Source organism: Pygocentrus nattereri, chromosome 1 (genome assembly GCF_015220715.1).
Source record: "Pygocentrus nattereri isolate fPygNat1 chromosome 1, fPygNat1.pri, whole genome shotgun sequence".
Taxonomy (NCBI): domain Eukaryota; kingdom Metazoa; phylum Chordata; class Actinopteri; order Characiformes; family Serrasalmidae; genus Pygocentrus; species Pygocentrus nattereri.
The window spans coordinates 42,724,727-42,796,815 of record NC_051211.1 but is presented as its reverse complement, the minus strand read 5'-3'; the positions used below and the strand labels follow the sequence as shown (position 1 = coordinate 42,796,815).

Below are 72,089 nucleotides of genomic sequence, written 5' to 3'. Positions count from 1 at the left end.
AGACACATGCAAATTTGTGGCCTGCTGGAGTTCATTTTGCAGGGCTCTGGCAGTGCTCCTCCTGTTCCACCTTGCACAAAGGTGGAGGTAGCGGTCCTGCTGCTGGGTTGCTGCCCTCCTATGGCCTCCTCCACGTCTCCTGGTGTACTGGCCTGTCTCCTGGTAGCGCCTCCAGCCTCTGGACACTACACTGACAGACACTGCAAACCTTCTTGCCACAGCTCGCATTGATGTGCCATCCTGGATGAGCTGCACTACCTGAGCCACTTGTGTGGGTTGTAGAGTCCGTCTCATGCTACCACGAGTGTGAAAGCACCACCAACATTCAGAAGTGACCAAAACATCAGCCAGAAAGCATCGGTACTGAGAAGTGGTCTGTGGTCCCCACCTGCAGAACCACTCCTTTATTGAGTGTGTCTTGCTAATTGCCAATAATTTCCACATGTTGTCTATTCCATTTGCACAACAGCATGTGAAATTGATTGTCAATCAGTGTTACTTCCTAAGTGGACAGTTTGATTTCACAGAAGTTTGATTTACTTGGAGTTATATTGTGTTGTTTAAGTTTTTTTTTGAGCAGTGTATGTAATAAATAACTGTAATATGCAGTAAATGTGGTACTTTTGTTAAACCCCTTGATATAAAGCTGAAAGTCTGCACTTGTGTCATATCTTGACCGCTTCAAATCCATAAATTGTAAAGAGGCAAAATTACAAAAATTGTGACATTCTCCAAATACGTAGGTTAATAACCTGATACTGGCAGGGATAATTTAAAAGGTAATTGTTTGTTATTTCTACCATGATAAGCAGTCAAAATGGACAACAGCAAATTATGTTTGAAAGCTTTTGCATTAGTATCATGTAAACTGCCACACTTAATTAAGAATGCTGTTCATCAGCCTCAGCTCCACCTTTAACACCATCATCCCCTCCAGACTCGTCTCTAATCTCAACACACTTGGAATAAGTCACACCCTGTGCAGCTGGATTATGGACTTCCTCACCTGCAGACCCCAGTTTGTTTGGATAGGTGAACACACCTCCCCCTCCCTCACACTCAGCACAGGTTGTCCACAAGGCTGTGTCCTCTCACCAATGTTCTACACACTGTATACCTACGACTACACTCCAAAACACATCTCCAATACTTACATTAAATTTGCGGATGACACCACAATTATAGGCAATATCACCAACAATGATGAAGGACCGTACAGAAAGGAAGTCAAGCTCCTCACAGAGTCGTGTGCCACCAACAACCTCCCCCTCAACGTCAGCAAAACCAAAGAACTGATTGTTGACTTCAGGAGGGGAAGTAGAGAGCAAGCACCACTGAGCATCGAGGGGGCGATGGTGGAAAGGGTGAGCAGCTTCAAGTTTCTTGGTGTCTACATATCCGAGGATCTCATCTGGTCACTCAATACATCCCACATCATCAGGAAAAGCCAACAATGCCTTCACTTCCTCAGAAGGTTTAAAAAAGTCAACCTGTCACAACAGCTCCTCTGCAACTTCTACAGAGCCACAGTGGAGAGCATCTTGACCATCTGCATCACCGTCTGGTATGGCAGCACTACTGCTGCTGAACGCAAGGCCCTGCAGAGGATGGTCAAAACTGCTCAGCACATCACCGCAGCTGTCCTCCCACCCATAGAGGACATACATGACAAGCGATGTGAGAGGAAAGCCATCAACATATCCTCGGACCCCACACATCCCAGCCACCCCTTGTTCCAACCTCTGCCATACGGAAAGAGGTTCAAGAACAGTATCAATCCCCAATCTGTCAAACTGGTCACACCGGCAGCATCGACCTGAGCTTAACAACACTACAGCCTGTTAATGATCAGCCTGATCACCCAGCACACTACACACTGAGCTCCACTAGCTCAGAGGACTGTATGCTGTGCACTTCACCTCTGGCTAGCCTTATTTCTAGTATATTTATATATTTATACTGTTACTGTTTATTTAAGATGTCATCTGAACATTATGCTTCTACTCTCTACCTGCACTGTACACTTTATATACAGTTCACTGTTTACATCTCTTTTTGCACCACTAGTCCTTCTACATTTACTGTGCTGTACTGCAATTCACCAGCACATTTCTGTCTATATACCTGATACACTTGAATATCTGACTATGCACTAACTGTCTATACGTCCAATACACCTGTTATAACCTTTGCCTATGCACATTATGTCTACGTTCGACACCTGTACCTACTGACTAAGCACATTTTGTCTGTCTTTTACTGTCTTTGTCTTTGCACTGTTTACTATGCATCTTTTATTACTGCCCTGGAAAAGTAGCCTGATAGTGTTTTCGTTATACTGTACTATCCTGTATTGTATAATGACAATAAAGTTGAATTAAATTGAATTGAAAAAGATTTAGAGTGTAATAAGTCATTCACTCTGCGTCATATGCCATTTTTCAATTTTTGAAACATGGATTTACTGATTAAAGAAAACATTTGTTATCTATATTTTCATGTGAGGACCAAATCTCAAAAAGGAGCATCAGAATCAAAAGTATTAATATCTCATTTTCGATCCACCTGTCCTTTTTCTGTTAAAAAGATTTTTTTTATACACCTGCAGTAGGATGCAAAGAGCAACTCACAAAACAGCATCTGTTTTTGTGAAAAGTAACCACAGTGGGTGATAATGCTTACACAGAATTCCCCTGCAAAGTGCATAGCTGCTCTTTTGGTTATTCTCTAGAATGTAAACTGTTTACCTTGTTTTCTGAAAGACCAACCAATGAATGCAGCAGTACATGTACACCAGAAGGTAGTATATTTTTGGTACAAACATCTTCATTAGCAAGGCCTCCATGAGGTGAACTCATGTTCAGAAGGAAAATGTTTATTTCTGCAGAGCTATGGCCTCACAGGAACTGTGTTAGACACCTCTGAAATACACAAATTCAGTGACTTCATGAATATTACTATATGTTATTCTACTTCATACACAGGTTTTTGATAATCCATCATCATAGTGTGAGGAGGAAAATAAACTGATGTCCCAGAGACTCCACTATAGTGAGGTTGACACACACAAGGTAGCTTCTGTAGTCTCACAGGCCCAGATGTGATCTCATAGCAAGAATGAAACCACATATGATTAGGAGAAAGGAGACATCATGGCCTTTAGCCAAAAGGATATTGTAAAAGTTTAGTTTACTATAGCCTGGCCAGCTGTTTACATCTCAATTTAAACACAAAAAAACACAGCAGTTACTGAGGTAGAAAAAAACGGAGTAAACAGTGTAAACACAGTGGAGCAGCAATGTTGCAGATAGTGCAAGTAGAGCATCAAAAGAGTTGTGTGTGTGGAGTGGGGGTTAGCTCAGTCCTTGTGAGGTTAAGAGAGTGGTGGCATGGATGCTCCGGTACCTTCTGCCAGACGGCAGCAGTGAAATAAATCTGTGTGAGGGATGGATGGGGTCGTCCACAATGCTAGTGGCATTCTGGATACAACGTGTGGTGTAGTTTTCCATGATGGAGGGGAGGGAGACCTTGATGATCTTCTCAGCTGTCCTTACTATATGCTGTAGGGTCTTGCAGTATGATGCAGCTGCTCAGGATGCTCTCCACAGTGCCCCTTGTAGAACATGGTGAGGATGGGAGGGGGGAGATGAGCCTTCTTCAATCTCCACAGGAAGTAGAGACGCTGCTGGGCTCTCTTGGCTATGGAGTTGATGTTGAGGGACCAGGTGAGGTTCTCTGTGATGTGAACACAGAGGAACTTGGTGCTCCTGACGATTTCCACAGCAGATCCAGAGATGTTAAGTGGGGGGTGGTCACCTCTCACTCTTCGGAAGTCAACAACCATCTCCTTAGTTTTATCTACATTCAGAGACAGGTTCTTGGCTCTGCACCAGTCCATTAGCCGCTGCACCTCCTCTCTATACGCTGACTCGTTGTTCTTGCTGATCAGATCCAGGTCATCAGCAAACTTGATGATGTGATTTGAGCTGTACTTCACAATACAGTCGTGAGTCAGTAGAGTGAACAGCAGTGGACTGAGTACACAGCCCTGAGGGGCACCGGGGCTCAGTGTGGTGGCACTGGAGATGTTATTTCCTAGCCTGACTAACTGAGCTCTATCAGATAGGAAATCCAGAATCTAGTTACAGAGGGAGCCCTTCAGGCCCAGCAGGCTCAGTTTTGAGCTGCTGAGGAATGATGGTGTTGAATGCTGAACTGAAGTCTATGAACAGCATTCTGACGTAGGTGTCTTTATTGTCCAGGTGGGTGAGAGCCAGGTGGAGTGTGGTGGAGATGGCATTGTCTGTTGAGCGGTTGGGGCAATATGCAAATTGCAGTGGGTGCAGTGAAGGAGGAAGATGGTCTTTAATGTGTCTCATGACAAGCCTCTCGAAGCACTTCATGATGATGGGAATGAGTGCAACGGGATGGTAGTCATTGAGGCAGGACACTGGAGACTTCTTCTGCACAGGGATGATGATAGTGGACTTGAAGCATGTTGGGACAAATGCAGTGCTCAGAGAAATGTTGAATATGTCTGTGAGAACATCAGCCAGTTGTGCAGCGCATTCCCTGAGCACTCTGCCTGGTATGCTGTCGGATCCTGGTGCTTTTCGTGGGTTGACTTTGTGTAGAATTCTCCGCACATCAGCAGTGGACAGACACAGTACCTGTTCACTTGGGGGGGGGGGTTTTCCTCACCGTTGTGCTGTTCTGTGCCTCAAACCGAGCATAGAAGTTGTTAAGCATGTCTGGAAGGGAGGCATCACTGTCACAAGCAGGTGGAGGTGACTTGTAGTTGGTGATGGCCTGGATGCCCTGCCACATGCGCCATGTGTCAGCAGTGATTTGAGAATGATCATGGATTTTCTTTGAGTAGGCATGCTTAGCTTCTTTGATGGCCCAGAAGAGCTTGGCTCTTGCCACCCTGAGGCCTGCTTTGTCCCTTGACTTGAAAGCCGTGTCGCGGGTTCTCAGCAGCATGCGCACCTCTGCAATCATCCATGGTTTCTGGTTGCAGTGAGTTGTGACGGGTTTGGAGACAGTAACATCATGAATGGACTTGCTGATGTAGCCAGTCACTGACTCTGAGTACTCCTCCAGGTTGATGGAGTCATTTGTAGTAGCTGCTACTCTGAACATCTCCCAGTCAGTGTGCTCAAAACAGTCCTGAAGAGCAGAGCTAGCTCCAGGTGGCCAGGTTCTCACTTGCTTCTGGTTCCAATGGAAATGGAGGACAAAATAGCTTCGGATAATCTCAGACAGTCTTATTCCATAGGTAGCTTGTTGGAATAGCTATGAATGAGGTTCATACAATTGCTCAGTGCTGAGTGCATGTATTTATATATTTTTAATGTTGGTCTTGTTTGCTGTGGGTAATGGGTGTCTTTTTTACATGCTTTTAGTATGTGTGACTGCACATAGTTTATCATGAATACAAATCTGACAGCATGTCTTTTTTCAAACAAAGCTGCCAATTCTTGCCACAACACTATTACACCAGCTGGATCATTGCTGCTGTGAATGACAGAGGCCACAGAAGCTGGCAATCCATTGTCAACTTTTATTACTGCACAGTTATCTTCCAAAGCTAACAGAGCTGTTTTCCCTTGCGTGAGGTGTTTATCTTTGCCCCATTCTCTGCATGTGTTCTTCACACATGCAACACACATCTACGTGTTTAATTCGAAGCACTTTTCAGCCATGCTAACTTACACTACATCTACGGGCTAACAACAAACTTGTTGTCCATCGGACAACATTGGTGACAATGTTGCCCCTCACTTTGAGGTCCACCTTTATGAATGGTTGGATTGGTTTAGAGATTTCACTAAATAAGATTAAGTTCCCACTCATGTTTAGCCCAAAAACTGTCATGGATGTCCCCAGACATTACAGTACTACACTCCTTGGAAAAGAAAATGGGCTAAGCCCAAAATGGCAAAACATTAAGCTTTTCGTGGTCTTAACAACAAATCATTAAACAATTAAAAGTACATTCATAGGGGACATTTTTCCCTTTGATTTCTTTAAATATTGAAGTTTTGTGGATAAACTTGCAGGCAGTCTTTTACAGAAAGAAGAGCCAGCATTTTTCCACTCAGCACTGATGGCTTCAAACAGCTGAAAAATGCTTCCAAGCCAGTTTGTGTTTGAGTTCAAATATTCTCTATAGAGTTTAAATCTGAACTCTGACCAGCCAAAAACTATCAGTAAAACCATTATTTTTGGGCTAGGCCCATATTTTCTGCCCAGGAGTGTATGTCATGTCTGGCTCAGCAAGACAAACGTCTTCATAGCCACCATAACCAGAGGGGGAAAAAAACTAATTTCGAGCACAACACATGATTGCTGACCTCACATTTAACTGCATTTAACTAGTTACTTTAACAGACTTTGACAGCACACAACAGGTAAATGCTAATTAATCAGAGTCCAACATTTTACAGTATTAGCCACAGATATCTAACCTGCCATCCTGTCCCTAGCCATGTGATCCCTTGTACTATGTCGTTGTTATCTGTCTCACCTGTGTCTAGTCTACAGCTCTGCCCTCTGGTCATCATTCCCCGGTGTTTCTTGTCTGTTCTCAAAGTATTTATACTGATGTGTTTGCTTCATGTCTTTCTCTTTTGTTGCCTAATGTGACTGTCTATCTGTGGTGTTTGCCTCTTGCTTGTAGATATGTCTTTGTGGATTTAGTGGTGTTTTAGTTTCAGTGTTTAGATTTGTGTTATAGTACATGAGGCTCAGTACAAAAAGTTAAAAACATTAACCAATTGCTCTGATCTGATTTGAAATTTTGCAACTTGGGTTTTGCACTAGCCTGACATCATACAGACTAATGATATCAGGAATGTTTCATTTTCATCTGTTAATTTCAGTGCTTAATGTCAAGTTATACACAAGAATAAGACACTTGTAATCAGTAATCTATGCAGATGCAGTAAGCATGCAAATTATTCTGATCAGGTGGAGCAGAATCTAGTATGAGGTAATGCAGAGAACAGTGCTCTTTCGAAAGCACTGCTTTGAGCTCAAGACCAAAAGAATCAAACCTTTCAAGATTCACAGTCAGTTTTACCATTAATAGTTATAGTTATTTACTTTTTCCTTTTTCATTTGTTTTGCTGTTTTTAACATGGATGTCTCTGCACTGCTGTCAGTCAGTTCTTAGATTCTTGAAATCACAATAAAACGTACTTACACTGGTGCCCTGATAGGTCACTTACTTCAGCCCAATACCGCTTTTATTGCTGTCAGGGGGCTGTATTCTTTTTGAGCAGGTGCCTGGCTTCCAAGTGAAGGCCTAGGTCTCCCCAGGCTCCTCCTGTAGCTAAAACCCCTGCTTTGAGAATACTTTGATTGTATGCTTTCTGCTTAAATGCTGCCATGTTGTAACATTTGCTAGCACTGTGCAATGCTAGAAAAATGAATTCCTTGTGAATGCATAAGACCTTCATGTGCACATGCAGGGTCATTGTTATGGACTTATTGAGCAAAATTTAATTGGGGATTACATTGGCTGTAATAAAGTGTAGCACCTTGGAAAAGGTTGATTAGCTGGAGCAGGTGTTGTGCTTGGAACTATTGTGTGCAGCTCTCCAGGACCAGGGTTGGAGACCACTGCCCTACAGTTTACCAGACATTACTGGAACTTTGAGTGGGACAGTTTTCTGTCATTCAATAAGACAAAAATAGAGCAACACAAGAGGTGGGTTTGAGGTAGATACAAAGATAGCCATACAGAAAAATAACTCATCCCACTGTGAAGTACAGTGGTGCATCTATAATATTGTGGGGCAACACAAAAATGATTCACTGACTACAGAATTAAGGTTTTGCCATGGCCACCCCAGTCCCCGTCCTAAACAAAACTATGGCATGTGCTGAAGTAGAGAGTCCACAAGCGTGGACCTAAATGTCTGAATGATCTGGAGAGGTTCTGTATGGAGGAATGGTCTCAGATCACTGAGGGGGGGTGCTTGAGCGTATCCGTATCCCAGCGGTCATTGTGTGGAAGGCAGGATATATGCTGGACAGGTCGCCAGTCCATTGCAGGGCTTTATTTCAATCATTGTATTTCAAATAAAGGTTAGATTTTAGTTAATATTTTGAATGAAGACTCAAAACGATCAGCAACAAAGAGTGTTTTTACAGCCCATTTTACTCATGATTAGCAGGGGTTTGCAGAGGGCCAGTTACTGAAATATTGTTTGTCATTATTCATTCATGTTCACAGTTTGTTGAGTGAACTAGAAAGAAAGATTATTTGAATATGATTAAAACATCCTCAACTGAATGCATATGTTTCTCTCTGCTTAAGACTTTTATTTGCTGTGCTGGACTTTGGCAACTGTAAATTGTGACCTTCACAATTATGAAACCATGTTAATAGTTGAATAAGATAAGAGATAAGATAATCCTTTATTAGTCCCACAGTGGGGAAATTCACAATGAAGAATGTTATAAGAACATAAAGAAAACAATACCACAACACTGTATTTTCATGTAGTTTTTTTTTTCAGTTTTGTCTTTACAGTTTTGTCTTTATTTCCTTGTTTTCTAGAGGGTAAATGAGATAATGACCATGGCCATGACTGTGAAGAAATCTCCTTACTAGCCTGGCCTGGATCACCACCCAAATATTCACAATCAATAATTTGTGAGCTATTCTAACTCTACATTTATCCACTTGCCAAGCCAGTAATGTAGTCATGAAGGTTTTGTTTTAGGGTTTACGGTACTTGTACTCCATTATGGAATGCAAACACTAGAGAACAAACTCAGGTGTTTGTACACAGACGGCCTCACAATTTACAATACATTTAAAAATTTATGGTTTGAAAATGAGTCCTCCTAAATGTGTCTCTGCATTCAGAGGGACCCCCTGCTGTGCCTGCCATCTTTCCACCTGAAGCCTCTTTAACCAGTGGTGGACAGTAACTAAGTAAACGTAATTTGTTACAGTACTTAAGTATTTTTTTAATGTATCTGTACTTTACTTAAGTATTTCCATTTTGGGCGACTTTTTACTTTCACTCCTCTACATTTCAAAGTCAAATATCTGACTTTTTACTCCACTACATTTTGAGAAATCTGTCGTTCCTTTTGGTTTGTGTGTATAAAAACAAGAAGCAATAACACCAATCAGGGCACAGCGGTCACTTTGTTCTAAGCTTGTTTTGACCTGTTGGTCATACTGACACAGTGCAAGCATACGGTTCAACATCATTGGCAGCAGTGTAAAAATTTAGGAGCACATACGTCTATCTAACTTTGTGTAAATAGACAACAATATAGACATATGTACACACATGCAGTTGTGACTGGCATGTTTCTTTTTTTCTGAATTTATACAAACACTTTCATTTTATAGTAAATTAGTTTCAGTTACCTAGACCTACAGATCAATACAGTAAAGGAAAACTTATTTGTGAACCTGAGTTGAAAGCAAGTTTTCAACTTGTAACTAATTTACAAAGTACATTTTACATTTACAGCATTTAGCAGATGCTCTTATCCAGAGCGACACAAGAAGTAAGTAAGAAGTAACAGCAAAAAGTAATCTTAAACTGAAACTTGTTTGTAAAAGTGATTTCAGAGCCACTCGGTTCTACCTGATTGGAACTGTTTGCCTTCAGTGTTTTGTGCTTATGATCATTTTAATAGATGTCAGTGTCACTAATTAATGACGTTCTATTAAAAGACTGGTTTACCAAGAGAGACGCTGGAGGATTTTCACCTGAAATGAGTTCATGAAGCGAGTCATGTTACAAAACTGATAACAGGACATCAGAGCCATAATGAATCTTTTAGTACTTTTACTTTCGATACTTAAGTACATTTGAAGGCAAATACTTTTGTACTTTTACTCAAGTTGAGGTCTAGAGTAAGGACTTCTACTTTTACTGGAGTAATATTTTACCTCGGGTATTTCTACTTTAACTCAAGTACATGATTTGTGTACTTCGTCCACCTCTGGGTTTTTATGCTCAAAGATGTAAAAAACACTACTTGAGTACTGTTAGCACCCCATTGTGGTAAATCTGAATTATTGTGAAGAGAATTAATTATCTTTACATTTCACAGCATGAACATTAAAATATATATATATATATATATATCTGGTGTGTGCTGGCAGTTTAGTTAAAAAGCAAAATATTTTGTAGACATGAATAACTCTTAGACATTGCATGCTCATGTCTGTGCATAGCATATACCTTTTCATACGTTTGTTGTGTGGATTTATAGAGGCATAAAAAGATTCTGTTTTCATGTCATTCAACTGCTTCTGAGAATTTGTCTTAGAAAGTGAAAGTGAAGAGAGGTTTGAGTCTCCCTCTCTGTCTCACTCTCTCTCACGCTTTCACAAAAAGTATTGACAGAAATGCAAAACGTTTCACTTTTGAAGATGCCATTTACTATTTTAGGTCTTCTTCAATTCATGGACAAGGAAAAGACAAATGTAATCAGTGTTATTATGTGCAAAAGATGTAGTGCAAACAATTCAGGTTGAATTAATCATAATTCAGTATATGGGTTAACACAGAGAAGGTGCATTTTAAATTGTTCTGAAACGTCTGCTTCAAACACAAATGTTCCAAAATACATAAAACATTTAAGACATTGGTCAGGATGTTTTTAAATGCATTGACCAGAAAAGATCGCTGCATTCAACAGGGCATTTTCAGCCATTTTTAGTTGTGGGCCTACTTTTTTGGTAAACTTTAAATATTAACAAATTGATATGCTCAGTCAAATTTGTACAGTTAATTACTGTCAAAGGAAAGTTTTATAGCCTTTTTATTTGGAAAACACAAGCTGCCCTTTATGTGTGAATAAGGCTCATGACAAATTGTCTAGAATTAAGTCCATTGATTATCATGACATACAAATTAAGTTTAAGTTAGTTCTTATGGTTACTGTCTTAAAGACTCACATTTTATATAGAGACATGCTGTAAAACTGTGTTTTGACCTATTGAGTGCACATGCTTGGTAATCAGTACAGCTATATGATTCTAGTCCTTAATTGGTCAGAGTCAGTAGGGTAGCTCAGTAGTTAACCAAGTGAACAATTATGGTTATTTTCTGTGGCTTGTGCTAATGTAAAATATCTTTTCTTTAATACTAAAATCATTTGAGTGTTTAATGGAGTCAGCACAGATGAGTTACCGTAGTACTTATTGAATTTCATTCTTGTGTTTAATAGTCTTTGTAATTGGTGTTTCAACACAATTAACCAATACTAAAAATGACTAATTCAATAGCTAATCACTGAGTATCTGTCCAGTTTCCCTCTTTCCACTGATCTCACCTGTGGAAAGGAGCATTTTTCAGCTGTAGTCCTCTGGGTTGACTCACTAGTGAGTGACATAAGGGCTTCCTGTGGGGCCACTCCATGTGCGTAGGAGCAACGCTGAGAGTTTCCAGCAAGCCTGCTGTGGTTGGACAGCTCAGCGTGCCACACAGAATCTCAAGCATGCGTCAAATTCATCTTATTCATGGGTTTTAAAGTCCTATGAAGAGGAGCGTGATTCAGTGGGCACCCCTGGCTAATTTCCTAACCTCTGCATAGTGGAACACAGGCCATCAGTGTATGGTGGTTCATTTGACTAGAGTTTACTGGGTTGTGAGGCCTTCATATGAACCCATGCATAGGTTTAGGCCAGACACAATGACTGTCATCTTTATCTGGCATTAGCTTGATAGTATATTGAGAGTTTGTTGGTGTAGTCCATATTACATCCATTTATTTTCTATAACACTTTTGTGCACCAGTGGGCAGATGTGTTAAACAAGGTGCTATTCACTCCTTTTCTGTTTTTCTAGTCAAATTGTGACTCAGTAGATCAAAATAATGACTTATTTTCACATGATCTTGACTTAATATGGGAAAATATCGATTAAGCTGAAAAAATAAGGATTACCCATTGATAATGTTTATGAATATTGCAACACAAGTCATTATTATGAGAAAATGAGACATTACGACATAAATCAAAAATGTTGACCTTGAAGAGTTTGGTAAAATAAACCAAAAGTATTAGGACACAGCTTAGCCGCAATATGTTTGATTTAGAAAAACAGTTTAAAATATTATTGTTTTAGATTTTTGCGTCCTTCAATAAATTAAGAGTAATGCAACATGGTAGATGACCACAGAATGTTTTCATTAAAAATAAATAAACGTGAAATAAATGTGAATAAACCTTTCTCTTTTCTGTCTCAGAGCACCTACAGTGGCAGCTGGGTTAGAGCCAAAAGTAGTTTATGTTGCATTTTGATTGGAAAACTCCTACAAATGCAGTGCAGCAACAGCCCTTTTGATCTTATTATGGGGGCTAAAGGCCATCTGTTTACTGAATCAGGACACTCAGTTTTTCATGCCAAAATAGCACAAAACTCTATTACATCTGCTCCAAAAGTGTCCCAAAAATAATTTTATCATGATAGTATATAATGGCTATTGTTTAACAATTAACCAAAGATGGCTAATATTCCATGTTATGACCGTGAAGGCCACAGGATATGATTTATACCATTTTCATACTCATGAAACCTTTTAGTGACTGCTCGTGCGCTGTGGATGGAGACATTGTCGTCCTGGAAGAGACCACTCCTATAAATCCTTCATCAAAGTGATAAGTTAGAAAAACTTTGTATTTATTTTCAGTGATTCTTCCCTCTAATGCAGGGGTCAGCAACATATGGCTCCGGACCAACATGTGGCTCTTTTACTGCCCTGTTTTGGCTCCAGAATAAGATTCCTAGTGAAAAATAAAATGATCCTTCTTTGTAGTAAAGAAAAGCTCTGCTGATCATTCTAACACTAACACTAAGTTTTAACAATAAATGGTCTTGAAAATTGGAGTTACTATCAGTTAATTCACCCTTTAGCTATGCAGGTTGGCGCACAGACTGCTGGTCACCATAGCAACACAAACAACAGTCTCGCTTAGCTAGTTGCTAAAGAAAAGGCAAAGAGAAAGATTTATGATTAACATGGATAATTTGGAGATAAATGGACTTATTTGCATTTATAACCAATCCAGCTGGTTTCCTGATATGTGTAATCTGCAACGAGAAACTGTCAACTGAGAAACTGACCTGTCACATCAGCAAGGCGTTTTCATCCACACAACTGCCGCTCACTGGATATTTTCTCTTTTTCAGGCCGTTCTCTGTAAACTCTAGTGATGGTTGTGTGTGAAAATCCCAGTAGATCAGCATTTTCTGAAATACTCAGACCAGCCCGTCTGGCACCAACAACCACGCCACGTTCAAAGTCACTTAAATCACCCTTCTTCCCCATTCTGATGCTCAGTCTGCACTTCAGCAAGTTGTCTTGACCACCTCTACAAGCCTAAATGCAGTGAGTTGCGGCCATGTGGTTTGCTGACTAGCTATTTGTGTTAACAAGCAAGTGGACCCAAATCATGCTTGCATAAAAACCCCCACATAGTCACAGTCACTGGACCCCCTCAGTGTAAGCATGTTAAGTGTTCAATACTGTACCGTTCTCTTGGTTTACGTCACACATGCACTCACCCACTTGTTGAGAACAGGCAGAATGACTCATCTGATTGTATCACAGTTTTCCACATCTCTGTATATGATTTTTGCACCACTGAACCCTCAAATCTGCACTCGTTTTTTGTAACAAAGGATTTATGCACAGCAACCCGACACGCTTAAAAAACATCGTTCTCCTAGGGTTCTTCGGTAAAGAAAATTGTTCTATATAGAACCGTGAAGAAGATTAAAAGGTTCTTTGCATTGTGAAAGGATATTTTCAGATTGATGGACAACATCTGGTACATGGTTCTATAAAGAACCTGTTTAAAAAGGGTTCTATATAGCACCAAAGAGGGCTCGACTATTGTTACAACACAGGCTTGTTACACCAGAAGAACCCTTTTTGGTGCTTTGTAAAACCTTTTCATTTCCTCCATCAGTTTGAGGAACCATTTTACGATGCAAAGAACTTTTAATCATGCAAAGAGTTCTGTGAGAGTTCAGGTTTCCATATGGAACCATTTTCTTTACTAAAGAACCCTCGATGAATCCTTAAAGTAGGTACTACTGTGTAGTTGTATTTGGAATGCTCTGGCATGGCCTGATCATGTAATTCTCAGTTGCTGGAGGAACAGTTGCTCTTTTTTTCTTACATGTTGCACTAATTTAATAGCATCACTGTCACTGAATGTTAGCATTCAACTTTGTAACCCTACTGTAACCTTTTTCCCCATATATCTGTTCACTTTAGTCATTGTTCTTATTGAAACACTAACAAGTTGAGTAGTCTTTGTTGCTGAATCTCCTGCCATATGTGCCCCAATAATGCTTACCTAGACATTGTTTTTCTTGCTATCTTGATCCCAAATTGAGGTCAACTGGGCCAGTTCAACATTTGTATACATGTGACAGAGCGTGGTGTGTTGCTAACTGTGTAATTATATAAAGCATTACAGTTGTCTGAGAGTATCTGCACTCGTTGCTTATTGGTTTACCCATTTCCAAAGCAATACTCGATACTTGGTATGTGGTCTGTTGTGCCCACAGCCCCACTTAGGCCAAAAGAGTGCAAATCTTTTGCAGAGAGCTCTCTGTGTTAATGTGTATGTGCATGCATGCATGCATATGCATGTGCGTTTGCTTTCACCCCTCCGTTGCACATAGGCTTTGTGGCTGGCAGGAGTAGAGAAATTTGTGGTTATGCTTCAGAGTTCACTGACTTTTAGGAACTCCTTCTGCTGTCGCTCTCACTAAGCCTTCGTAGGAATTCTAAAGAGCAAGCGTAGTCTCTTTGGGCTTCATAAACCTGCCCAGAGGCCTAACCATAAAAGTTCCTAGGTTTGCATGTGAGTTGGCAAGTGAATTTCTTTGAATTTGTAATCGTGACAGCAGTATGGCTGAACAGAGATGGGCTTGACTTTCTTTTTCTTTTTTTTCTTTTTTTTTGTGCAATGCAAAATGTGGACATTTTATTTGGCAGGCATTGTAGAAGTAATTTTAGACATTATTTTAAGTGCAGTCAAGAAAATAAACACTGACCAATTTAAAGAGAAATTTCCAAATTTCTACATAATCTTTAAAATGCAAACAAAATCATTTAGAGTGGTTTGATGTGAAACGTTCTGTTTTAGGGGCACTTTCTGATTCAGAATTTTTCTCAGTGGTGGTGATAGTTTTTAAAAATCCATTCATGGTACATACAGTTTGCTATAAAGCAAAACAGCATCAAAAATATATTATTTTTCAGAATAAGCACTATTTTACCCTTATCCACATAACATAAACTTCAGAAGAGATCTGTGGGTTCACTGGTCATTTTGAACACATAATAAAATGGCAGTATTTATGTTGGCTATTGCAACCCCTGGTTCCCATCCTATTATCAAATGAGAGCAGGTAAGTTTCTCTACAATGAACCATTTCACATCAAACCACTTTGATTAACTTAAATCAGGTGCTGCTGATGAAATCCACGCAGTGGCTGGAGAGGAGCGAGTATTCTTACCAAACTATTCTTCTAACCAATGTGTTAATAATTGCTTTAAAAACTAAGAATTTTAGTTATGTTTTATGCTATTAATACTTATAAATTATTATTATTAATACTTATTTTGTATTTATTATAATGTTATATTGTGTTTCTAATGCCAAGACAAATAGCCTTTTAACAGTTTTCTTGGTTGCTTAAGGCTTTTTCACAGTGTTATATCACTTTCATATCTTTATTTAATAAATTATGCATTTTAATTAGCAGCCTTTAATTTATGTTAACTGTGCAGACAGGCAGGTAAGCAATGCAGCTTTTCACCACCAGAGGGCGCCACTCTAACAAAATGCTGCCTCACTTATGAGTCACACCCCATTGGTGATACATCAAGCATAGAGTGTTTTGCACAGGCTACAGTGCAATTTTTCCCCTGTAACATAGATTTATAAATAGCCACAGTCACTACAATACAAACCTATGTTTAATATGTAGAAAGTTTGTTGTCATCCAGCGTTTCTTCAGAATTCAAGGGAATTCATAGAGAGTTTGTTCCCCCTTTGCTACCTGATAGCTACTGATCTTCTGGGAATATTAGTGAGGTCAAGTTGTGAAGTTGTAAGATTCTGGATCACAAATGCCACTCCAGCACTTCCCAAAGGTATTGGATGTTACATTACTCCAGAAAATGCAATTCCACTGCTTCGCACCCCAATACTGGAGAGATTTAGGTGACGCTTGGCATTGGGCATGATGATGTGTGGCTGCTCCAGAATATCCCATTCTACTGGAAAGCTAAAATAGGACGAGAAGAAAATAGTCCTCCATTGTGTATATATCATCTACATATTGATGTACTGTGATATTTCTTTCCCCTTCTAACAATGTATTTAGAAATATATTTGACATATAATAAGCATTATTCTTATAAAATAGTGGTGTCCCTGTAATCAAGTGGTTTTATTTTAGCTTTTAGCACTTTCCTAATAACAAAGACTAGATAGTTAAAAGAACAGTTCAGTCTAAAAAAAATCTAATTTCCACACTTTTCCACTAACCATAGATGTAGTCGACCAGCCAAGACAGTCTTGGTGTCCAAATTTTGCTTCTTCACTTTTAAACTGGAGCTATGGAGCTAATGTTGCTAACAAGCACTCAAAGTCAATAATCACCCAAATCCTTTCAATAAATACATCCCAAAAACTTCTCTCAGCTCATTAAACCACATCCAAGTCTTCATAAAGGTCATAAATGTACTTCTTGTTGCCATTTAGGGCACAGTATGACTTACTATGAGCTGTAAAACCAAACAAAACTTCTTCGTGTAGCGAAATGTCAAGGAAAGCCACTTTAGGTGTAAATTTTAACCCCCCCATAGAAGACCTTTGTGTGCACACACATCACACAGGCACATGTACATTACATTTAAGATTTTTGTTGTTCCTATTTCTAAACATATCATATAACATGTGTCTTCAGTCTGAAAATAAAAGGTTAGCAGTTATTTATGAACAGAAGCAACAGAAATTGAGAACATAGCCTGTAGCATCCATATACCAGTGTGACATGTGTGCAAGTGGATGGGAGACTTCACATAACACCCCAGTTGGACTTCCTATCTGGCTGCATTTAGTGTAACTTCAAGAGAGCGAAATAAAATACTCAGAAATAAAGAATCAACTCCTTCATTTTTATTAATGAGGACTTTTAATGTTGACCTCCATGTCAACTGATGATGTATATCACAGAATGTCACAGTATTGAATTTTAATAATGTCCAGTGCTACCATTGTGTATCCAAAATGTTGGAGCCAGTTTAACTTCATTTGTTGCAGTGTAGGTCTCACCAATCAATGACAAAATATTTAAATAAAGATTTTGTTATGGTAGTTGCATTTTTTTGGAACATCACAGTGAATTCTAACTGCTTGTAATAGTATTTAGTACAGTATGCAATCGCATAAAAAAAAACAGGGGTGTTATTACATTTTTGGAATGTGAAAGCATAGAACCCCAAAACTGAGCCACCTTTTACAACACAGAAAGCACAGACAAAGTAATGTATTTTCATTTTTTTATACATTATTATTATTATTATTATTATTATATAAGTTATATAAATATATATATATATATATATATATATATATATATATATATATGAGATATATAATAATATATAATTTATATATAATATAAATATGTATTATTTATTCTTATTTTTTGTCTCAATTTAATAATGAGATAAAATGAGGAAAATAGGCTTAGGACAATCGACATATCTATTATTTATCAATTATTTACAAATAAGAAAAAAAGTCCCTCCAGCAGCCGTGAAAGTTTGTAATAAGGTCATGTATGATGGCATGCCATATGAAAACAGGCACGGGAAATTGCAAAGACATTGTACTGTTGTCTGGACCTGATTTGATGTGCTGGCCCTGCTTGTTTTTATTGTACAGTACTCGTTCAGTCATCCTGTTAGAGCCATCCAATGGGATCTGCTCAGGGATGGACTGGCCATCGGGAGGACTGAGACAATTCCTGGTGAACTGCTATGTGTGTGGGCCACTGAGAAAGTGAGAAAGAGACAAATAGATTGTTATTTCTAATGTGGTCCTATATAAATTAATGGAGAGTGCCCAGGACAGATGCAGTGTGGCCACCGGCCAGTCAAGCATAATGATAACAACCGGGAAACTTAAGCTGTGAAGGCTATATAGAGAGAGAGGAAGGAAACCTCCACAAAGCTTAAAGCAGAGGGAGATGTGTGATAAAAAACTGTGGGTCATGTTTTTTGGGGGTCGTGATGAGGTGTTAGTCTCTGTGGGCTGATCTAGACAAAAGTCCAGAGTTCCCTTTCGGCCTTGGACTGGTTCATCTAGAGCCGGCAAAGAAGGGTGTATGGCTGTGATCTCCAGCAGCGGGTGACCTCTCGTCGGGCCATGGAGGATGCTACCAATGGATCCATTATGCCATACACTTTAAAAAGCAGGTTAGCTGTGTCACAAACGTGCACATGAAGTATTGCATTGGGTTTAGAGATGAGGGGAATGATTCCCACGCAAAATCATTTTTGTCACTGTCACAGCAAAACCTCATATCTCAGAAATGGATACTTTACAGGAGTATCTATAAATATCTGGGGTGGCTGGTAGGCTATTGGTGAGAGAGGTGACCCAGTAACCAGAAAGCCATTTCAAATCCCAGGTACAGCCGGTTGTGCTGATGGACAGGGCACTTAAGCCACTACTGCCCCAGGTGGCGCTGCTCTTTTGGTGATGCTTTGCTGCTCCCAGACTGGGTGTTTTTAGGCACCGAAATGCCAAATTTCTCTTGTAGGATCAACAAAAAAACAAAGAAACATATATGAGAAGCAGTAAGGAGATTTGTGCTGTACAGTAGGATGATCTGAACATATACACTGTTTTCATGGCTAAAGACTGGAAAATAGGTTAAAAAATGTATACAGTGGACCCATTTGGGCAGTTTTACCATGAGTAAACCTTAATAAGGCACAACATCAAATACACTCTGTGTGGAGAAAGCCTGGAGAGGAATTCCAACCAGACTTTTCTAAGGCTACTGCCACTTGGTTTGAATTTTTTTGACCAATCAAGCCAACATTTCTGAGTATGGCATGAATGGCCAAATACTTTTGGGCGGCTACTGTATGTAATAAGGATATTAAACACATCCAACAGGGATTAGTCAACAGTACTAGCTAAGGTACCGCTGTAATAACTAATGTGGGATATGAGTCCTGCGTTCAGTCAGTGTACGTATGTGACACCCACATGGGTTAGTTTATTCATATGGTGTGCCACAGATTACAGTGCACGACATCCCACATTTCCAAACTAAAATCCTTTCTTAATCTTTAGATTTATTCAGTAATTACTCATTCTAACTGTAATAACTGTAAATGATGTTGTTATGAGAGTGATGGTCTGAAGCTGAAGCATACACACTCAAAAAGTAATTATGTAATTTAATTGAGTCATGCATTTCCACCCAATCATATTCGAATAGAGTCAGCACACAAAAACTTTGTCACATCAGCCTTAGAGGCAGTGCATTTAAGGCCTGCATGTTTTCATTTTGTAGGCCAAGCAATACCTTGGTTTATTTTTGTTGCTGATTAAAGGATGAAGGAAGAAAAGGTCTGCATATCTGCATTCACATCTTCTCACTTTAGATTTATCAGAGAACAGTAACACATATCATTAACTGATTGTGAATTGGTAATAAAAGCTGGCACCAGAAGAAGTGTACATGTTGAGTGTTCATGTGGCTTCTTTACATAATAGGAGCAATAAAAGGAAACAGCGCCACCTGCCACAGAATAGGATAAAACACATGTTCAGGCCACGTGTTCCACCTGCAGGTCTCTATGACTCTGTGTTATCCCATATAGCTGACTGCTTGTCCTAAATGCTGCATCAGAGCTCAGCGTTACATTACAGCTCTCTTTGGGTTTGTCATGGCCAAGTGCACTGGAAGGGAGTGGGGATTAGAATGATTTTAAGGGCCAATGAGAAACGGGCACACAGAGTCTTGCATTCTGTCAGCCCTGCAGCGGGCTGTGTAAACTTTCAGTGGTTTAGCCAGGCCGCAGTCTCTAAGAACATTACACCAAACAAAAATGCTGCTAAAAACACCAGTCATGCTTTCAAAAATGTCAGGAAAAAAGCAAAAAGTACAGAAAATAAGAAATGTGTCACCCATTTTTTCAGGGGTAGGTTATCAATACAGGATGTTTTATTCCAAAATGTTGTATATCCGTTTGGAAAAATATTGGGTATAATGAGTTTTTGAAAAGAATAACAGCTGACACATGTATGGAAATGGAAAACACATTTTTGTTTCTCTAAGCTGGTATTATTATATTATAACATTGATATATCTTGAAGGTGTAAAGGATAGGTATAGTTTTAAATTTTAGTTTTTGATTTTAGTTCAGTTTCAGTTTGTCTTAAGTCTTAAGCCCTCTACCCAGTTTCTTCCATGTTTGCATATTTATTACACTTTCAGATCATCGTGCTAATTTTAATATAAGACAAATATAATTCAAGTAAATAAAAAAATGCTGTTTTTGAAATGATAATTTCATTTACTAAAGGAAAAATGCTGTTCAGCCCTAACAGACCCTATGTAAAAAGTAATTGCCCCCTTAGCTCCTAGATCAACCAGTTAACCCAATTCAATTGACAATTGGGTTTGGTTTCTCCAGCCACACCCCAATCCCTTATTTTTACCCCTCCCCCTTGTTTTCGAGTGTAACCCTCCTCCTTGAAACTGAGTTAGAAGGGCCAGTGGTTGAAATCTTCCCCCTATGAGATGGGACGACCCATCAGGAACCGGATACATCATCAGTTGTCATCAGCAACTTTTACGTAAACAAACGAAAAGAGGTTTTCCGATATGCCACCTCCAGCTGTGGTGATCTCACTTGTGTGTCACATGACAGGACAGGTGAATCATATTAAAAATAGGCTGGAAAAATAATCAGGACGTGTTTTGCTGCTTTGTCTCCATACTACAGTAATAATGGTATATCACACTGACATTTGCCTTTTATCCGAAGGAGAGTGAAAAGAAAGGGCGCTCAAGATTCATTCACAACTTCAGTTTTACACGTCAATCAATCAAACGAGTCACCGAATAAAAAAGCCAGCAGGGACAGCAGAGGAGGGGAAAGTTCAGCTCCTCACTGCTTAAATACATTTAGGGCATCATACGCCTTCAAAGAGGGGGCAATTATTTATTATCGCCACCAAGAATTCTTAGGTGTTATGAAGCTGAACTTTTTAATCGCCAGCTTCATGATCGATTTCCCGTTCCACCTTAAATGGTGAGGCAACCTCACGTATCAGAACGTAACTGCTGCACCATTTAAGGTGGAACGGGATGTGACCATAAAATGCTATTACAATGGTCTCTTACAATACAGCGGCTTTTTAACAGAGAAATACTTACATTTATGTGTCTCTTTGGCTGCTTGTAAAGCCATCTTGCCGATGATTATAGCATTCTGGGAATTTTCTCATAAGCCTCCGTTTGTAGTGTGCCTCTGAAAAATCTCCGTTTGAAGGGCCAAATAGCCCCAACACTTCACCCTACCCCTCCATCTCAACAACAATCGGGACCACCCTACCCCTAGATGTGAATGAGCATAACAGAAGGGTAGGCTTAAGTGATAGGGGCAAGGGGTGAAATGAGATTGGGTCTAAGTGAAGCAGGCTAGATGGTCTCAAAAAGCAGTAAATAATGTCACATTCTGAAGAGATTTAAATACAGTTGCAAAACAAAGTCATTGAAATCTATCAGACTGTAAAAGGTTGCAAAGCTATTGCTAAGGCTCTGATACGCAAGCGAACCACACTGGAAGCCATTATGCACAAGTGAAGAAAACTTGGAATAATTCCTGCAAGAGCACATTGATCTCATTCAGGTCACAAAAGAACCCAGATGAACATCTAAAGAGCTGCAGACGTTACTTGAACTTGTTAAGGTCAGTGTGCACAAATCCATAATAAGAAAGACACTGAGCAAAATGGCATTTATGGGAGAGTTCCACAAATCACTGCTGACCAAAAAGAACTCAAAGACTTATCTTGCATTTCCAGAAAACAGCTGAACGACCCCCCAAGACTTGTGGGATAATACGCTATGGACTGATGATTCAAAGGTGGAACTCTGTGGAAGACATGGGTCCCGTTACATCTGGTATAAAGCTAACACTGCATTCCACCATAAGAACATCAAACCAGCAGTTAAACATAGTGGTGGTAGTGTGATGGTTTGGAACTGCTGCTTTGTTTCTGCAGGGCCTGGACGACTTGTCATAACTGATGGAATCATGCTCTCAATCAGAATCCTGAAGGAGAACGCCCTCCTATCAGTTCATGACCTAAAGTTCAAGTGCAGTTGGATTATGCAACAGGACAATGATCTGAAGCACACAAGTCCTGACTTGAATCCTATCGAAAAGTTTATGCTCAAAAACAAAAAGAGTGGGCCTCAATTCCTCCACAGCAATGTAGAAGGCTCATTTCAAATTTTCACAAACAAAAGAGTGGCACAACCAGTTATTAGGTTTAAGGGGCAATTACATTTACATTTACATTTACAGCATTTAGCAGACACTCTTATGCAGAACGACTTACAAGAAGTGCTTTGTCAATCTAGAGTATGTATATTTGCTAGTTACCAATAGGTTAGAGAGAAAGCCAGTCCTGAGCTCAGATACTGCCAGAACCAAAAAAAGTCACTGTTGGTACCCAGAGAAAAAAGGAACACTGTTGAACACAATTACAATTAAGCAATAGCTTCTACAACACAGCCTTGTAACTAACAGAGTCTAAACTAGAGAAAGTCTCAACTCAGAGCCTACCTTTACCAGCAGAAAGACAGTATTCAATTAGAAGACAAGCACACAATTACTTTTTCACATGGGTGACATAAGTTTTGAATAAATGCTTATCTTCAATAAATAGAATGATTTAAATTATTTAAAAGCAGCATTTTGTGTTTACTGTTGTTGTTTTTCTCTGCCTCTGGATTATCTAAAACACATAAATGACAAATTTGCAAAAATAGAAGAAATCAAATGCTTTTTCACAGAACTATGCATTGATAGTTTTGTACTGACGTGGTAGTGGTGTGTTAGTGTGTGCTGCGCTGGTACGAGTGGGTCAGACACAGCAGTACTGCTGGAGTTTTTAAACACTGTGTCCATTCAATGTCCACTCTATTAGACACTCCTACCTTGTCAGTCCACCTTGAAGATATAAAGTCAGAGATGATCGCTCATCTGCTGCCACACATTTTGTGTTGGTCATCCTCTAGTCCTTTATCCTTTGTCAGAGGACGCTGCCCACAGGACGCTGATGGTTAAATATTTTTGGTTGGTGGGCTATTCTCTGTCCAGCAGTGACACTGAAGTGTTCAAAAACTCCAGCAGCACTGCTGTGTCTGATCCACTCAGACCAGCGCAACACACACTAGCACACCACCACCACATCAGTGTTACTGCAGTGCTGAGAATGATCCACCACCGCTCAAATCATACTTGCTCTGTGGTGGTCCTGACCACTGAAGAACAAGGTAAAATGGGGCTAACAAAGTATGCAGAGAAACAGATGGACTACAGTCTGTAATTGTAGAACTACCTTGTATGGTGCATGGGGCTGATGAAACAGACAATGGGTGTAGAAACAAGATTCCTAATAAAGTGCTCAGCGAGTGTGAACTCTCATTAGCACACCGATGTTGTTGTTGTTGTTGTTTTTTTTCACTGCTAGTTTGCTTTTAGTAATTGTTTTAGTTAGTACTATAATAACCCTGGTCTAAAGCTCCCTCATGAAATAAAATTCTTGAAAGTGGTCTGTGATGTGTTTTGGAACGAAAGCCTACATATGTACTTAAGCTGTTAATGGAAAGGAAGTTTATGCTATAGTAGGCCGTTGCAAGTGAAAATGGTGAAATGGTGAAAGTTTTTGAGTTTCGCCCATAAATCAGTAGTACAACATACCGCCTGTTGTAGTGTTAAAGGGGAATTCCACCAGTGGTGGTCTTTAGAATTCAGTCATTAAGATATAACCAGTGTCATTCAGAATAATTTAATGATGGTTCTTTGTAGAGAAACCAGCTGATTCATATTTTCTTCACAGTGGTGGTGATAGGACCTGGGGGTTGTGATGTCTACAATGCTAATATATCCTTTTTCTTTACTATCCAAAACCATCAAAGTGTCTTTTGAGTTTGTATATGTTGTGTTGATAATGGTAAAATAATGGTAAATAGTGGCTTTGCATGCGCTTTTCCGCCAATGAATGGATAAAAAAATTACATTTTAGGTTTAAACCTAAAACACAAAGCTATTAAACAAGGTCTTGGGTATCAGGCAGCGTATTTGTAACTATTTTGTGTAATAACTTTCCATAAGGGCTTTAAACCCTTCAGACATTTGGTTCCCATCACTGCCACTGTGAACAATTCTGGCTCAAGTTTCTCTAGAAGCGTATTTCATGTCAAACTGCTCTGAATTACTTTGTTTACATCTTAACCCTGTAATTAAGCAGACATTTAGAAAAAATCCTGGAATTTCCCTTTAAGTTATGTTTTGAAAGTTTAGCTTTCAGTGAAAGTGAAGGTGAAGTATGAAGTGGTCACTCTGTACACAAGGTGTCTCCCCTTCTATCTATTGAATTGTAACCATAATTCCCTGACTGAATTACCTATAGCTGTATAAATGAGTATGCTTCTAGAGATTTTAGTAAGTGTCAAATATGCGTCTATCCTACACTAGCCAACAGTACAAAGTGACTACTATTCATTTCTACAGCTTGCTGCATGCTAGAAACAACAGTATGATGGTCATGGCAGACAATAAGACAAAGTCACTGATCAGAGAAGATTTTTTAAACTTTATTTAAATTAAAACTGCAAATCAGTTAAATAGACTGTTACAATATTAAGAGGTATTCCAAAGTATTCCAACACAGTTACACAGTACAAATCTTTAACATCGGTATCTTCAGTTCTGACACATTTCTGCTCATATTACTCATCAAATCTAAGAAATAAAAATAGAATCTTGTAATGTCATAAATTATGTGAAAAATAAGTTATTTAGAAACAATAAATATGGATGCAGTACTGAAATATTGTCTAGCTGTGGAACATTGTCAAACAATGAGTGCATAAATATTTGAATACAAAATATATAAATCAACACTGATAGGTCGGGATCGGACAGATAAGGATCGCTACATCTTGCCTGAGCCACATATTCAGTCATTATTGAGACAGTGCATCAAGTTACAGAAGTAAGTGAAAAGCGTGCTAAAGTCATATCAGGTTCCCCCACTGTTAGGCTCAATAGCAAGTGATGTCATTCTCCATTGACATCATCCAGAGTCCAGGAAAATAACAGATGAGTGCAATCAGGTGTGCTTGAGAAGCTATCAACCTGCGCTGAACACCAGAACCAAAGTTGTGCACCCCTGCTTTTTTTTTTGCATGAACTCAGCTTAGTTTAGCCAAATGTCTCATGACTCACATTTGTTAATAATGTCAGTTTACCCTACTAAAAATAGACCATGGGAACCAGTTACAATTGACACTTGATGGGAATTGGCTTAATGGAAACCATAAGAGACTATGAGTTTTCTGGAGGACATCTTTACATCCTGTTAGGAAACCATCAAATGCATCTAGAATCAGGGACACCTGTTGAACCATTTGAATTCTTTCAATGTGATATCAACCCATCAAGAAAAGCTAAAAGACATTCAAAAAACTTCTTAGAATGAACAGAAACCTTGTGGTTTCTATGTTATTTCAGCAGGGTAGTTAAATCTAAGCTCACTTTAAAAAAAAAAAAAGTTGAATTTTCACTCACTTTCCACCTTCCCCCAATTTGGTCATTGGTAATTCACACCTGCAGGATCTCTTCTGCATGGGCTGAGAGCTTCCTCTTTTCAGATAACAGAAAAGACAACAGAAGGCTGTGGCATCACCGGTGTGTGAACCCATGAGTTTCTGATGACTAAGCAGTTGCACCACTCTGGAGCCAAAGTTATTGAAAGTTTTGTGTCCAAGAAAGAATGAAGAGTATCCTTGTGTTCAGGCATTTCTGAGCTTAGATAAAGAGCAGTCACTCCTGCTTACATAGTTTTACTTAGAGTCACAGTGTACTAAAATTGTAGAGACTAAAAATTGTGTTGTTAACCCCTTACCAAGCCATGAACCTGCCGGTTGGCCCAAAGTTTTATTACACCCTTCGGTAATCTAAGAAAAGCTCTGTTAGTTTGCATTTAAGTCCCTGTAGTTACTGATTAAGACTTAGAAATAAAAATGAAATAATCCTGGAATGTTAAGGGGTTAAACATTTTGATATGATTTTTGTTTATGCTGTGTGAAATGTCACAGCTCCTGACTGGCACAGCTGTCTAACTGCCTGTTCATCAAGAGATTTTGAGCTCAAATCCAGTGATGTCACAGCCCTCCTCTCAACCTGGGGGTGTAGAATGACATGTCATGTCACAGTCTGAAGGTGTATGTCTCAGTGACCAAATTCAAGTCAGGAAATTGAGGAAACTAATATTAAAATTTTAAGTTGACTGTTGTTTTTTTTTGTTTTTTTTTTACAGTGAAATGTCACTCACTGGATAGTAATGGATAGTGAAGGTATAGTTGCAACAAGATATTGTTTGTATTGATGAGGTATTATGTCCGAATTGGGGCTACAGCAATTTTCACAGTTCTAATTAATGTGCATCTTAGTATGAAGTACACAAACTGATGGCTGAGCTACAGTTTACGTGTTACATGTGTGTATATGTTTTCCTTTGTCTTCAAGGAGACCTCAGGTGTTTGTATGGCAGAGATTTTTTGCCTATATAAAAACTGATCCATTCCAGTACTATCTGAAAATCTCCTGCTGCCCTCCACAGCTCATCTGCACTCAGCTGCCAAAGACAAAAGCACACAGTTGTTCATATATCTCCATTGTTGTGGCTGCACAAAGTCTAAGGAAATGAATGAATAAATAAATTGATGCATTGTTGCTATGAAATTGAATGCGACAAAAGGACTTTTCTTACCATTTTGAATCGTTCTTCCATGTTCTTTATCGTCTCCCTTGTGTTGCGAGTAAGTGTTACTTGACCACGATCCTTCTAATGGGTCAACAAATAAGCCATTGTCAATAACCATACAGCACACTTATTAAAGCTATTAAAAATAATAAGCTACACAGTGTCCTCTGCATATGTACAGTACTGTGCAATAATCATTTATTCACTTTTCAGTCAAAACAGCCATTAGTTGTAAGTTAGGATATTAAATATACAGTAACTGCCTAGCATAAGGAAGGTGAAAGGAAGGTGAAAGGAAAAAAACATGAAAAAGTAGGAGTTTCCAAAACTGGAATTCAAAACAGAGTGGGAAAATGGGACTCCTAACAACCACGCAAGACCTGGCAGACCACCAGAACTGTCTCTATCAGATAAACAGCGTGAGAGGAGAAAATCAAGCTCCACTTTTGTTGGATCATGAGAAGCAGAAAATGCAACCAACTCCTGAGACTGAACTTTGGATGTGTGGAAAAACATCACTGCAGATTTCTTTAAGAAAAAGTGAGAGAAAAGAATAGAAGCTGTAATAAAGGCAAAGATTGGACATTCTTATATTTTTAAGTATATTTCTGCTTTTTCTGCACTTAATGACTGATTTGACGTGACATTGAATAAATGAAGAGTGATATCTGGCTTTGGCACAGTACTGTATGTACATGCATCTGTTATTCACTGGCATATAATTACTGTGGTTATTTTTATTCACATAGAAGATAAGGAAGCAGTACTATTTATAGCAGTTACTCCCTTCTATGTATCAGTTATTGGTTAGCTGCATTACAACTCTGCAATCTTGCAGAGGAGAACAAGTACTCACACAGCGCTCCATGCTGTCTTTTAATGTATTGAAGGCGTGGGTGAAGCTCTTAGGATCCTTTGTTTCACTGTTCCACAGCTTCTTGAACACATGATCCTCGAAGATTTCCAGAATCTTGTTGATGTCAGCGACGTTCATCTTCTGTTCATTATAATTTAGACCAAAGTGTTTCACGAGTGCACTACTACCACCCACTTGAATTCATACGAACTAATGCATTTACTCTCGTAACCTCTTAACCTCAATCTTCCCAGTGTCCATTCTGTATACTTGTAACTTAATAATAACTCAATCATTTGGCATATATTTACATGGTTATTGAATAGTCAGCTTTGGGATCTGTTTTACAGGTTATGTTAGAGAACTACAATGTAAATAATAATAAAAAAAACATGGTGTTTTTTTAACCTTGTTAAAAACCAAATGGCCTAATGCCCCTTACATATATATTCTGTAACCCTCAAAAAAACTCTTTATCATTGGATTTCAACACATTATGCTTACCTTAATGTAGACTTTAGGTACATATCGTTGTTTTCTGTTCTGTTCATTGTTGACATTCTGGAGAAAAAAAATCATCAGTTATGCAGTGAGCACTGATTCATCATAGACCGTCTTTCATTTCTCTCTCTCTCTCTCTCTCTCTCTCTCTGTCTCTCTTCTCTTTACACACTTGTCAGTGGTCTTTCCTCTACTTACTGGCAAAGATCTGCTGATGTCCTTTAAAGTATTCATCATATCATTGATCATTTTCGGACGGATGCACCTGGCCAAGCAGTCCACCTGGGCATCCCTCCTGTTCTTCGCACCTGGGCAGGTGTGTATGAGGGCAGCTAAGGCCAGGAGGGTCAAGATCGTCCAGCGCATCATGACAGAGTAGTGCTGAGCAGAGTTTAGCCTAAGTCGTGTGACCAGCACACAGTGGTGACTGAGGCAGGTGATGTTTCATGGCTTTTATAGGCTCAGCCTCTGGGGCCTGGAGAATTCCCACCACTCTGCTTTTCTACTGCTGACGGTGTCTCTGTGTTGCGCCCCTGGCGTTCATGCGCTCATTACCAGAGTGAAAGAATGTAGGTTAGATTGCGCATGAACTTGTGTTTGTGCTCGCGCTCCAGTGCAACCCACATTTCCTGCTCACAATGGAGCACGTTTACAGTGCTCATCATTTAGATTAAAGACACACTGGAAAAGGATGAGTATGTGTGTGTGTGTGTGTGTGTGTGTGTGTGTGTATCTATATGTTATATATATATGTAAATGTATATATATATATATATATATATATATGCTTACATTTAATAAATAAATAAATACTTGTGATCTTTAATTTCATCATTTTAAAATGTAAATAATTACTACTATTTTACATAAAAATATTTTTTTATAGCATAGTGATATGTTAATCCTATATCATATGTAATTGTGTATTAATTGTATGTTGACTGAATATAGGAGATTTCTGGAAACAAATTGTTTGGAATATATTTGCATATTTACATATCCATGGATATCTGTCTCTCTTTTATAAGTAAAATTGCACTCTTTTCATCTTTTACCTTCCAGATTTTCAAATTCACTGCATTAATAATCCATCGCCATTCAGCAATAATCCATTCTTTTCAGCAAGATAATGATAGTAAGATAGTAAGATGTTGTGCTATGTAACATGTAAAATGTATGTGCTTTTGGTAAAAACCTTGCAGCTCTTTTACTCTATAAAGTATGGACTGATATGATGATACATAACTGTAAAATTGTGCTGATTTCAGTGCTGCTGAAGAGATTTGGTGTCACATGCCGTGTGCTGCTGATTCACCCCTTTATTCTGGAACAGGTCTGTGAGCTTTAGTGCTCCTCCAAGCTCACCCTGCCCATTAAACTAATGTTATTGCTATCATTTACTGAAATACATTCAGCCAAGTGATTGTGTAATCCAGCTTCTGCCATCTTCTTAAACCAGGTCACCCACCCACCAGACTGAGCTTCACCTGACCCAGATAGACAACTTACCGACAGGGTTCCAACCAGAGCCTTCTTCCAAAGACGTAGAAAGTATGAGTCAGTGGGGTGTGAGAGGAGCCTGTGCTCTAACAGAGCTCTAACAAAACATGGTGTTTGTATTCGACAGTGACCGCATCAAGGTGGGCTGATGAACATGGTCCATAACTGCTCCGAGAGGGCAGGACACACAACTGCTGGGTTTTGAAGGCCGAATAATTCAAGGACTTCAAGCAGAGTATTTTGTGATTTGAAATTTGTGCATTTTATTCATGAGTTAGCGCTTTATTTGACATTTTTTGGGACATTAGAAGCATGAAACCACACGCTTTTGATGTTAGATTTTTTTCCATTTGTGCAAAAAAAAAGTGTTTACACAAACAGAACGAACGATAGGAGTCGTCTGAGAAACTCCCTTTGAGAATATGTCGACAGTAAATCAGTTGCATTTCGTATTGAGGTAATGACGTCTATATGCTGATTTTACTCAATTTTAACCGAATGAAAATAAAGGTCATAAGAAAAATCAAATAATTTTAGTATATTTCAGCACATTACACCATTCCTTTTTGCCCAAACCTCTTTAGATCTGCTGTCATTCTGATATTTCTAATAGACTAGATCAGCTGCATGATGAAGCAGAGAGAGGATGTATCAATATCAGTGGTGTCAATCAAAAACATGACATTTAAAGTTTATGTTCCCACGTCTCTGAGACACTTTTTGTTTATTGTATGAAGTGATGAAAAACGGCAGGGGGAAATTATGGGGAGCTTCCCCAAACTCAACCAAGGAAAGAATTATTATCATATTGAGTCTTTTTTAGTGCCATAATGTGCTCCTTTGATGCCCAGTGTGATGTAATGGGTGAAATGCCGAAAACATGATTCCAAGCAGCGGTCTGGAGTTTTACCTACCCTTTGAAGGAAGGTAGGAAGAATGGACTTAAAACACTGTATTGAGTTCCAGCAGGGGCACAAGCCAAAAATAGCTGAATATATTAAAAACATAATTAGTTTACTATTTCAGCTGCGGGTTTTTTTCAAAACTCTTCCAGGACTTGTTCTGCCATAGTCAGGCATGACTATATTTCATCATCCTGGGCTTTTTTTACTCTCACACAGTCCAGGAAGTTTACCTTGCTCAGGTGTCAAGTGAGGTGTTGTCTTTCTGTTCTCTGATTGGGCGGCTGCTGTAGTGGAATCCACACTGCTGCAGCTCTATTGTCCACTGTGTCTAAAAAGGGAATTACACAACTTTTGCCACTGAGCACCGTGCTGCCTCACAGGCCGTCAGTGTCTGGACAAGCATGCAGGGCAAGTTTCTGTTCACAACACTGGGAAAACCAATAAAGCTTAACTGTGTAGCATGGAAACTCCATAAAGGCCACAGTGTCCAAATGTGACTAAATCCACTAATGAATTGACAAAATTAATCATTTTATCAATAAAATATTATGGCAGCAATAGTATCTCAGTCAGTATATTGTACATGACTACATATGGTCTGTCATTAGCAGCAGAGACCCTAAGAATGACTCTACAATGACTATTACAGACGTTTCTGTAATCACCATTTAACATGGAGACAAAATCGCTATGAATAAAGTCATCTTTTTATAAAATAAAACCATCTAAACTTTATTAAAGTTTCAAAACATAATTCACTTCCCAGTCCCTATAAACCACACATGTAAAATTGCCAGAATGTTAGAACCATGATCACATGTACTAATGACTACCTGTTCAAATTGAATCGGAAGATAGTGAAGTAAACATTCATTCCACATAAGTACATAAGTGCACACCAATTTTGAAGTACACCAGGGGAAAAAACACAGACCATTTATAGTTCTTTTACTAAGGCTGCTTTTCCACTACCACCTCAACCAAAATCAGACTTAGTTTGCAGAAAGAATGACTCATACGCACCATTTTGATATGACATCTGCGCTGTAAAAAATACCAAATATATTGTAAAATTACAGTAAATCACCAATAAGTCACAGGACGCCGTTTTATTTTATTTTATTTTTTTTTATTATCGGCTTTTATCTCTGGGGTCATCTCAAACAAATTGTCTGTGCTGAGAAAATCCACAACAAACACCACCATCAGCATCGCATTGTAGAGGCCTGTGACAGCATAAAAAATAAAATAAAACAGTGTCCTGTGACTTTTGACATCTATATACAGGGTGAGTCAAAAGTCACAGGACACTGTTTTATTTTATTTTATTTTATTTTTTTATTTTTATTTATATATATATATATATATATATATATATATATATATATATATATATATATATATATAAACTTTAAAATGTTTGTCTTTTTAACTCTAAGTTGCTGTCATGTCCCATTAATCTGTGCAGCTTGATGTCAACCTCACAGTAATGTGTACAAAAATGAGGGGATTTCACAGTAATATAATGAACGAGGACACATGCAAGACTATTCACTTATTACTTGAATCTTGGTTTTAGGCATTAGTTCTGCATCTAGCAGTAAACAGGTTGCTTATATTGCAGATGTCCAGTAGGACATCATGTCATGCTTTACTTACATTTGGGCAGCTTTCATTTTCCATATTTCTGTCTTTCTCTGTACACTATGAGTACTTCATCAGACATTTTTATACATCTGCTATGAGACATTTACTACGAAGCGGTATCTAAGGGTTACATATAGAACCCCAGGTTAACCCAGGTGGTGAGGGTACAGTGCCTCAGCCACACTGAACGTGGTCTGAAGAGATCGGTTTGCTGATATTGTGGTCAAAGTAGGTGAAGTGATTTCACATTTGCTTTGTGTCACTCCTTAGATGGATTTAAAGCAAGTGTGGAGCATGCTTCTGTATTATTTTGGCCATGCTGGTACTTGTTTTGCGATTTTTTTTCACCGTGTAATTGAGGTCAGGATATTTTTTTAGCCAGTCTTGTCTTTGAAGGAAGTGAATCCACTGTTTATCTAATGTGTATCTAATCACTCTATTTTTGGCTTCTGGAAATTTCCTGGAGATACATTGCTGTTTGTAAATAAATAGTAGGCCTATGCAGGGCGCTTCATAAGTCCCAGCAGATTGCAAAAGAAGTAGTTCAAATAGGCTCGCAGTTCCTTGTTCCTGAAGCTCAAGCACACAACAAACTTCCAAACTCATCAATCTCTACAGCACTAAATCAACATGTAAATATTGTTCTCAATGGATAATACAATGGATAACATAATTATATTAAATGATTATTTTTAAGTTATAATAGCTTCTGATGGCACTCTGTGCTCCATTAATAAAGCGGTCATTCATGATGTTTGACTGGGCATTTGACACATTTATACAGTTTCTTGCTTTCATTCAGGTCATAGCGATAGAAAGAGAGCTGCTGAATCCTTAGCTGTTCCGGAGCATGTAAGTAAGTAAGTAAGTAAGTAAACATTTATTTATATAGCACTTTTCTAAGCACAGCTACAAAGTGCTTCACAAACAACAAGTACTAAAAATAGAATGATAAAACAAAACAGATACATATAACTATAAAAACAGTACAGCTACATTCATAAACAACATAAAACTGACATAAAACCATAAAAACAATGCAGCACTATCCAATAAATAACAAAAGCATCACCTGTGACCAAAAGCTAATGAATAGAGATGCGTTTTGAGTCTTCCTTTAAAAATGTCCTTTGATTCAGCTAGTCTAACATCCAAAGGCAGAGCATTCCACAACTTGGGGGCATACACAGAAAAAGCACAATCTCCCTTTCGTTTCCGTTTTGTCCTAGGGACCACTAAGAGCCCCTGACTAGATGACCTTAGTGATCTGGTACTAGGATACGGTGATAATAATTCTGAAATATATTTTGGCACATCACCGTGCACCGCCTGGTATGTTAAAACCAAAATTTTGAACTGAATTCTAAAAACAACAGGCAACCAATGCAGAGATGCCAGTACAGGGGTAATATGCTCCCTTCTTTCAGTCCCGGTAAGTACCCGGGCAGCTGCATTCTGTATAGCCTTGTGATGTTAGCCGATCATCAATTTTTAAATCTTAATGATCTTTACCAACTTTATGGCCAGCAACTGATGTCCACATCTGCTTGGCCGACAGAGTAATTAAGCTATTATACTTTTGATGTTTATAAAATGAGGCGCAATAAAATGATGAACTGTGAATATAAATGTGCTTCTCTTTATACTGATTGATAATCATGGCCTCCGGGTTCACTTGATTAAAAGAAATGAGGTCAGATTTGTAATATAAAACATTTCTGTTGGAATAAAGCCTCATATCTCCAAAATGGTGGCTTTACAGGAAAAGGAAAAGACATTATTAACTTGTAAGGAAAGTAAATGTAACACATAGCATATGTATTATAAATATAATAGATTGCTTCCCAAGTCATTGTGGATCTGTTCATTTAACACAGCGTTAAGGGCGGCTGGTGTTTTCAGATTTCAGATTCAAAGGGTGGGGAAGAAAAGGCCAAAAAAGGAAGTAAAAGGTTTTTGCATGACAGTGAAACTTTAACCTCACTTTTTTTCATCATCAAACACATTAAAGCACATTAGATCTCTTTAAAATGCTTTTATTGAATTTATGACATACCAGTGCCAATCTGCATATAAATAAATATAAAACATTCATCGCATCAATAACATTTGTAGAAGTGCAGTTTTAAATAAGGCAATATTAAAGAATACAAATTTCAATATTAAAATAAAAAAGAGAGTAAAAATGCTTTTATAATGCATTTACATTCCAGTGCCCTGGCTCTGGACTTTGACTCCAAGCCAGGTATATATTTCTGTGGCCTCTTGTTAGGCCTTACAATGACTTGCAACAGTGCAGGCACACACTGTGTGAGTGTACTGTCTGTAAAAACTCAAGCATTTAGTCATAATATATAATAAATAGACAAAATAAATATCAAACAAATAAATAACAATTTGCATGTTAAATATTAAAACAGCAATGTTTCAAAAAACACTTTTTGGGGTCAGAAATAAGGCAGAGCATATTGAACAGTAAGCTGCTCCTCGAAGCTTCAGGCCTGGGGTTTGCAGGTCTCGTAGAGGTAGTGGAAGAGGATATCAGTCTCTCCTATTGCCTTGTTGTGGGCTGTAGCATTACTCTGAAAAAAAGAGAGCAGGGTTAGTTCTGTAGAATCACATACTTGAATGAACCTCCTAAACTCCAGGCTTATTATTCAGTTTTTCACCTTTAAACTGGCTATTCAGTAAATACTTGATAGCTAATGTGAAGTTTATATTTCCGCATTTTTAAGCACAGCAGCCCAAATTTTCATGATGAACTGATCAATAGAAATGGTCTAAAATGACTTGGGACAGAAATCTCATTACGCTGGCCAACATTGAGAGTAAAGTGCATTCTCCTGTAACATTATCATCTTGGAGATACCTGTTTTTTTTTTTTGTTTTGGACAGTGACGGTACGCAAGTTAAGTAGATAAGAGGGTAAAGAACTGAATGTGCTCGCTCTTAGGCTTAGGCTAAGAGTTTTCAGCCTAACCACGGACAGTAATGTTGGCTTACTTCTAATAGAAGCTCACAGACAGAAGCTGAAGAAAACAGCAGCATCAGCCCATTGACTTCCATTATACTTGTTATCAGAGTGGCTTTTCCGCTCTCTTGTAAGTTGAAATTACTGTCCATGGTGCTCGACCATTCGCTACTGATGCAACAGACAGGGGTGAGGCTGTAAAACAGGCTTTAAAGATATCTACCTTGTACATCTGTCCAGCCAGCTGCAGGTTCTCTGTGAAGCTCTGAAAGTGCTCATGGCCAGCCAGGTTGGAGCGCTGCAGGAAAAGAGAGTAAGCATGTAAGGCTCATGCGTCTGGTACGAGAGGTCAGGGAATCGGACAGGTGACAGGTTTGTGCGCTGCGGCTACTCACACAGTGAGGCTCCAGGTCTCTGGCCACTCTGCGCAGCTCATGCCTGACCAGGTCCATCCGAGAATAGCTGCCGGTGACCTGGTGCAGGATATGGTTCAGGTAGTACTCGAGGATCTTGACGTTCCCGCAGCACATTGTCCCATCCTGGACAACACACACATGCAGTTAGTACCATGTACCCACATGCAGTCATAGCCAAACACACATACTGTAGCCTCCCTTGCGCACTTACTTTCATCTTCTCGCTCGGGATCCTGGGGATCAGCCGCGTCTCGTGGTCTTTGTCTTGCGCCCTTGCCTGTGTGCGCCAGAAGACACTCATAAACATGCATGCAGACACAGGCACTTTAAAGTCTGGCCATTTCTAGCGCAGTTGTATCCTCGCTGCTCCCCACAGTACTTACGTCCTTGCACATGGTGAAGAGGTTGTTCCAGGTCTCGGAGCTGTCCAGCGGGGGGGAGCGAGGGGGATGGCGCAGCGGGCGCGGGCTGGCAGCGCTCAGCGCGAGGCAGGAGAGCAGCGAGAGGAGCGCGAGGAGGTTCTTCATCATCATCTCGAGCGAGTCTGGCTCCGAACCTGAACCTGAGAGTGCTTTTTGGATGTGCTGGCTGGATCTCCCGGCTTGCGCTTTATAGTCGCGCAGATGTGGTCTCGCTAATGCTACGTCACAGGTGTGATGTCACCTCCAGTACCTGAGTTATCAGGTCAATGCGACTGACTCACATTATCACTGTGGAAGTCACGTTATTGGGTTGGGAAATTCGCGAAAGCCGTTCCGAGGACGCCGCGCGCTTATTGCAGCCGCTGGGCTATTGTTAGAGCAGGTGGGGGGCACAAAAAATCCCCTTTCTGATGACGCTCCGAGCTGGACACTGCGTGCTTGATTATTACCCTGCTCTTTATTATGTTTACACACCGCAGCGCGCGCAGAGCGTGATTTTTCTGTTTATTTCCTTTTTCCCCGCCATCGCTCCCACAGTGCGGTGCTGCTAGGAGACGCGCGAGACGCCGTCTGTCTGACCCAAAGAGAGCCGCGTGGACGATTTCAAAACTTGGGAAGATCAAACAGAGATCATATCGTGACGTCACCGAGGCTCCCTTTCTTTTTGTTGGACGTGGAAATGTAGACACTGTGTAAACAGCTGGCCACGCCTGTGTGCGCATGCACAGTTTACACGGAACAACCTCGAGGAACTTCTGGATAAACTGGATTCCAGACACCAGCCTTCACATCCTTTAAGCCTGAGAGCTTTGTCATGCTAGCAGCATCACAGCAGCGTCTCAAAGTGATCATGCCGGGTGACCAACATGCAGTGCGTTTACACCCGATAACTACAGAAAATCAGGTTTCGCCAGTAATCCGGTCAGCGCGTTTACATTCCCTTGAGTAATCAGATAATGTAAACTCCGGATTTTTGCTTTGCAACCAGCCAATAAACTCACAGAAGATGTGGCGTGAACATAATGTAAAACTTCCTGCCGCATCTTTTTAAAAACACCGTGCAGCTTTACCTGAAAAATATGAACACGCATCATCTAGAAGACAAAGAACATTTAAATCCTTAATCCCCTCAAACATGTAGCTGGTTTCAGCATCGCTCCATCTCACAGCCAAGCTGGTTGCTTACTGGTTGCAGGATGATCACTGAGATGCCTCTGTGTACCATTCATTAATGATTCTATACTCTTCCCACATGCAAAAATTAATTCATTGAATTCATGATGGTGCAAAGCAAACAGTCGACGCCTGCCAATTCAGCCTACCGCAGTTTAACTCCTCCCATTCACACTGAAGTTGTAAGGAGTGTTTCAGTATGTAAAGCCTTTTAAATATGGCCACCAGTCAGAAGTGAGATCATGGATGAATAGTAGCCTTAAAAGATGGTAACAAACAGCCTATTTAATTCTAAGGAATAAGGAGAGGTCATGACATAAGAACAAAGAAAAAAATTTTGTAATTATTAAGTAACACTTCATAGCATATTTAATTAGGAAACTGTTTTGAAAGTGTTGGAGAGAAACATGTCTTTTTGCATTACACGATCGCATTGAGTGACACACCATTCATTTCAGATCAGAAATATAACAGAACATGGGTGGTCGAAAAGGAAAAGTACGGAGTTCTTTTTGTCAGTTTCCTACACCGTGAGAGCAAACCTGAGTTTGTTGAAGCTGACACATTGGCAATGTGACGGAGCTGCCCTCTGCCACAATGTACACATGTGTAAACTTTCTAGGTAATGGGGACATTTCATACTCAGAGACACAAACTGTTTTAAAATGGCATTTATTGATTGAGAGGTTATGCTGGGGAACAAGAGCAAACCTGCAGAGAAAAAGAAACAAAACTTAATGGTGAATGGTTTTTGAAACACTTGGGGAAGGCAACAAGTACTTACATATGAATAGACTCCAGAGGAAGGTAGCCGTGTTTTCAGGCAGGGAGGAAAACTGGAGCCTTTGTTTGCTGAGTTTTTATAGTGAACTTTTCCCGCGCAAAAAAAACAGAAGTGACGTCATTGCACTTGAATTGATCGAATAACTGACTATTCATATTAAGCTGTATATATTTGTAAATATTTTTCTTTTGGCATTGGATTAATTGCAAATTTTTTTGTTTTGTTTGGTTTCTTCACTGGGATTTAATAAACACCGATTTTTGCACCCCAAACTGGAACGTACCCACGTGTCTTTTCCGTCGGACCATCACAGGCAACCCGTTGCGTTTACTAGCTTGCTGATGGTGAGAGCTGTTTAAAGCACTGCTTGTACTGGCATAAATTCTTCTATCCTGCTGTTATCACGACTTACCAAGATAAATTCATTTTTTCCTCTCTTGATATCCCCTAGATTTACTTACAGCTCAGATTCATTGCATCCAAATATTGAAAAATCATACGAAGATGGAAAAAAACACTGCAAATATGTAAATCATACCTTGGATTAACTTTATAGTGTGAACGAGTGGAGTAATCGAATCTGCTGCATGCAACTTTGTTTTTGAATTGCTTCGTGAAACGGGTTGCTCAGCAGTGATATTGCAGACAACTCACAACATGCAGCTAGTTGCATCAAAGTTTCACCAGGTAAAGGCAGCCTAAACAAGCATTTGCAAGGAGCTAATTGGCTATTTCACTATATCATGCAAACACATATTTAATTGTTTTGATAAGTTTACAACTGTGAGGTTGCTCTTATTAAGGATATCCACAGCCTTCAGAAAGCTGACCAACTAGCTCCTATGAGTTCCCCTGGAATTACAGGACTGAATAGTGTTCAGTGAACACCTGAGGTTGTAACTGGGTGTAGTACAGTATCCATCTATGTGTCATTTACTATTTTGTGGATGTGGCCACAGTAATCTTTCAGGACCTATTGACCTTAAATCTATATAAACATACTGGCACATAATTGTGCTGAGTACCACTTTATAGTAAGACTCCCCTTATAAAGGTTTATGAATGGAGTTAATTAATCAGATAAACATATTAAAATCATTAATAAGCAGTTATAACACAAAAAGTGTTTAATGCCAGCTAGTGCATAAGACAATGTAAGATACGATGAGTAACCAGCAAAATCTTCAACAGTTTAACCATATAGAAGCAACAGGTTTATGTATGTGTTATCACTGCCTGTGAATGATTTTTAAGGAGTCAATAGTCTAACTAATAACCATTAGTTAACAATTGTTAGACCAATCATAAACTCTCTAAAGAGTAACCTTATTGTAAAGTGGTATCTGGGGTTGTGATGTGGCAAATAACTGCAGTATTGAATACAGAGCTTTAAAATCTAATCTAAAAATAAAATATCTAAAAATTTGATAGTCAGATATCTAAAAATAAAGCAGATATATATCGTTTGCAGTGTAGTTTGTCTTAGTCTCTTAGTCTCACACGGAACAATCAGTTTTATGAAAATATAACAATCACAAATGACGAAAAGACATATTGATTAATGTACAAAATAATTTTTATTTTACATGATTTCACTTTTAAAACAATTAAAAGCAAATTTTATATACAGTGTTTAAAATGATTGCCCTTACCATATTAGTTTGGCCATGACTATGCTATATTGGTGGTATCAAAATATACTAAAACCCAAATTAAATAACATTACAAATCTATATTCTCTATTGCTTGAAAAAAAAAATCCACTAATTTTCATTTTGAAATTACACATACAGTATAAGCAGTACAATGCTGTGATTTCTAATGTCCATACTGCAGGATCACAGGCTTTCATTAACTCTTTCCCCAGAAGTCGTCTTTCCTCCTCTGGGCACGGTCCAACACCTCGGACGCCATGGAGCAGGAAGCTGCTGACCTGGATGAGATCTGAGACAGCCTGTCATCTAAAGATAAGGCATAAAGGGTAGATTCAGATATATAACTTAAGGTTCTTTTCAAATCACTTGAAATTATTTATGCCAGAGAAAATTATGCTAATGCTGAAATAATACAAGGGTAAATATTTTAAGCTTCAGTGATAAAAAGACACAAATCCGCTTGCGTTTTTCTAGCAGCATCTACAATTTAAAACTTATTAGATGCTTTCAGCATGTGACCACATCAAAGGATAAAGAACGCTTAAAGTAGGTTGCTCTGCACTCTGACAGACAACCTGATTTGCTTCATGTGTAATTGCATGGGTAAAATGCTGACATAGTCTTAAGTGCCTGGAAATTACCCAGATCTATTAATTAGACTACGATTGTTAATGGCAGCTGTTTTACCATCGTCAGATACACCAGAATCGCTGGAAGGGAAGACAAATTGATCTGGCCGATGGAGTCCCAGGTTACCTTTAATGAAAGCCGAAAGATATAAATAAGACAAATGGTTTGGTCATTTCTTTGCAATGGTCTGATGTCTGATATTGTCACTACAAATCACATGGTACCATACCTGTTGACACTATATATGGCAAACAGAACTGCGTCTGCTAATGAGTCTTGGTACACGTCATGGCAAAAGTTTTCAAAAAACTTTAGAACAAAGTAAAAGGTGGAGGTAAGATATCAATGTCATATATCTACACATGGTGTTATGTTTCAGTGGGTAAGTCACAGTCAGGCAGTGGAGCTATGTAGTCCCATATGTGTAAGGAAACATTGGAGTGTGCATTCCACTACAAGACTTTCCATGAAACTCTTGTTGGGAGGATGATGTTAAACTGATCCCACTTGGGACAACCAGACATCAGATTTCATTGTGTCCAGGTAGCACAAGGACCCGCAGTTTCGGAGGGGAGCATCAGCAGACAGCAGATGGAAAAAAACTGACTTCACATGTAGAGATGTTAATGGAAAAAAACTAGACAGACAGAAAAAGAGAGAGAGAGAGAGAGAGAGAGAGGATGGGAGACTGACCTAAATTACTCTCCTGCTCTTTCTAGCGGTAACTTAACCTCTCTCTTTTTGCCCTGACAGTAAATGAGTCATTGTCACGTTTCTATGGCCATTCTGCTTATCTGGCTTCTGTACGGCACCCGTGCATTAGATAGGCTGATCACATTGATGTAACAGTGCTTGAGTCAGGGGGAAAACCTTATGATGAACGTATTATACTTAAAGGCTGAAATATGAAACCGTGTGAATCGTATAAACTGTACCATTATGCTGAAACTCTGGGTTCCTCAGTGTGCCCTGGATTCTGTTGGCATGTGGTGAACTGTCGGCTATGAGCCTGGCACTGGTTGCTCGTTTTTGAGGTGTTCTGGCTGTTTTTGGTTTAGAAAAGGGTTCAGGAGAGTCTTCAGCCCATGTGTCTTCTCTCAGAGGAAGCAAGTCAAGAGTGCCCATCCCTGCAGTGGGGGAAGAACGGGGCAAGCTACCGTTCTCTGCCTGTAGAATGACAAGAGTTTTACTTCTGCCCAATAGTACCTGTCAGCTGTCAAATAGTCACTGATAACGTTAAACATAAACATTCTGAAGCCTTGGGACTTTGGTATATTAAAATAATAATAATTTAAAAAATAAAAGTTTATCATATGAAATTATAATAAAATGTAAAGTTTAAAAAACCTTTGTTCAGCAAAGGTTCCAGCAAAGGCAATAAAGCACCTTTTTAAATTCATAAAACACATATTAATGTGTTTAATATACATTTGAGTGTATTTCCTTGATTTTGTTTGTAGTGACAAACAAACACAACGCAACAGTAAACTAAAGAGTGAGGCCAATGTTGGCCGATTATTCACCAGCTTCTTTTTCAAATAAGGCCAACTTCCACATAAGGCCAACTTCAGCTTCATATGTGTTTAGTACTTAAGAGCTTTGGAAGCTTTGGTAGCTATGTGTATTAGTTTATGTACAGTCTCTTTCATTTGGAATATTCTGAACTTGAGAGATTCAAGTTATACAGGTCCAGTCCACTAATCAACAACACAATTAAATTTTTTATAGTAGTTACTGAATAACAAACCTAGAATTCACTGGTTAAATATAAGGAGGCATTTATTAAGATCCTTTGCTCTTTTATTTTCAGTATGAAGGTATTTAAATAACTAATTTGGAATTGGTTTCCCAATATCTGTTACAGAATGCAGTTTGGGTACCTTGCTGTGTGCTCGTGGAGGTGAGCTATGATTGAGATGTTTGTAAGGTGAGTGGGCTTTGCCTAGTGGTGCTTCACTCCTCCTAGATGTCCTTAAGGAATTCTTCGTCTTGGGAGGGGAAACCAGCATAGCACCTCCTGGCAAACAGAAGGAGAACACCAGCATCAAAGATGAACTCTTTCTCATTTCTGTGATTATATATGTAATATATGAATATAGTGGGGTTGACCAAATAATAGAAGCACCAGACTGTAAGTATAATAACAGTCTTTGTAATGCTGTTATAAACATTTACATTAATTTGCAGTCAGCAAACAAATATGTTTTTATTACTGACCAGTTGGTAGCAAACAATGTGGACTGAAGCCTTTCTTTATCTACCTCAAAAAACCCTGTCCAGACGTACAAAGAAAAATGAAAAATGACTCATCAGACCACATCACTTTCTTCCATTGCTCAAGGCCTACATTGTGCACGCATTTCACAAGGATACAGCATCTATTTTTCAGCACTTTGATTGCAAGATGTTTGTAAATGAAAGTTGGCCTCTCAGATGAGAGTTATGAAGTTACCTATGGTCCTTAAAACTATTTAAATTATGTTACATTATGTTTATTTAAAAGCCAATATTTGTCTTTTCCTTGTTTAAAAAATATGAACGATCATTTTGGACACTGCCTTTTTCCACACTTTAAATTTGCAGATCTTTTACTAGCACACCTCAAAGAATAAAAAAAACATTGAATTTGTTTCCATTCATTTGTCCAGCCAATTGTTAATAAAAGAAACATGAAACACCCTGTGTTCATAATTTCATCATAAATCCTAAAAATATTTCTGTTATTAAATTAAGTTCTACTTCAACAAGCATAATTTCTCCTCTGGTGTTTATAATGGGATCTAACACCACAGTGGCCACTTGAATAAAACATCTTAAATACTTATCCTAAAGGGGAATTCTACCTGGTTTTCAAAATGTCTGTGTAGTTCAGTCGTTCCAATGTGAAGTCATTCTGTGGTTTGGTGTGAAAGACTGACTAATTCAGATAAATACAGTTGTAGTGATTGTAACCAGGGTTGCAACGTATACGTGGATGTATTCAAAACCTCCACTGAAAACGCACGTCTCCTGTGTTTTTTATATGTGATGTTCAGTGGTGGATAGTAACAAAGTAAATGTAATTTGTTACTGTACTTAAGTATTTTTTTTGTGTATCTGTACTTTACTGAAGTATTTCTATTTTGGGCAACTTTTTACTTTCACTCTTTCATTCCTTTTGTTTTATGTGTGTATAAAAACATAACATGACAAAACGAAAGAAGCAAAAAGCAAGAACACCAATCAGGGCAAGACGTGTACTTTGCTTTGAGCTTGTTTTGACCTCTTGGCCATACTGACACAGTGCAAGCACACAGTTCAACATCAGCGCAGCAGCGTTAAATTTTGGGAGAGTCTGTTCAACATAAACGATGGAACTAAGCTAACTTTGTGTAAATAGACCACAATATAGCAATATGTACACATATGCATTTGTGAAATGAACACTTTAAGTAATAAGTAATAGTAAATTAGTTTTTGCTAGTTAATGTTTATGAACAGAGACCTACAGATGCAGTATAGTAAAGGAAATCTCATTTGTGTTTAAAGCAGGATTTTATAAAACTTGCAAATAAATGTTAAACTGAAACTTTGCTTGTTCACAAAACGTTTTTTCAGGCACTCAGTTCTACCTAATGGAAACTGTTTGATGTCTAATATTAATATTAATAATAATAATAATAATAAGAGGTCTAAAGGGAGGAACTTCTACTTTTACTGGAGTGATATTTTATCTTGGGCATCTCTACTTTAACTCAAGTACATGGTTTGTATACCTCATCCAACACTGGTGATGTTCATGACAGTAAAATAGTGGTTTACTTATGTAAAACAATGTCTCAGGCACCAAACTGCATATTTATAACCATTTCATATAGTAACTTTTTGTGAGGGAGCTTTTGGAGCACACGTGTCAGGCTCCAGTCCTTGTGTCAAAACACAGCAGACTTCAACACAGTGCCTTGTTAAACACACCCAATTCAGCTCATCATTTAATTAGCAAGGCCTTCATGAAGTGAATTGAGGGTGTTAGAAAAGGGTTAACACTAATCTCCACACCCACTTGCACATGCCTGTATTAGAGCAATTAAACTCTTCAGAAATCTGGTTCCTATCACCACCACTGTGAACAACTCAGACTTTTTAAGCTTCTCTAGAACAGAGCATTTCAAATCAAACTTCTCTGAATTACTTAACCATTTATTTATGGAGACATTTTTACAAATCTGTGGAATTTTCTGTTTAATACTTATTTAATGCTTAAATATATTTTACAACTATCAGTAACTTAAGTGCTGAATCTTGAACTTCTAAAGCATCTAAAACTCACAATTTTATCATTTACATTTTTTTTACTTTCCACTTAAAACTCTTACCTTGAGAGGTTTTATGCAGCTAAGCCTTGGGTAAAACGATATTTAAGTGAAAACGTAAGGCCAAATCATGCTGATTATGTCAAGTACTGTCACTGTATCAGTATGATTTAGAAAATTTGCAGGATCTGCCCTTACAAACTGTGTGGGAATGCTTCTCTGAATATCTCACAGAAAACCCCGCTTCACATCAGACGTGTCTACATGGAGTCATTGCATGACAGAGAAGTGAAACATGTGGTATGCCAAAATGTTTGGAGTTGTCCTTCAGACAGAGAGCAGAAAAACATCCTAAGTGGGTGGTCTAATGTCACTTATGGTGACATGCACTTTAATCATAGTGAAACTACTGCTAACATGCAAAGTTTATAGCTAAACTGACATGACAGTCATATTAATTGACTTCTCCTCACTGTGATGAAAGGGTCTACCATTGCCTCATTATAGAGTGGTACGCAAACGTTTGGGTGCCCATGGTTAAATTACACATGTTGTGAAATAAGTTAATATGTCCTTTAGAGAGAACAAACTTCTGCATATTTTAATGCACAATTATTTACTATTCTTTCTTAGGTAGCCTGTTTCCAAAGGAGTGTTTTAAGCTCAGTATTTGTCATTGAACCCTGTATCAGTGGCAGATGTCTGTGCAATGAACATGATCTGTGCTGGTTACCAGCTGTTGGAGTGGTGCGGTCATGATGTGTCCTCTGAGCAGTCAGCATGGTTTTCAGTCTGGGTGTAGGTAACCTGCCCTCATCTATGGAGCATCTGGACGCCACTGAAAGTGATGAGGGTTCACGCTCTGGCACTCTGAGACTGAGTGATAAAACCTCACGTAAAATTCAAACAGACAAAATCACCATAACCTACACATAGTAGGGTTGGGAAAAATAATCGATTCTTAGATCTCAAAAGATTCTGCACCGATGCTCAAAAACGTACAACCAGGCTGTCAATAGTTGTGAACAGTGACAAACATTTGTGAAGAAAAATGGTTCACCATATATATAATGTATATAAGGGGGTGAAACCAGGAGAGACAGAGTGCGCATGGACTATATTCATATTCAGCTAAGCTAGTGATACTTGTGAAAGCAGACAAATATGAGATCTTAATGTGGGCTACACTGGATAGTGTTGCTTTCAGTTTGCTTGATTCAAGTAAGTACATCAGTTCCACATAAATAAAATACATTACATCAACACAATTCTTCCAAAAGTAAGTCAAATCAATGACAGTAATTGTGTGGATGTATTTTATTCATGTGGAACCAATGTACACCTTTGAATCTAGTAAATTCAAAGCAACACTTTTTCAGATATCAATATTCAACATGCATAACATCCTTTTAATCACATCTTGATACTGGGAATTGAAATTAAATCGAAACTGAATCTGACTTCAATCATGACAGGCCTAAAGATTCCCACAGCTAATGCATAACAATGCATATGGTGTACATAAGCTTACCTAAACATGTCCTATTCAAAGCATTGACTGCCATTGTTGTCTTTGAGGTTAGAGAATTTCAGTGACGAAAGGGAAAGTAATGTTGACAGAAAGTCCATGAAGCAGATTATTACGTCACAGGCCATTTCAATAGATTTTGAAGTGGGAAAGAAATGCTTAACCACATACTTCTCTCTTTTGTCTTCTGAATGCTCATTCATGTCTTCTTCCTCATCTGACTCCTTTGGCTGCTGGGCAGGTGACTCTTCCCTCTGCTGCTTTATTTCAGCTATACCCCTCTCACATGGATGTGTTTCCTCTTCCCATGCCAGTTTCCTCTGCACAGGAAGGCGTGGGCCATTGGAAAGTCCCACACCTTCAAAAGAGCTCCTCCTACTAGTTGACAAGGAGACAGATGCCCCAGGGCTAGAACTCTCCCTGACACTATCCACCCTTTAATGGTACAGCACACAAAGGCCACACTCAGAAAGTGTTATGCTGGTAAATAAAAGCCCTTAATAATGACAGAGGAGGGAGGAGAATCTCCACAGTTTAAAGTGAGAGTTCAATAAAAAAAATGTAAACAATTTTTACCTTACCTCAAACGTAGCTTATCAGCCAAGACATGTTAGGTGAAGATGAAGATGGCTTCTTTAGTTTCATAGTGGAGGAACATGGCTAATGGAGCTAACAAGTAATAGAAGCTTATAAATCACCAGTAAGATTTGTGCAAACTACATGCATAAATCTTGGACAAAAGTACAAACAAAATGTGCTTTTGTGTAAGAGTTACAGTGTCAGAAACCAAGAATGATTGAGTTTAATTAACAATATGACACAGTTTGACACAGTTTGATGATTTAATGCTATTGGTTTAAATAGACTTCCATTACTTATTAGTATTTTTCTACTTTAGCCAAGAGCTAAAGAAGCAAACAGAGACCAAATGGATGTCTTGGCTGATTGGCTACATTTGGAGGGGCATGTTATGTCAATTAGCATTTTGGCTGAACTATTGCTTTAACAATCTGAAATATTTTTGCATTTGATGAAATTTGAGTTTGAAAGAGAGAGTCAAGAGAAGGTCTCAAAGCCAGTCTTGATCTCTTCACCTGGCAAGGTCCAAGGCCTCAATGATTGGACTGTTGGGGGACTGCCTGTCCTGTTCAGTGAGAGTGGAGGACGAAGAGGCACTAGAGGCCTCCCACAGGCAGTTCTGTTCTGAGAGGATCTGGCTGAGGTGCTGCCGGGAAAAGTGTGTCCCCCAGGCCCTTCTCCTGTAGGCTTCTGCTTTCTCCCGCAACTCACAAACCTATGTAGACATCCGAAAAGAACAACGGCAGTCAGATGAGGAAAAGACTACAGCAACAGATGCTTCAAATCAAGTCCAATAAAAGCAATGCAAAAAGCCAAATCACAGCTCATTATATATATTTGCACTTGAATGATTGGAATGTTAAAATATCAAAATGTTGGGTCAGCTCTTTAACACTCTTTATAATTCTAGCATAAAAACAAATCAAATAGAAAAGAGGGAAAGCACTCAAGACAGCAAGTGCTGATTCATAAGCAGTATCCTGTCATACACAGAGATGTGAATTTTCACAAGGCATGTTAGCAGGTCAGTGATAAATAAGGCTTTCAAAATGATCGTTTAAAACATTCTAATTTTAAAGACATGACGTGCATTTTTGTAACTGCAATAATCAAATCACCATATTGATTCATTACTTTTATAATGGTATGAATACATTTTTAAACAGGACCACAATATCAGGTGGTTACAACTATACAGTAATAAAAAAATATTACAAATTAAAATGATTCACCACTATTAAAACTGTACATAAACCTTTATCATTGACCTCAAGTGTAAAAATATTTTTTTTCAAATAAATAAACATTATTATAAAAATAACACATGTCCATGGTTTTCCTGGGGTCACACCTGCTGACTTGGTCAAGTGAAGCAGCCAAATCATGACTCAAAAATGACATTTTTCTGATTTCTAATCTCATTTCTCATTTTCATCAACCTTTGTTTAAGGGCTATTGACCTTAGCACTACACAATAAAGGTCACTTGGGGTCTTCGTTATGATGCAATATCCAGCCCATTCTTTTCTTAATGTTCTTTGTTGTTGGTTAAGCCACATTATTTAAGGAAATAAGAATTTAAAGTTTTTCAGTGGGTTGAATACTTTAATAGCTGCTATACTTTGCAACATATTACACATCAAAGTTATCAAACATAAAAACATGGCAAACTGTTTTATTTAGAAAGTTATGTTACATTACCCTTTTAATTGTTTACTTAATCTGCATATATGGTTGGATGGTCGCACCTCCTGCCATTTTTAGACAAGAAGGCATAAATGACTATTTTTTTTAACTGATCCACTGAACATATGTACATAAAGAAGGTATTGTAGAATAATGTGATATATGTCTTGTATTTATTAAATTATTTGTTAGAAAAATAATTAACTTGGACACAAAAAATACACTTCATGTCATTGACCCTAGCGGAATAAGCAAAGTGATTATAGCACCATCAATTTCTGCAGGGTTAGTAAGGATTTACTGAAAGATTAAAGTATTATTCAGACCAGATACAATTTCCTGACTAGTCTGTGAAGTTCAGGGCGTTTGATTATAGACTTCCGTATGAATTACAGATGTGGGAGTGTCTTCTCCATTTACACAACAGAGGACATTACTTTTGTGGTAATTTCTTTCATCCTAACCGTCTGCCTAGCTGTCTTTAGTGAATCTTCTTCTTCTTCTTTCGGCTGCTCCCTTTAGAGGTCGCCACAGTGGATCATCTGCCTCCATCTTGCCCTATCCACTGCTTCCTCTACTTTTACACCAACCATCTCCAAGTCCATCTTCACTACATCTATAAACCTTCTCTGAGGTCTACCTCTTCTCCTTCTACCCGGCAGCTCCATCTCCAACATTCTTTGACCAATATATCCACTATTCCTCCTCAACACATGTCCAAACCATCTCAACCTGGCCTCTCTGGCTTTATCTCCAAACTGCTCCACCTTCACTGTCCCTCTTATCTGCTCGTTTCTAATCTTGTCCAGCCTTGTCACTCCCAACGATAATCTCAGCATCTTCATCTCCGCCACCTCCAGCTCAGCCTCCTGTCTTTTAGACAGAGCCACAGTCTCCAAACCATACATCATAGCAGGACGCACTACTGTCTTGTAAACCTTCCCTTTCACTCTTGCTGCTATCCGTCTGTCACACATCAGCCCTGACACCCGTCTCCACCCACTCCATCCTGCCTGTACCCTCTTCTTCACCTCTTTTCTGCACTGTCCATTGTTCTGGACGGTTGATCCAAGATATTTGAAGTCATCCACCTTTACGACCTCTACTCCTTGCATCTTCACCTTTCCACCTGCCTCCCTCTCATTCACACACATGTATTCCGTCTTGTCTCTACTGACCTTCATTCCTCTCCTCTCCAGTGCAAACCTCCACCTCTCCAGATTCTCTTCCACCTGCTCTCTACTCTCACCACAGATTACAATGTCATCTGCATACATCATGGTCCATGGAGCCTCCTGCCTGACCTCATCTATCAACCTTTCCATCACCATTGCAAACAAGAAGGGGCTCAAAGCTGATCCCTGATGTAACCCTACCTTCACCTTGTGAATGCATTGTGTAATTTACATTGGCATTAGTCAGGGAGTTTACAGCCAACAGGTAAACATTTTTTGAAACAGATATTAATGTTGACACAGGCCACTTATTTATAGGCTTGATTTGACCTCAGAGAAGTAAATGCTTCCTTGAGTGTCTCCATACCTAAAAAAATAGCAAAGGTTCTTTTTGTACAGGATATGACATAATATTTACCAACTTGTCACATGAAGTACACAACCTGGGGGTTGTATCAATAGTTCATTATATAGTGGATAAAAGTTGTCATAATCTTTTCATCTTGGAACATGCAGGACTAAAATCACAGAGATAGTCAAGTAACTTCCTTGTGTAAAACTAATCCAGTCCAAATAGCACTTTAGTCTTAGAGCTAACATTCTAAAGAGATCATCAAATACACTAACCCTATAGAAATGAGAGGAAATGCCAAATTAACAGAACATGAGAAAGCTTAGAGAACTGTAGTGCTTTCAGTGCAGCTGAAAAGGGTTCAGTGCAGTATGAGGAACCACATCAACGTGAAAACCTGAAATACTCCAAAGTTACATAGAACATTTTCCTTTTGATGAGTGTAAGAATTTCCTTGGGGTGTAACTTTGACAGTATTAATGGAATACCTGAAGTGTTATTGTCTGCTTAACTCGGTTCCCATACCTTGTTGCCTCATACTTACAACTAAACTACTTAATTAGTTCCCTAGTACAGTAGTTACTTTATAATAAGTATTAAAATTAATAACTTAACAGTAAATATGTGAAGTAGCATTGAAAGATGTTAAGAATGTTTTTTTCCTTCTCCTGTATAGTTACAGGAGTACTGTAACTAATACAGTTTTGGTGATGGAAACAACCTGAAACAACATATCACTGCTGTTGGATCTGAACCTTGGGTCTCCAAAATGGTAACTTTACAGGAGAAGAAAAAAAACTTTACTTTTAATATAAGTCAATGGAACCAATTTTTTCTGAGTAATTTTGGGCCATTTCTTTTGATCCTGTCATCATGAACTTCACCCATAATATAAAGGACAACAGGCATTTTCAAATTATGTCAAAAACTGAAAAACAACAAATATGGAGATCCAAGGTTTTGTACCGACAACAGAGATGCACATTACTCTGCAAAGGTCAGAGACCCACCTCCCCCACTCCCCTGCACTTTATTTAGTTCCCTGTAGTGCTGAAAGATTAATCAATTAATTTTTTATTGATTTTTTTTATAGAGCTGCAATTTTACATTAGAATTAACAAGTTCCAAGTGGGGAAATGTAATGTAATAAGATGGAGTTTGTAACCTGCCTGTAGAAGAGTTTAACCAATCAGAAGCAAATAAGAAGCATTTAAGCGTCACAGTTTAAATCATGGAATAAATAGTGGATATACTGAATACTGAAATTATTAGTATTATATATTTATTTGTTGAGGTGTCTGTGTCTTTTTTTGTTAAATATATAAATAACAAAATCACATATCTCCAAAATGGTAAGTTGACAGGAGAATGAAAAACATTCTTAACTTCTTTTGACTTTTGCTGTAAATAAAAAGATTTTATTCCGGCTACGTGGACCATGTCTGTTGATTTACTCATCATTAAGTGATGTAAAAATGAACTGTTCTGAATTAGCAATATTTCCTGCTTTTTTTTTTTATCTGAGACTGAAAAATAAATAACTTGTACTTAATAACTGTTTTGGCTGGAAGTTAAATAAATGAACAATGGCCTTTTGATTTTGCATAGTATTGTAGCTAAAAAATACTGTGCTATGCATTACAAGCTAAAGAAGTGTTTTAAAGAAAAATAGGTCTTTGCTTAGCAGCAGATGCAATGAAATCATGTAAATCATGCAATTCAAGCATCTAAGCATCTTAGGATGCAAAAATATAACCAGCAAAACCACAGACAACCTGAAAGTTCTGTGGAAAGGATGCTGCTTACAGAGAGCATCTTGCTGACTCAATAGCAGTGAAACTCTCCCTCTCACACACGTTCATGCACTTCTCCTGTGTGATATGATGAGGTCTAAAAGTAAGTCAGATCAAATGGGTAGGGGTCCAAGAACATGACACACATGAACAGAACCACACAGTCTTGAGTGAGTAGTCTGCAAAGGTGTGAAGGCATGTGAAGGACACACATACAAAAGAGGGAAAGAAATGATACAGCAGAGGAGCCATTTACCTCATGATACCATTCGTGACCCTGCAAGATCGATGACACAGACCAGTTATTAGAGAGACCATGGTGTCACGTCCACTATTGTCTGATGCTTACTTTCATTTGCTAAAGCTTTCACATGACGCGCTTCTTACTTCAGCCGTCTTTTAATCTTTGATGTGTAATAGTAAACCCACAAACTCTTGCAGCAATACAATGTCTCACAAAGGTTTCAGTTTCCTACTCTTTCATGCATTCTGTATTAGAAGTCACACGTCCTGTCACTGCGCATTAAAAAAAGAACTGACAACAGACAAAAAGTAGGTAAAAATGTCTCTGTGTAACTGCTTTCGACATTAACCTTTTGTGCATGTGCATTGCTTTTTGTCTTGTGTATCCTTTTTGAGAATCAACACTTTTAGTGTGTCATTTTTATAATTAAAGACTTTAAAGACTCAATCTGGACAATTTATGCCAGTGGAAAACATATACTGACTTAAATTGATATAAATCTACAAACCTCAATTCCCAAAAAATTGTGACAGTAGGCCTAAACGCAATAAAAAAAACAGAAAACAGTGACTTGTAAATCCACCTGTGTTTAAACAAAAATAGTACAAATCTGAGATGTTAATGTTTTACCTTATCAACTTAAATACCCATTCTGAAACTCATACCTGCCAGACATTTCATAGCAATGCTGTAAAATCCAAACAGGTGATGCTGTCGTGCTGTCGTAAACCCAATTAAATGAAGCATCAAGGAAAGGCCTAGTCTTTTGAGAGCAAGCGTAAGTTGAGTCTCACCACTTTGACAACAAATGCATGCATATAATCCAACAGTTTAAGAACAACATTCCTTAACTAGGGATCACAAGGATTTTAGGTACTTTACCTTTTATAGTGAACAATATCATCAACAGATTCAGGGAATCCAGAGAAATCTCTGTGCATAAAGGGCAAAGCCAATCCCTTAACTGGCACTGCTTTAAAGCACGGGAATACTTTGACAAACCACTGTCAATAAACATTCTTCAATGGAAGTTGTATGTCAACAACGTCCAGAAACAGCACCAACTTCTCTGGACATTTCATCTGAAATGGACTGATGCTCAGTGAAACATGTACTGTAACATGTCTGATGAGTCAACCTTTCAGATTTGTTATGGAAATGACATTGCATCCTCTGGGCCAAAGAAATCAAGGACCATCCAAACTGTTACCAGCATAAAATTGAAGAATCAGGGTCAGGTCATGGAATAGGGGTATATTAGCACTCATGACATAACTTGCACATCTGTGAAGCCACTCTTATTCTGAAGCTTTGCCCCTTTTTAGGGACGTCCCTGTGGAGCATGACAGTGCCACATTCTGTATGACACCAGCATAGCTGCATGATCAGAGTGCAGCTACCAGACTGCCAGCAGTCCAGACCCATCTCACCACATTATGAAGCACAAAATATGAAAATGCAGGCTTGTATGTTTGTGCAGCTGAAGACTTGTATTATGGATGGATGGGAAAAAAACTGGCGTCATCAGTCTACAAGCAATAATTAAGGGCTGTTAAGAGAAAATGTGATGTAACAGTGAATAATATGCTCCTGTCCTAGCTTTCTTGGATAATGTTGCAGACATCAAATTTGGAATGAGCGTATAAAAAATGTTTTTTAAGGTAAAACATCAAATATTGTGGGTTTTTTCTGTTTTCAATTTAATACAGGTGAAACAGAATTTACTATGTACCGCTGTCTGTTTTTATTAGCATTTTACTGACTGTGCCAACTTTTTGGGAATTGAAGTTTGTATATACAGTCACTGGCCACTTTATTAGAAACCCCTGTACACATACTCAATTATCCATTGAGCCAATCATGTGTCAGATGCTTAATTCATAAAATCATCATCAAATACCAGAATGGGGGACGAAATGGGTTCTATGAAAAACAAAAATATCCAGTGAGCAGCAGTTCTGTGGGCAGAAATGATTCAATGGATGGGCTACAACAGCAGAAGACCACACCAGGTTCCATTCCTATCAGAAAAGAACAGGAATCTGAGGCTATGGTGGCCACAGGCTCACCAGAACTGGAAAGTTGAAGATTGGAAAAAAGCCACCTGGTCTGATGAATCTTGATTTTGCTGCAGTATGCAGATGACAGGGTCAGAATTTGGTGTAGACAGCATGAACATACCGTGTGTGTCAACAGTTCAAGCTGGTGGTGATTGTGTAATGGTGTGGGGAATGCTATCTTGGTACACGTTGGGCTCCCTAATACTGGTCAAGCACTGTATGACCACAGACATGAGTATAGTTAAGTATTGTTTCTGACCATGTCCATCCCTTTATGGCTACAATTTACCCATCTTCTAATGGCTGCTTCTATTATGACAATGTATCTTTTCACAAAACACAAATAATCTCAACTGGTTCCATAAACACGATAGTACGTTTAGTGTATTTCAGTGGCCTTACCAGTCACCAGATCTCAATCCAATAACGCATCTTTGGGATGAAATAGAATGAGAGACTTGCTGAATGAATGTGCAGCTGCCAATCTGCAGCAATTACATGATGCAATGTTAATATGGACCAAAATCTCTATGGAATGTTTCTAGCACCTTGCTGAATCCATGCTATAAAGAATTTAGGCAGTTCTGAGAGAAAAAAGAAATCCTACCAAGTATTGAAATGGGGGTCCTAAAAAAGTAGCCAGTGAGTGTTATTTATATTTTTGGAAAAAAAAAAAAGTGTACTAGTTCCAAATAAGCTAGTTCCAAGAGTTTTAAAACTTGAGAGATTTTTACTTCTGTTACATTAAAAAATATACAATATCTATATATAACAATGTGCAAAAATGATATTACATTAATACAAACCTTTCAGCCTTATTGTTTTAATCCTACTTCATCAAATAACATATGCCTTTCTTTTAGGGTGGCTTGGTTTCAAAATCCCACAGATGGTCCTCAGCTAATAACCCAGGATGGAGTACTATTAAGCAAAACGTGTGTTATAAATAATTTTACATTGAGAATAATGCTGTCCCAACTAGACTCTGGGGGATATATGGCATAATCTTATATTCTGTATATACACACAGCACTATTTTCCATTGTGTAGGAGTGAGTGATCTGAGAACAGAGCCTGGCTTACCTCCTCTCCTAAAGCCCTGGGCCTGACCCAGGCTCCGTCTCTGTAGCGGTACTGAAGAGGAGAGTGAAAATTTGAGGTGTATTCAGTTTTCATTTTCCTGCCACAGAAAGGAGACTGAGAGGTTAATCCATGTAGGACGTGTGTATATTGTAGCATTACAGACAAAATTGTTTTATAGAATGTAACTATACAAAGAAGCATAAATGTATAAACATCATATTTGCATACAACTATGCTTTAATGTAATGATGTGAGGTGGTACAGGACAATAGTAAAAATACATACAATACTGCAGAAAAAAGTTACTTGACTTCCTTTCATTTGATTCCTTCCAACAAAGCCATAAACAGCCACACACCTCATGACTTTAGGTGTAACGTCTTTTTGCTCAGATGTAGCCCTCACTTCCTGCTGCAGGGACTGTGGCTCTGGATGAGTTTCTTCTTTGGGTCTTGACTTCCTGCGCAGACGCTGCTCTCTTCTCTTCTTCCTTTTACTCTGCTATTGGCCACATACAGAGGGAGAAAACATGTATTATCTATTCTCACATTTATTGAACTTCCAAATAACTTTTCACTTTTATTCATCCATAGAAGTAAACACTAACAAAACAGACTTTAATTTTATATTAATTAATTCTCACTTACAGCTCATTGCAACAAGCTGATTCTATAGAAAAATCAGATACAAACTTTTCGGGGGGTTTGAAAGAAGAGGATGACACATTGCTTTACGGTTTGAATTTGATGAGAAGTTTTGTTATGTTTGTTATGTTAAGTTTGAGAATTTTTTTATGGGCACAGTCTAATGTTGTGGCAAGAACAGCTACTCTTAAAATCTTGCTACGATTTTGTCATTTTTGACATTGAAACTTAATGTCAGACTCAAACTTGTCAATACAGAATGTAAATGAAATGTGAATGTAATTCATCACATTACTAGCTATGTAATTAATGATGTAACCCCATAATTACATTTAAACTATAACAATGGCAATAACTCTTGGTTTGCATGCGTGAAGGATCTTTTAATCAGAAGTTTATTCTGTCTCACGCTGGTCAGATATGTATGAAATTCATGCTTAATAAATGCTTGTCATACTGTATGTCTAAAAACTGCACTACCTTCTCTGGAGAGATATTCTCCCTTTGTAACTGTGGAACCTCATTTAGTTCCATGTCTCGCCGTAAGCGTGGAGGTCTCGGTGGAGGGGACCCTTTAAAGTTCCTCTTATACTCGCTCTCCATTTTCACTGGGTTGGACATGAAAGGTGGGATTGAGCCGTTGCTGCTGTACAACATCTAATTCACAAACAGATACAAAGAACAGCAGTGAAGTTAAATGGATACATTCATTATGGACATGTAAGTTTGTTTAGAGTCGTATTAAGAATCCTTCACATTCCTTAATTATCACTCTGCTAACCATCCTGAAGGGTATTCTGTCATAAGTAGTCATCAATTGTGACATAAATAACTCACTGCTACCATCTGGTGGAAGACAAAGTAAGTTTCGTTTTGAACAGAAACAAATTCATCAAAATCAAATTTAATTCCCAGTAATGAAGTATAATAATCCTAGCTGCGTTGGCAGTGTTTACCAAATGAAAGTACATTTTTTACATTCATTTAAAGAGGATTAGCAGTAATAAGACAATGATACTGAAATGTAATTACAACATGCTGTGCACAGGTGCACAACGAACTGTTATTAGTTATCACAATATCATATAGAGATATTTACTGTACAAACAAAAAACACCCTTCATTTATTTCATTTCCAGTCAAAACAGCCATGTACAAATTATTAATTTTTTTTCATGAGGTATTTCTGAGATGATTGCACATAAAATAATCCACAAGCGTAAGGAAGCGGAAATTCAAATGAAAAGTAGCGAAAAAGCAGTAGTTGTCAAAACCCAGAACTTGAAGATTATATATATAAATACAGAAAATAGACATCACTAAATGTGTTTGGGATTACTTGTAAATTGTGAAGCCGAAAACGTAACCAACTTTTAAAACTGATCTTTTGGTGGGGTGGAAAAATCTCCCTGCAGATTTCTTTGTAAACTGAAAGCAAGTCTACTAAAAAGAATTGAAGCTGTAATTAAGGCAAAGGTGTAAACATTAAATACTAGATTGTTTCTGATATTATATTTACTTTTTGAGGCATCTGTGTAATTTCTGTTAAATTTTCTGCTGTTTTCCTGATGCTGACTTTTTTCCTGAAAAGCTTCATGGTCATTTGGCCTGCAAATTAAATAAATAAAAGGGTGGCCTCTGGCTTTTGCACAGAACTATATGTCGCATTAATGTATTTGCAATATAGTTTGAATACATTGCAAAACGTACCACAAATTCAATATGGTTCCAGCATGGTAATTTGTCCACATTTTGCAGCCCAACTATGCACCCTAACTTTTAACAACTGGGTGTAATTTACATCTTTTATTCTGTTGTGATACATTGCAAAGTGCTGTGAAAGTCTGATTGAGTGCCTGTTGTGCAGCGAGAAGAGGCGATTCAGCCACTGGAGTTTTCCACAGAAACTGCCTTTGGTACTCAGAACTCTGGCGGCCATTCCTCTGGCGCTCTGACCTCAGGCCTGCTTTCTTCTTCAGAGCATGGTTTATCTATAAGATATATAGACCTTCTGTGAATTTATACTGTAAACCAATGTGTACCTTTAACTGAAGTCTAATTAAAACGAAACAGTAACAATGATACTGTTAAGCGTTGTCTTATAGACTTATTGGTCACGTTATTAGACATAGTGCACCTTGTATGTATACAGTTAAAAACTCTCCTAATTCCATGTACATGCACTAGTTCTTCATCAGCTGTCAGTATCTGACCACAGGACCACTGTTGACTACACATTTGGTTGGTGGGCTTTTCTCAACTTTATGACACTTCCATGCTTGAGACACTCACATCACACAAACACACACTAACATGCCACTGACATGCTGGTACACAGCTGTGCCTATGGTAGGTGTTTCTGTTAAAATGGACAATGAGCGTAGGTACAAGGTAGGTCTGCCTATAACAAACTGTACAGTCAGTGTAAACATGAAAGGATTGGTAGCCTTTAACGTTGTTGAGTTCCCTGTTTATCACAGACTAGGACTGCACTGACCCCATTTGAGGGACGCTCCGGTTTCTCTTGGTCAGCGGCAGAAGCAGATGGAACTTCTTCCTGCTGCTGGATTGTCTTAGAGGCCCTTGATGGTTTAGATGTTCTTGGGGCCAGAGGGGTCTCTACCTTCTCTGCACTGCTGGTTCGTGCTACATGGACCACAGCTGAAGGGCTGCCAGGCCTGGTTATATCCTGCTGCCTCTGTGAAACAGCTGAATCTCCCCACTGGAGAGACGTGGGCACTTGGGATGGGTAGGAGGATACCCGTCTCTTGGACTGAAACTGGGGTTCTCTGCTAATTCCTATAGATAAATGGAAGCAGCATGGAAACAACAAACTGGATGATATATAAGTAACCCTATCAGTAAACAAAGAGAAACTCTTGAATGATTCCAAATACTGTAATCCAGCCTTCTTTCCTCAATGTCCTTCCTGAATCCCATAGTTTTTGAAGATTTGAATTGCAGATTTGAACTTTTCATTGCGAGAGAAAGCATGAAATATGATTTGCCTGAGGGGAGATGGAACTGAGAGAATATTTACAGATTGTATTTCTATTACATGTACTTAGAAGCTTGGAACTTTCAGAGTATATTACTTGTGTTAACTACCATCATTTTCCTTTTGGCAAGTATGTCATGATAACAAGAATATCTCTATTGATTCTCCTGCATTGGAGGGGGGGGTGTTGCATACCCGACCAGCATACTAGCATTCAAAACACAACATAAGCTGGTTTTACTGGTCTAAGCTGGCTTTTAAACAGGTATATCTACAATTTTACTGCATTTTCCAGGTCTGCCCTTTAAATTCCATACTTTATTGACTTCCCAAGGCTCTTCCAGACCTGCTCAACAGGGGATTCACAGAAAGCATATCGCCTCCTGCATCCACAGGTGGTTTGTGAATTAAGTACTGCAGTACAAAGCCAGTCTGCCACTGTCTCTACTTGAAATGACAGCTGGAGGTTATCTTACCCAGCTGGTCAGAGCGGACTCCAGCCAATCGCATTCTGCGCTGCGGTGACGCGCTCTTCACTCGCCTCGGTCGAGTCCTGTATTTATTCTGATATTCGCTGATGCCCTGTGTGAAGTTGGAGACACAAAACCGCGGATTATGAAAGTATTTGCTGCTGCTCTGTCATTTCTACATTTAGGTATCGCTCCTGACAATTCTGAATGGCACTTTAACTTCTTAATGGCTGTCTGGTGTCCGAGCAGAATGGGTTTATAACGGGTCAAAGGTTTAACGTAATCCACGTTTAGCCAGCTACTCAAAAGGGCTCGACAATAAGACTTTAATTCCTTCCTTATCGTCGCGTCAGGATGTTATTAAGCCAATGCTTTGAATCTCAAGGTCGTTTTTTGCTGCAGAGTATGTCAAATGACTGGGCTGTTTTAACACAAACCACGAAACAGTCGAATATATCCGGTCTTGTTTATCAAGGAATCGGGTGTACGCTGCACACTATAGCTCAGGTAGTCCTTCACGTTACACGAGGCTGAATTTGGCTTCCTATTCGACAGCTTCTTGTTCGAATTTTCTCGTTCCACCTTAAACGGTGCAGCAGTTGCATTCTGGCGCCTCACCATCATGCGCTAGAACTTAACTACTGCGCCATTTAAGGTGGAACGGGAAAATTAGAATAAGAAACGGACTTGTTTCCTTACTAGCTACTTCGAGTTGCTTCTGTGCTACGTAACCAAAAGAAGTGATTTTAAAAGGAGGATTTCAGGTTCTTAGTTTCATATTACATTCACAAACCTTTGTGAGGAAGTTAATCTATAAAGACACAAAGCATTAAGCTTTACATTACCCTCCATTGACCGAGTTGGACTCCTGTTTTTTTGCAACCAAAAAAAGCGAAACCGTTTCGTTCCCCCTGCCAGCTCTGCTTTGACTTTAAAGGCGGTGACGTAGACAGAGTGCGCTGTGTTTACAGCTCTCCGCGGCCACACAGCCCGTGTTCAGTGTCGGAATGAGGTTTGTGTTTGAATAAGGATCACAACGTACCTTAAAACGGACTGTCATTTTGACTCTGGAGAGGAGATGGCAGTCTTAACGAACGGAGGGAACGATTTCTGCTTTTGTTGACTGCACACTGAGGCAGCTTAGTGAGGGTCGGTTACAGTAGACGCTGGTTGCCGTGGTGACAGTTGTAGCGTCCCTCAACACGCGCATGCGCCGTAGGCGGCGTTGGTAAGCTTTTAGTTGCACAGCTTTTCCACAACGTGCGTTTCTTAAACAGCCTAGTGTCTGTGTCGGTCCGTGCACAGGCTAGAACAAGTGTTGGAAACGTTTGTTGACAGCTCAGGAATATCAGTGATAACCACGTTTGATGCCCTTATAAGCAGCCTCACTCACGCCGTATGCAAGGTAGTTTTTGCAAAAAATTTCTTTTGCGGCAAGATTTGAGTGGAGAACGTGCGATGTGAAAACAGGTGTTTTGTCGCCCTCTTCTGGATGAGAATAGTACGACGCATCCTAGATTAGTTTGCTTCTTATGTGTTACATTGTCGTGGCTGAAGAGTGGTGTTGTAACCATGTAATAACTTTAGATGGTTACATAATGTAGCCCCACAAGCTCTTATTAACATGGTAAAGCTTCAACAAGCTGCTGGTTGTCTTACAAGGTGCTGCTGAAAAAACTGCAAGCTTCCTCAATGCAAAAAAAATATTTGAAAGTTCAGGAAGTTAATCCGTGGAACACACTTTCTAATGTATTAAAAAGATACCATGAATGGAACCATTTAATGGTGAGTTTTAAAAAAAAAAAGAAAAAGCATTCGGTTTTATAATCACACGTATAGTTTTAAATAGATCCTTTTATCATTTTTTTCTAGCACACTGAAGGAATTGTGTTTAGTGTTTCACTTAAGGCCCATCTATGGACAAACACAGCAAATTAGGGTATCAATATAAATGTTTAGTTAATTCCTTGTGTCTATGTATGCACAGGTGTCTGCCCCTAATAAATAAATTAAGTAATTTAATTCATTTCATACCTTAATAGAGTACACAACTATTTGCTTTAAACAGCACAGACACACACTGTTGCACTGTTTACATTGTTTATTAAACAAATATGTAAAGCAATTTTTCACCTGATAAACACAAACAGCATTGTGAAACCGCAAGTGAAATATACAGACATACATACCTGGCTGTAATGTGCTTGTAAGCTTCTGTTACAATAATAAAATCATTAATAGATCATTGTGTGCATTTTAAACTCAGGTGTTTCCTGTTGGATATAGATATTACATGTACATGCAAAAAAGTAGGTATATGGATTTCTGGGGCTTCATGGTGGGCCTGGGTTCGATTCCCCACCTGGGTGACCAGGGTCCTTTCTGTGTGGAGTTTGCATGTTCTCCCCATGTCTGCTTGGGTTTCCTCCTGCAGTCAGGCTAATTGGACATGCTAAATTGCCCATAGGTTTGAATGTATATGTCTGTCTGCCCTGTGATGATCTGGTGACCTGTCCAGGGTGTGTCCTGTCTTCCACCCAATGACTGCTGGGATAAGCTCCAGCTCCCCCCACAACCCAGATCGATGTGTGTGTGTGTGTGTGTGTGTGTGTGTGTGTAGCAGTCCTAATTTACAATCTGTTCCTGTCAGTAATGTCAAAGTAAATAAGTTAGAAATCTGATCATAGCACTCCCCAGAAGCTTTATGAATTCAGGCCTTGGACTTTAAATAAGTTTGCATTTCTAACCATGACTGTCACAGGTATGTACTACACCTATGCACTGGAAATGTCCTGAAAGGAACTGGAAAATGCAGACCTCTGTGCCTTTTCTCTCTCTGTAATGCAGCTCTTCTGAAACTCATTATGCCTTTAGCTATTTCTATAATTCCTAAGGCGAGCTAATCAGCAGCTGTAACAATAATTGACTCACTGTAGCCAAGTCTTCTCAGCAAGGTATGGCATTCAGATGGCTCATCTAATCACATTGAAATTAGACTCTCCAGTAGATTCACAAGCAATCAATGGTTTCAATTGATCATCCTATTGCTGAGTCACTGTGCCATGGTCTTCTAAGGGCCTCTAAAGCACTTTACTTTCTTCTTTTGGTCCGAGATTGATTCATGTTCAAGTTCGAGTACAGTTCCGGTATTAGCTCTCAGTCTGGCTGTCTTTATCTTGAGATAAGCTGTGGTTTGGGACTTGACTGGGTGAGTATCTTCTCAGTATGAATCATCAGAAGACCAGATGCAGAGATGCTCTTTTTGATCTTCGATTTGATCTGTGTCATTTGTCATTGTTGTAGCTTTTTTTAGTTCAATTTATGAAATGTACATGGTTTTATGCACCAAGAACAATTGTAATTCACTTCTGCATGACCGCTTTCCAAGCTCTCTTCATCCCTACAACAGGGCATTTTTGCTGCTATGACTTTAAGGCTGATGTACACTCACCAAGCACTTTATTAGGATCATCTGTTCACCTAAACATTCATGAAATAATGCAATTAGCCAATCATGTGACAGCATTGCAGTGCATTAAATCATGCAGATGCAGGCCAGCTACTTTAGGCATTGTTCACAACAACCTTCAGAATGGGGGAAAATTGCAACCTCAGTGATTCTAACCATGGCATGGTTGTTGCTGGCAGACAGGCTGGTTTAAATATTTCTACAACTGCTGATATCCTGGGACTTTCATTCACAGTAGTTTTTATAATTTACTAAGAATGGTGCGATAAAGAGAAAACATTCAGTGATTGGCAGATCTGTTGACAGAAATGCCTTGTTGATAAGAGCGGTCAATGGAGATGGTCAGACTGGTTTGAACTGAGAGACAGGCTATGTGAACTCAGATAACCATCTGTGTAATTGTGGTGAGCAGAAAAACATCTTAGAATGCACAACATGTGAAACCTTGAGGCTTATGGGCTACAACAGCACACGATAATGTCAGGTTTAAATTCTGAACAGAAAGCTGCAGTGGACACAGTGAATCTTGATTGCTGCCAAATCATACAGATGTTATGGTGAGAATATGACAGTAGTAGCATGAATTCATGGACCCAACCTGCTTTGTGTCAACAGCCCAGGCTGGTGGAGGTGGTGTGATGGTGGGGAATGTTTTATTGCTACACTTTGGGTGCATTAATATAAATCAAACTTGGTTTGTTTAAATGACACAGCATATTTGAATATTGTTGCTGAACCATCTGCATCCTTTTATGACCACAAATTGCCCATCTTCTAATGGTTACTTCCAGAATGATAATTCACCATGTCACAAAGTAAAAGTCATCTCAAGCTGATTTCATGAACATGTCAATTCAGTGTTTTTTAGGGGTGTTTGCAGTTACCAGATCTGAATCCAATAAAACACCTTGGGATGTAGTAGAATGAGAGATTTGAAACATAAAAGTGCACCCGAAAAATAGCGTGATGCAATCATGTCAACATGGACCAAAAGGGACATTTCAAACATCGTGTGAAATCCATGCCATTAAGAATTGAGACTGTTTTAAAAGCAAAGGGAGGTCCTACCCAATATTAGTCTAGTGGTCATAATAAGATACTTTGTAAGGTTGCATGTAAATGTGTGGATGACTATTTGTAACTAGATGGGGCTATGTGTGGAGCTAACGTGCTGTAGACAGGTATATGTAAATATGTGGAGCTAATGTGCTGTAGGCGGGTATATGTAAATATGTGGAACTAACGTGCTGTAGGCAGGTATATGTAAATATGTGGAACTAACGTGCTGTAGGCAGGTATATGTAAATATGTGGAACTAACGTGCTGTAGACGGGTATATGCAAATATGTGGAGCTAATGTGCTGTAGACGGGTATATGTAAACATGTGGAACTAACGTGCTGTAGGCAGGTATATGTAAATATGTGGAACTAACGTGCTGTAGGCAGGTATATGTAAATATGTGGAACTAACGTGCTGTAGACGGGTACATGTAAATATGTGGAACTAACGTGCTGTAGGCAGGTATATGTAAATATGTGGAACTAACGTGCTGTAGGCAGGTATATGTAAATATGTGGAGCTAACGTGCTGTAGGCGGGTATATGTAAATATGTGGAGCTAACGTGCTGTAGACAGGTATATGTAAATATGTGGAGCTAACGTGCTGTAGACGGGTATATGTAAATATGTGGAGCTAATGTGCTGTAGGCGGGTATATGTAAATATGTGGAGCTAACGTGCTGTAGACGGGTATATGTAAATATGTGGAACTAACGTGCTGTAGGCGGGTATATGTAAATATGTGGAGCTAACGTGCTGTAGACAGGTATATGTAAATATGTGGAGCTAACGTGCTGTAGACGGGTATATGTAAATATGTGGAGCTAATGTGCTGTAGGCGGGTATATGTAAATATGTGGAGCTAACGTGCTGTAGACGGGTATATGTAAATATGTGGAACTAACGTGCTGTAGGCGGGTATATGTAAATATGTGGAACTAACGTGCTGTAGGCGGGTATATGCAAATATGTGGAGCTAATGTGCTGTAGGCGGGTATATGTAAATATGTGGAACTAACGTGCTGTAGGCGGGTATATGCAAATATGTGGAGCTAATGTGCTGTAGACGGGTATATGCAAATATGTGGAACTAACGTGCTGTAGACGGGTATATGCAAATATGTGGAGCTAATGTGCTGTAGACGGGTATATGTAAATATGTGGAACTAACGTGCTGTAGACGGGTATATGTAAATATGAGGAGCTAACGTGCTGTAGGCGGGTATATGTAAATATGTGGAACTAATGTGCTGTAGGCGGGTATATGTAAATATGAGGAGCAAACGTGCTGTAGGCGGGTATATGTAAATATGTGGAACTAATGTGCTGGAGGCGGGTATATGTAAACATGTGGAACTAACGTGCTGTAGGCGGGTATATGCAAATATGTGGAACTAATGTGCTGTAGGCGGGTATATGTAAATATGTGGAACTAATGTGCTATAGGCGGGTATATGTAAATATGTGGAGCTAATGTGCTGTAGGCGGGTATATGTAAATATGTGGAGGTAACGTGCTGTAGGCGGGTATATGTAAATATGTGGAGCTAACGTGCTGTAGGCGGGTATATGTAAATATGTGGAACTAACGTGCTGTAGGCAGGTATATGTAAATATGTGGAGCTAACGTGCTGTAGGCGGGTATATGCAAATATGTGGAACTAATGTGCTGTAGGCGGGTATATGTAAATATGTGGAACTAATGTGCTATAGGCGGGTATATGTAAATATGTGGAGCTAATGTGCTGTAGGCGGGTATATGTAAATATGTGGAGGTAACGTGCTGTAGGCGGGTATATGTAAATATGTGGAGCTAAAGTGCTGTAGGCGGGTATATGCAAATATGTGGAACTAATGTGCTGTAGGCGGGTATATGTAAATATGTGGAGCTAATGTGCTGTAGGCGGGTATATGTAAATATGTGGAGCTAACGTGCTGTAGGCGGGTATATGTAAATATGTGGAGCTAACGTGCTGTAGGCGGGTATATGTAAATATGTGGAACTAACGTGCTGTAGGCAGGTATATGTAAATATGTGGAGCTAACGTGCTGTAGACGGGTATATGTAAATATGTGGAGCTAACGTGCTGTAGGCGGGTATATGTAAATATGTGGAGCTAATGTGCTGTAGGCGGGTATATGTAAATATGTGGAGCTAATGTGCTGTAGGCGGGTATATGTAAATATGTGGAGCTAATGTGCTGTAGACGGGTATATGTAAACATGTGGAACTAACGTGCTGTAGGCGGGTATATGTAAATATGTGGAGCTAAAGTGCTGTAGACGGGTATATGTAAATATGTGGAGCTAATGTGCTGTAGGCGGGTATATGTAAATATGTGGATCTAACGTGCTGTAGGCAGGTATATGTAAATATGTGGAGCTAATGTGCTGTAGACGGGTATATGTAAATATGTGGAACTAACGTGCTGTAGACGGGTATATGTAAATATGTGGAGCTAAAGTGCTGTAGGCGGGTATATGTAAATATGTGGAGCTAATGTGCTGTAGGCGGGTATATGTAAATATGTGGAGGTAACGTGCTGTAGGCGGGTATATGTAAATATGTGGAGCTAACGTGCTGTAGATGCATACATTTAAATGTGCAGAGTTAACATGCTGATGATGAGTCTATGTAATGAGTGGGGCTAACATTCCTTAGGTGGATGTATGTAAATGGGTGGGGTTAACATGCTGTGGATCTATATATGTAAAAGGGAAGGGGTATGCTTTTGGTGGATGGATATAAAGGGGTTACATTTATGTTTAAAACTTTTGATTCGAGTCAAATCAAGTGGCTATGTTTATTGATGAATGCAGATCTCTTTTAAGCCTGTATCGGTCTAATAGGGTCAAAGGTCACCTGCTGTCCCTGACTACTCAGATGTAGGTCTACTGATGAGGTGAGGACAATACTTTACCTATTCAAAGCACTGTGCTTGCTCTGATAATTAGCCGTGGGTAGTTAGAGTGAAGAAAGCTATTGATGTGGCTTTGCTGTCTCCAGGCAACACAAGCTTTGATATATTACTTAACTCTAGTGGTCATCCTCCTCAGCCTCTCACGTACTGCCTTTTAGTAGGCATCATCTCTGTCCTTTCAGCTCAAACGGCTCCTACTGATCTTTAATATTCAAGTCTAAAGTTGTTAATACTCACTTGGTCCTATTAGCTGATTGGTATTTTGGTGAAATAAAATGACAAATAAATCTGTATTTTCATTTATTTGCTTATGTATTTTAGAAAACACCTGTCATCTATATACAGTGCCTTGCAAAAGTATTCAACCCCCTTAAAAGTAATCAAATTTGTCCAGATTAAAAAATGAATGAATATAGTTATTTACAATTAATTACAAACTGAAAAATGCTGTTTGCATAAGCTTTCAACCCTTGTGTTGTTGAAGCATTAAGTTTACAGAGATGAAAGAGGTGGATATGTGAATCAATGAAGAAATTTTGGATAAACACCCTCGTAATTCAAGTATCATTAATCAAACTGTGAATCTGATGAAAACTGTTAAAAGCCAGGACCAAAGAGCATTCTAAGGAAATTTGAAATAAAGTTTGTGTTTTTATACTGTGAAGAAATGGAAACTGCACCATACCACCCATGCACTGCCTAGATAAAGCTGTCACTCAAAACACTTTGTTAAAGCATAAAGGGGAAAAGAAAGCCACAGAGAGGCTAAAATCACATTAAAGAAGCTACAGAGTTCAACGACTGAGACTGGAGCAAAGTTGCATCAGTCAACAATATCAAGAGCTCTGCGCACAGCAGGCCTGTATGGGAGGATGCAAAGAAAGAAGCTATTACAGAAGAAAAATCCAATCAAAGCATGTTTGTAGTCTGCCAGAATGCAAAGTAACCCAGCTAAAATGTGAGATAAGATTTTATGGTTAGATGGGACTCAATGGGGCTTTTTGGCCAAAATTCAAAGTGCTGTATGTGCTGCAAACCTATCACTGTCCATTTCTCAAGAAACACCCCTCAGCATTGAAACAAGAATCTGTGGGGCTGTTTGAAAATTGCAGTTCACAAGCGCCGTCCCATCACCCTGAACAACTTGGGTCAAATATGCCATGAAAAATGGGTGAACATCTCTCCTAAACAGTGTGTAAAGCTGGTAGAAACATACCATTACAAACTTAAAACTGTTATTACATGAAAGGTGGTTCTATCAAGTACTAGCGTAAAGGAGTTGAATACCTATGCAAGCAGTATTTTTCATTTTTTTTAAATCTGCTGACAAAACATCAATTCTGACTTTGAAAATGTACAGTAAGAATATATTGGTTTGCAATAAAAACATTGTCTGGTCTGGACCACTCTGTATAAGTGTCATTTGTTATCCAGATGAATCTGATGACTTTTAAACCTGACTTTTAAGGGGGTTAAATACCTTTGCAAGGCACTGCTTATGGACCACTGTTATGGATTAGTTTAATCTGCAGTCTTATGAAACAATTAAATGTTCCGATCTCAGATATTTACAAGGAGGGTGTTATTATTTATTTAAAAGACATTAATTAAGATTGTGATCAGCTTAACATATTGCTGTTGTTGGAAGAAAAACCTTCTATCTCCATTTTTCAGTTTTTCACATAATTTGAAATTGTCCATTGTCCTTTACATTGTAAATTTCATGATGAATGGACCAAAAGAAAAGATCCCAAAATTACTTGGAAAAACGTCTTGTTCCATTGACTTAGGTTATAAGTAAAATATTTTCTCCTGTATTCTCCTGTAACATAATTTCTGTCATTTATGATTTGTATGTCATTTATGGCATATAGGGAACTTTCTTTTAGGGTGGCTGTACCAAACCCTAATCCCTGAAATTCAACGTGTAAAAATAATACTTTCTGTTTATTTTCTTCAAAATTGAACCAGTTCCAAGTAGAATGATCCATATACAGTGCAATCTGACTTATGCTGATTGCTTCACTGGGTCTTTTGGTAATGCCACAGCAAATAATATCGGATGCCAGCAGCACTACACTGTTAGACATAAAGGTACTGTGAAGGGGCATTTTTCGTTCATCAAGGTATAAACAATGTAAGTGTACCCTCAAAGGTACAACAGTGGTTTTAAGGTCCAGTTGTGTATCTTAAATATGTTTTTCCAGGTGAAAAGCAGATTTGTTCCTTTTCACAACCCAATGCTTTAAAACAGAACAACAAAATAAAAGTCTGGAGACGAGACGAGGGGAGTCAATACAACTTAGAAAATATAATTTCAAAGGATTTTGGTACAGTTATGTTCCCCGACTAAAGGTACTGAGATGTACTCTTGAGGGTACCACCCCAGTGACAGTTTTGTAACATTTTGAGAGTGTATGAGTATTTTTAAACTTACAACATGTACCTCTCATTATTATCGTTTCTGTAAGTAAATCCAGAGCTAATGAAAGAATCAGTGCTGTTTATTGGTTGCTTATTGCAGCATTAAAGAAACATCATACACAATGTTAAAAGAGTCATTTTTGTGAGTTCTCTCACAAAGAAACTTTACTGTATATATATAGGCTGTATATTTTAAGTAGAGGAAAGTTGTTTACTTAGCTGCTGTTTTGTGCCAGTACATTGCAGAGCTAGCATAATGTACAAGGCACTCTCAATTTGGCCGGTGTAAGATGATCTAATCATTCTGCTCTCCCTCTCAAAGCAAGACTGATACAGACTGTAACCTTTCATCAGCTGAACAAAACCCCATCATCATTTTCTCTCCCTCCGTATTTTACCCATGCTCCCTCCTTGATATGGTAATTAAGGTGGAAATGGTAATGCAAGCAGGACAATGACTCAGCTTTGCATTCATAACCATACAAAAAGGAACAGGCTCAGGAGCAGTGAGCAATTAAACAACAGAGCAGTATGTGTGTGTGTGCACTGGGAGTGTTCATTGATGTTTGCGCAGTGGGGGAGATTTAGCAGGGGCGGGTTAACAAAGCCTATAGACACCTGTTGACCTTTCTGTGTACACTGAAGAGGGACTACATCCACTCCAGTTTGTAAAGCTCTGAAGCTTGAGGTCTGGTTGTACTGAGTTCAACAGAAGGCAAATAGAGAGAGCCTCCAGGGCCACTGATGTGGGTGTGAGTGGCCCACTATGGGTAACGTACCACCTTGGCTTTTGTCACTGTTGCCAAACCCATTGTGCTCAAGGAGGATAGCGTTTCTGTTAGTTCGTACGACTCATACGACTCCCTCCGTCTTCTTTGTCCTGACTGTAAATGCAAGAAGTTGCTGCACTGAAAGCATATGGACTTGCCCTTTGGCTTGAGCAGTAGCTCTCTTTGTCCTATTCCGATTTTGCCCTCTGGTGCATTACTCCATTCTGCTGTTGCCATGGCATGCCAAAGGATCTGCAATAGCTGTACAGTTTGTGAAGGAACAGCTAAAGCCTTTTTTGCATGATTGTTGTTGTTTTAACTGAGCCTTGTTTGTAAAGTCTGTGCATGTATATCCATAGTCTTTCATATTCACATTAAAGAGCTCATAAACCATGATTTTCTTGCATTTTATCTTCCCACTGTGGTTTATTTTTGTAACAATAAAATAGTCATAATTTGTTTCGTACCTGACCAATTTCCTAGCTTTCTTTATCTCTTACAATTAAACAAGCTGTTTTTGTTACTGTGCCTTTAAGACTGATATAGTGGCATGTACATGAGTTCTGTTCTGACTGGCTGCCCTGTAATGTGCCTCATTCAGAGTGCAATACCAGCTAAAATATTTCTTATAACCTCAGCATGAATGGTCAGGGCTAAACGAATGTAGTCGAATGTATGCACATAATATGTTAATTTATGACATCACAAAATCAAGGAATTCAAATGGGCTGTTTATGCAGTGTTGTTTCCATATATGGACTATATGAACTGATAAGTGAATTGTATGTTTTGAAACTTTAACAATATATACTACGTTATATACTACATCAAAGCCTTTTATTCCAAAAAAAAAAAGAAAATTTACAATGAGCCCTTTACCCGTGTTTATTTTCTGTGGATTTGTACTATAGTCATGTATATTAAAAGAACCCATATTGAAGATTTTTTGACAAAAACAGGCATAAAACATTTTTTAAACAATTTTTCCCTTCCAATTACATATGCTGTTTTTCCTACTGTGCTCTATTATTATATTATTGCTGTCCAAAGAAAAACTTTATTTATTTTATAAATTGTTAGAACCTGGAAGCTTCTCTTTACATTGGGTGAAAATTTCATGATGAATGGACCAATAGAAATGCTACAAAACATTACATTAAATGTGTAAAACATTACATTAAAGGTAAAGGTTTTTGTCCTCTCTAGTAAACGTACCATTTTGGAGATGCTGGGTTATCTTTGGACATCAACAATATGGAAATGAACTCTGTTTTGATTGGCTGCCTTGTTTTGTGCCTAATTCAAAAAGCAGTTAGGGCTAAAACACTGCTTAAAACTTTGGCATGCATGGGCGGACCTAAATGGATATGCACACAAAAGCAGTGTTTTTGCTTCTGATTCAGTGAGCCGTAACCTACATGCTTGTATGTTGTGTGGCTATTCAAATTGTCTTTGCAGCAGCATCATATGTGTACTGATAACCTCCACACTGACAGCCCTAAACAGAAGCTATGCAGCATAACACTGTTAGACTAATTAAACTGTGCGGTTCTGCAACTGTTTGTGTCTCTAACATCTGGAAGAGTTTGGAGTTTTACAGCCTTCTGAAAGTCTGTGTCTTATATTAACCCACCAAAACTTTATTATACCCTGCATATCCCTGCTCTATCATACCCTCTGTTCATGAGTGCTAATCCATTGCATCATATCAGTGGTTTTAGCCATATTGCTTAAGTTCAAATCCCTCTGCTCTCCAGTGGACTGTGGTGTTCAGACAGTGAACTGGAAATCAATATTAACTCATTTTTATACTGAGCTTCATGGATTGACCTAGATTTAAGCCCTAATTGAATTTAATTATTAAAGGTATCTCTTTTATTCCCTGATTTCCCGCCGTAATGATACTTAGCAACCTGAATTTATTCCCTTCTATCAGTCTCTCGTTCTGATTTCTGCTTATTTTGCTCTCTCT

General features: G+C 38.8%; 3 protein-coding genes across 7 annotated transcripts; all 3 read right to left on the bottom strand.

The window, feature by feature from the left end:
• Window positions 1-26,867: 26,867 nt before the first annotated feature.
• On the bottom strand, window positions 26,868-28,833 carry il26 (interleukin 26). Its single transcript, XM_037538056.1, has 5 exons — window positions 28,666-28,833; window positions 28,471-28,527; window positions 27,967-28,107; window positions 27,117-27,191; window positions 26,868-26,981 (listed from the first exon to the last, which is right to left on the bottom strand). The coding sequence occupies exons 1-5, from the start codon at window positions 28,831-28,833 to the stop codon at window positions 26,868-26,870; spliced, it is 555 nt and encodes a 184-aa protein (XP_037393953.1).
• Window positions 28,834-34,619: 5,786 nt separating this feature from the next.
• Window positions 34,620-36,569, bottom strand: il22 (interleukin 22). The gene is made up of 5 exons (XM_037542887.1): window positions 36,290-36,569; window positions 36,118-36,183; window positions 35,886-36,029; window positions 35,714-35,788; window positions 34,620-35,101 (listed from the first exon to the last, which is right to left on the bottom strand). The coding sequence occupies exons 1-5, from the start codon at window positions 36,437-36,439 to the stop codon at window positions 35,015-35,017; spliced, it is 522 nt and encodes a 173-aa protein (XP_037398784.1). The 5' UTR covers window positions 36,440-36,569; the 3' UTR covers window positions 34,620-35,014.
• A 3,311-nt stretch (window positions 36,570-39,880) lies between these two features.
• mdm1 (Mdm1 nuclear protein) lies at window positions 39,881-60,644 on the bottom strand. 5 transcript variants are annotated; one of them, XM_017716860.2, is made up of 15 exons: window positions 60,516-60,644; window positions 59,480-59,585; window positions 58,503-58,804; window positions 57,862-57,996; window positions 56,486-56,662; window positions 55,720-55,862; window positions 55,362-55,458; window positions 52,231-52,251; window positions 47,485-47,684; window positions 46,562-46,768; window positions 45,596-45,738; window positions 42,451-42,587; window positions 41,506-41,737; window positions 40,628-40,696; window positions 39,881-40,246 (listed from the first exon to the last, which is right to left on the bottom strand). In XM_017716860.2, exons 1-15 carry the CDS (start codon window positions 60,531-60,533, stop codon window positions 40,137-40,139), a joined length of 2,097 nt encoding a protein of 698 aa, XP_017572349.1. In that variant the 5' UTR covers window positions 60,534-60,644; the 3' UTR covers window positions 39,881-40,136. The 5 variants fall into 5 exon arrangements, with proteins under 5 accessions (XP_017572349.1, XP_037396383.1, XP_017572347.1 ...); XM_017716858.2 differs by having other exon boundaries at window positions 39,882-40,246; window positions 46,562-46,825; XM_017716861.2 differs by lacking the exon at window positions 60,516-60,644 and adding an exon at window positions 60,319-60,389 and having other exon boundaries at window positions 39,882-40,246; window positions 46,562-46,825.
• Between the last annotated feature and the right edge of the window lie 11,445 nt (window positions 60,645-72,089).

Excerpts from the sequence above, each read along its gene's own strand:
- il26 (XM_037538056.1), bottom strand. The coding sequence starts at position 28,833 with ATGCGCTGGACGATCTTGACCCTCCTGGCCTTAGCTGCCCTCATACAC. Across the intron at positions 28,528-28,665 it reads ACATCAGCAGATCTTTGCCA|AATGTCAACAATGAACAGAA; the intron begins GTAAGTAGAGGA and ends TTTTTTCTCCAG. Across the intron at positions 26,982-27,116 it reads TGGAAGAACGATTCAAAATG|CTGAGTGCAGATGAGCTGTG; the intron begins GTAAGAAAAGTC and ends TGTCTTTGGCAG.
- il22 (XM_037542887.1), bottom strand. The coding sequence starts at position 36,439 with ATGATGATGAAGAACCTCCTCGCGCTCCTCTCGCTGCTCTCCTGCCTC. Across the intron at positions 36,184-36,289 it reads TCTTCACCATGTGCAAGGAC|GCAAGGGCGCAAGACAAAGA; the intron begins GTAAGTACTGTG and ends TGGCGCACACAG. Across the intron at positions 35,789-35,885 it reads GAGACCTGGAGCCTCACTGT|CGCTCCAACCTGGCTGGCCA; the intron begins GTGAGTAGCCGC and ends CTTTTCCTGCAG.
- mdm1 (XM_017716858.2), bottom strand. Across the intron at positions 55,863-56,485 it reads AGAATATCTCTCCAGAGAAG|CAGAGTAAAAGGAAGAAGAG; the intron begins GTAGTGCAGTTT and ends TGTGGCCAATAG. Across the intron at positions 45,739-46,561 it reads TCAGAAGACAAAAGAGAGAA|TCTCAGAGTGCCAGAGCGTG; the intron begins GTATGTGGTTAA and ends TTTATCACTCAG.